Source organism: Wolffia australiana, chromosome 10, assembly GCF_029677425.1.
Source record: "Wolffia australiana isolate 7733 chromosome 10, ASM2967742v1".
NCBI lineage: Eukaryota > Viridiplantae > Streptophyta > Magnoliopsida > Alismatales > Araceae > Wolffia > Wolffia australiana.
Window position 1 is genome coordinate 6,397,605 of NC_135844.1, and position 71,305 is coordinate 6,468,909.

The window sequence follows — 71,305 nt, forward strand, 5'->3', positions numbered from 1 at the left end:
CCCATCTTTTGTCTTATCTACCTGAGGTCCAGGGGATCTCAATTTTCAACAAATCTTAATATTTAATGTTTGGAGAAATAAAAAAGAGCCGACCACGAATATATTAATCCTTGATTAACCAGAAAAAATAATAACACTTCTTGCGTTTCTTCTCGTTGATCTCTACAATGATCTAATCAAATAAATCTTAACATCAGATCATACTGCTTCTTTGATGGAAGAGGAGAGGGAAAGAGAGGTGATCAGATGATCAGTGGGGGTGGCGTGATGGAGGTGATGTCATTAGTGACTGATGAATGACTGAACGGGACTGATGATGAACATTGATGATGATGAATGTGACATTGTCTCTGTCGTCCAGCGGGTTGTTAGTGATTGAGGAATGAATGAATGGTACTGATGATAAAATGGTGCTGATGATGAAATCAGTAATGGCATATTGGTGCCTGGTTAGAGACAGAAATTGAGAGAGATTGAGAGATGGTGTCATCATCTATGTCACCTACCCAGTTGTTAGTGATTGATGAATGACTGAACGGGACTGATGATGAATGGTGATGATCATGAAATCAATTATGGCAAATGGGTGCCTGGTTAGAGGGATAGAGAGATCGGAAAAAAAGTGAGAGAGATTGAGAGATGGTGTCATCATCTATGTCACCACCCAGTTGTTAGTGATTGATGAATGACTGAACGGGACTGATGATGAATGGTGATGATCATGAAATCAATTATGGCAAATGGGTGCCTGGTTAGAGGGAGGAAGAGTTAAAGAGAGCGAGAGATGGTGTCATTGTCTCTGTTGTCTATCCAGCCATTAGTGATTGATGAATGACTGAACGGAACTGATGATGATGAAATCAGTAATGGCAGATTGGTGCCTGGTGAGAGACAGAGAGTGAGAGGAAAGAAAGATAGAGAAATTGAGAGATGGTGTCATCATCTCTTTCGCTTTCCCCTGTCGTTAGTGATAGACTTATGACTGAATGGGACTGGTGATTGAATGGCGAGCATGGCAAAATCTGGATGGCAGTTCAACATAAAAGTGAGACATGAGTCACAAGTCTTGAGAGAGGACCTGTCTGTAAAGGGAATCTTTCTACCATTCTCTCTCTCCCACCCTTCAATTTATCTCCCTATCACTCTATCACTTGTTGTTTCTCTCTCATCAGAGCAGTTATCTTTACTCCATAATTTAATGATTTCATGACCCCATCTCTCTCTACATGGGGAGAGTTTTCCCCATTGATGGGTTATCACTCTCTCTAATTTCTAGTTCCCCCCTGACATCGTGCATCTCTCTCTCTCTCTAACACCCCTTTATTTATCTCCCAACGTATCACTCTGACATCAATGCAAGTCTCTTGCTTTATGTTGATGAATTTATGACTCTCTTTCTCTCTCTTTCCATCTTTATTTTATGTCACTCACATTCTCAGTCTTTCTAATCTCTATATCAATCCCATCTCTTTCTCTACCCAGAGTATCTCTCTTCAGTTAATATTGATATCTCTCATGAGAGTGGATGCTTTATTAAATATTTAATTATTCCCTCTCTTTCTTCTCTCTCTCTCTCTATCTCATGACTCAGTTTAAGTCTACTTTCCCTCTCTTCATTTTTATCTCTCTTCCATGATGTCTCATTTCAGTCCCTTCTTCCGCTCTCTGACTCAAGTCTTTTATTTCTACTCTGCTTCATGAGTGAGTTTTACCTCTTTTTTCTCTCTCTTCAGTTAATGACTCTCTTGCTCTCTCAGGTTTCATCTCTCATCTCCATTTCTCTCCCGTTTCAGAGAGAGAGAGAAATAGAGAAAGAGCTAGAGAAAGATGAAGTGATAAAGAAATAAAGAGAGATAAACTGCGAGAGGAAATCTAGAGAGAGAACGAACGAGAGAAAAATAAATAGAGTGAAAAAATAGACAGAGTGCGATGTAAAGTGAGGCGAGGAAAAGATTAATAGAGAGATAGAGATGTAGAGAGAGAAAATTAGATAGAGAGAGATTAAGGGATAGAGATAGATTAAGAGAGATAAATAAATTGAGAGAGATTAATAGAGATAAATAAATAGAGAGAGATAGAGAGATAAAGGGAGAGAGAGACAATTAAATGCAGAGATCGAGAGAGATAAATGGAGAGAGCTAGAGAGAGAAGTAAACGGAGAGTAAGAGAAATAAATAGCGAGTCAGAGCAATTGAGAGAGAAATAAATAAAGAGTGAGAGATATAGAGTGAGAAATAAACAGCGAGTGAGAGAAATAATTATAGAAAGAAAAATAAAGGGATAGAGATAATATATCGAGAGTTAAAAGAGGGAGAAATAAAGAGAGAGGAACAAAGAGAGGGGGAGAAGAATAGAGAGAGAGAGAGAAAAAGGAGAGAGAAATTTGGAAAGAGACAAAGAGAGAGGGGTATAAATATAGAGAGAGAGAAACAAAGAGAGTGTGTGAGAAATAGAGAAAAAGAAAGAGAGAGAGAAACAAAGAGAGTGTGTGAGAGATAGAGAAAAAGAAAAAGATGAATAGAGACACAGAGAGAGAAACAAAGAGAGTGAGAGAAATAGAGAAAAAGAAAGAGAGAGAGAAACAAAGAGAGTGTGTGAGAGATAGAGAAAAAGAAAGAGATGAATAGAGACACAGAGAGAGAAACAAAGAGAGTGAGAGAAATAGAGAAATATAGAGAGAGAGAAACAAAGAGAGTGTGTGAGAAATAGAGAAAAAGAAAGAGATGAATAGAGACAGAGAGACATAGTGAGAGAGAGATTAATAGGGGGAGAAACAAAGAGAGTGAGAGAAATAGAGAAAAAGAAAGATGAATGGAGACAGAGAGACAGAGTGAGAGAGAGATTAATAGGGGGAGAAACAAAGAGAGTGAGAGAAATAGAGAAAAAGAAAGAGATGAACAGAGACAGAGACAGAGTGAGGGAGAGAAACACAGTGTAAGAGAAATAGAGAAGAAGAGAGATAAATAGATAGAGAATAAAGAAAAAGAGAGATAAATAGGGAGAAACGAAAACAGAAGAAGAGATACATAGCGAGAAAGAAAGACAGAAAGAGAGACAGAAAGAGACATAAATAGAGAGATAAACTAATACAGATTATAGAGAGAGATAAAAAAAGAGAAACAAAGACAGAAAGAAAGATAAATAGAGAGAGAAACAAAGACAGAAAGAGAGATAAATAGAGAGAGAAAGAAAGACAGAAGAGAGATGAATAGAGAGAGAAACAAAGTCAGAAAGAGAGATAAGTTGAGAGTGAAATAAAGACAGAAGAGAGATGAATAGAGAGAGAAACAAAGTCAGAAAGAGAGATAAATTGAGAGAAAAAGAAAGACCGAAGAGAGATAAGTAGAGAGAATCAGAGAAACAAAGACAGAGAGAGATAAATAGAGAGCAACAAAGACAGAAAGAGAGATAAATAGAGAGAGAAAGAAAGACATAGATAGATAAATAGAGAGAGAAAGAAAGACATAGAGAGATAAATAGAGAGAGAAAGAAAGACAGAGAGATAAATAGAGAGAATCAGAGAAACAAAGACAGAGAGAGATAAATAGAGAGCAACAAAGACAGAAAGAGAGATAAATAGAGAGAGAAAGAAAAACAGAAGAGAGATGAATAGAGAGAGAAACAAAGTTAGAAAGAGAGATAAATTGAGAGAGAAAGAAAGACAGAAGAGAGATGAATAGAGAGAGAAACAAAGTCAGAAAGAGAGATAAATTGAGAGAGAAAGAAAGTCAGAAGAGAGATGAATAGAGAGAGAAACAAAGTCAGAAAGAGAGATAAATTGAGAGAGAAAGAAAGACAAAAGAGAGATGAATAGAGAGAATCAGAGAAACAAAGACATAGAGAGATAAGTAGAGAGCAACAAAGACAGAAAGAGAGATAAATAGAGAGAGAAAGAAAGACATAGATAGATAAGTAGAGAGAGAAAGAAAGACAGATAGATAAATAGAGAGAATCAGAGAAACAAAGACAGAAAGAGAGATAAATAGAGAGCAACAAAGACAGAAAGAGAGATAAATAGAGAGCAACAAAGACAGAAAGAGAGATAAATAGAGAGAGAAAGAAAGACAGAAGAGAGATGAATAGAGAGAAACAAAGTCAGAAAGAGAGATAAATTGAGAGAGAAAGAAAGACAGAAGAGAGATGAATAGAGAGAGAAACAAAGTCAGAAAGAGATAAATAGGGAGAGAAACAAAGACAGAAAGAGAGATAAATAGAGAGTGATAAAAAAGGCAGAGAGAGACAAATAGAGAGAGAAACAAAGACAGATATAAATACGGATAGAGGATAAACAGAGAGATAAAGAGAGAATTATTCATCTGCTTCTTCCTCTATCGTCTCTCTCTCTCTCTCTCTCTCTCTCTCTCTCTCTCTCTCTTCTCTTTCATCTCTCTTCATTCCCATCTCTCTCTCCATTTCGACCACATCTCTATTTCCCCATCACTCAACATACCCTTCGACATCTTCTGCTCAGAACCAGCCACAAGATCTTCGCTACTTGGACCATCCAGGGCTGGAAAATCCATACCCACTGATCAAAATCGTCTCTTCTTCGGGCAAATCAATCATCAATCGTCACATCTCTGCGGATAATCTTAATTTTTACCCCTTCCTTGTCGGACTGTAAGCCGACACGGCCGCTCCATCTCGTTCCTGTCTGCTAAGGGATCTGGCGTTATTCTATTGAATGCGACGACGACGCGCAATTACTGCTCCAGGCGGATCTCTCTCAAGGTAAAATCGACTAAATTTCACCCTTTTTATCCTTCTTTCCGCGAGATTAACGGCAGAAGATTGATTTTAGCGCTTAATTTGAGATGGGTTTGTCGCCTTATAACTTTCCAATATTATTCAGTTCGCAGCTGGAAGAAGATCAGAGCATAGTAATGGGAGGTGGGGAGATGATCGAGCCAGCTGACCAGTCTGGCAGTCTCTATCTCTCTCTCTTTCTTTTTTCTTTCTTTCTTTCTTTCTCTACGTTGCAGGATCCCCGCTGTCAAGAAGAAGAAGAATCCAAGAGAAAGGAAGCTTATTTGGAACATCTAGCTTTTAGAGAGAGAAAGGCACAGACTCTCTGAAACATGTATTCATAGAGAGGGGTAGAGAGAGAGAGGGCAAAAGGGTTCTTCTTTCTGGAGCTCAAGAAGTGAAACAACATGGAGCAGAGAAGGCGAGATGGGTCGTATCATCTTCTTCATCGTGCAAATCTTGATGGGGTTTGCTCTTTCTTTCTTTATTTTTTTTCTTCCATTTATCTTTTCTGATGGGAGATGAAGAGAAATTCAATATCTTAATTCAATACAGGCAGAGGAGCTGAAGAGATCTCTGAGGGCACTGAACGAGAGGCTGGCATCTGCCGTTGATGAGTCCAACGCCAAGGATGAGCTCCTAGAGGAGCACTCTAGAGTTGCAGAAGAAGCTCTTGAAGGTTTGCTCTTCTTCTTCTATCTCTCTCTTACTTAAAGTTGTTGAGATTCAAGAGCTTACCGCTGTGTTAAAAGCTATAGGTCATATCAAGGGTGTTGTCTTCAAAATTCCCCCGCAAGCAAGCTGTAGCTCAGTGTGATGTGCTTAGGATTTGAACACTTTGATCTGGGCTCTGATACCAAGTTAAGATTCAAGCACCTACCACTGTGCTGAAAGCTATAGCTCCGAGCAAGTGGGCCGGTATTCTTAAAATTTCTCAGCATGGTGTTGTGTTGAACAGTATTTTTCAACACCTTCAGTGAAGGCTCAGTGTGTTGGGCTTTCGATTCAAGCCCTCAAATTGGGCTCTGTTACCATGTTAAGATTCATGTGCTTACCCCTTTGTTAAGGCTAGAACTCATAGTAAACGCCCACAGTGCTAAAAGCTATAGCTCCTTGCAAAGGCTCTTGTATTCTCTTAAACTTTTCTCAATAGGGTGGTCTTTAACATTTTGCAAAGGATCATTTAGTTGTGCCTCTGATTCGAACTTTCAACCTTGGCTCTGATACCATGTTAAGATTCAAGTATCTACCACCATGCTAAGAACTATTGCTGATAGCAGGGGGGGCCTTTTCAGTCTTAAACTTTTCTCAGCAGGCTGTTGTCTTCATCATTCCCCCCTCCATACTTGCCGCGAAGGCTCAATGTGTTGTGCCTAGGATTTGAACTTTCGACTCGGTCTGTGATACGATGTTAAGGTTCAAGCGTCTACCACTGTGTTAAAAGCTAAAACTCATAGCAAGGGAGCCACTTTTCCTCTTGAAGTTTTCCCAGCAAGGTCTTGTCTTCAACATTCACCCTCAACACCTTCAACCTTCAACATTCCCAGCTAAGGTTCAGTGTATTGTGCCTAAAATTTGAACCTTCAACCTAGTATCTGAAACTATGTCAAAATTTAAGTTTTGCCTACCCTGTGCTAAAAGCTATAGCTTCTATTGCTGGTGCCAATTTTCCTCTTGAACTTTTGTCAGCGGCTTGTTGTCTTCAACATTTCCTCTCATTGGTATCAGGATGGGAGAAAGCAGAGGCTGAAGCTGCCTTCTTGAGGCAGAGACTGGTGAAGATGGCTGCTGATGGTGTCTCCCTGGAGAAGGAGAACTCGTCACTTAGGTACGAGGTAGCTGTTCTTGAGGAGGAGTTGCAGGTACGAGGGGAGGAGAAGGAGAAGCAGAGCCTGGCCATGGCGAAGAGGGTCTCTGAGATGGAAGCTGAGCTCCAGCGAGTGAGGGGAATTCTCCGGCGGCGCCACCCTCTGAAGTCAACGATGACGATGACGATGACGATGACGAACCAGGCTTATGTCTCGGCCTTGGAGGAGGAGAAGCGGGTGTTGAGTGAAGCACTGGAGAAGAAGATGAGGGAGTTGGACATGGCGTGGAGTCTGTGTTCTCGCACTGCGTCAAAGCTGTCACGAGCAGAGACAGAGCTTGGGAATTGGCGAAGGGAGAAACCAGCCGGAGACCTAGGCCTGATGAATGACTTCCTGGAGATGGAGAAGTCGGTGTCCCTTGAGAGCTCCCTTTCTTTCTCAGCCCAGGCCCAGCCAGAGACCCGGCCAGAGATGGAGGCTGCTGTCAGGAAGCTTGTTGACTTAGTCAATGTTGCCAAAGAGAAGGGAAATGGTGATGGGGAGCTGTTGTTGTCACTAAGGTGTGAGCCTGGAGAGCTTGTTGACGCGTTGCAGGACTTGGGTCAGGCCTGCAATCGGTTTCTGGAGCAGGGGAGTGATCTAGAGAGTTTTATCCTGGCTCTGGCCTCCTCCATGGAATGGGTCAATGGCCATTGCTCTGTGACGAACACGAAGACGAAGGCGGTACCGGAAAGAACCCAGGCAAGTTTTCTCTCATCTCTCGCCAAAGGGTTGGGTACTTGTCAACTTCAACGTCATCGGTTATCATTGACGTTGATGATAGTGACAGTGTTTAGTACGGCTGAATGATGGGACTGATAATGTTGTTGGTGGTTGACTGTATTTCATAGATTGATGAATTGACCATGGCACCGCCATTGTCAACAAACACCAGTGTAATGGGAGGAGGTGTTCAAGATTTACTCAGCTGAAAGTTGACGTTGATGGACGGTGTTGATAATTGTATATCCTGTCAACGTCATCATTAAGCTTATTAAATCTGGTCAACTTCGTGACATCAACGGTTGTTGATGATGTTGACAGGTCCCAAGCTCTTTTAGTTGCTATCCTTCTGTCCTCCCTCTGCTAGGTTTGCAGACAAATGGTTTACGTCATCCGTCCTGCGTCCCCATTTCCCCTTTTGTCAACGGGATAGGTGATGCCTCTTTCATCCTTCCCCACAGTGGAAACATCATCTAGTCCCTGTCCACACTGTGTTGAGTCTAAGGCTTGGGGATGCATGAAAGTCTGTTATCTGTTCTCTTCCTAACCGTCATCCGTCATCTGTACTGACCTCAGAATGGCAAATGGAACAAAAGTCCTGGTGCCTCCCATCCTGTCCCATTCCTTCATCGGGTGCTGGTTATTACTACAATAGCTGATAACAAGGGCTCTATTTTTTATCTGTAAGCAGGATGTTGTTCTTCAACAGATAACGGCCATCAGTCATTTGTCCCATCATCTGTTCCTAGTCTTTCAGACTACTGACTGACCCAAATGCTGTTCTGTCATCCATCCCCGGGCATAAGCTGAGAGAGATGGATGACGCGACCCGTCCTGTCCTGTCCTGTAAGGCTGATCATGGGTGGGTTAATGGGCAGGAATGGGAGATATCGACGGCGTCAGAGAAGCTAGCAGAGTGCCAGGAGACAATTTTGAGTCTGGGGAAGCAGCTCAGGGCGCTGGCGCCGCCGCCGAAGGATGCACCCTTGCTGGACCACGTCATCACCTCCGGAGGACACGTGACACTGGTTGATTGGATTCTTGCAGACTGTGAGAAGAGATCCGATGGTGGGCCCACCGCCAATGTGGCGGTGGCAGAGGCGAAGGCCTTGGAAGATGGCGGGGAGAAGAAGCCTTCAGCTGGGCCCATTATTGTGGCCCAGAAGAGGCCCAAGAAAAATCTGGGCATGATGCTGCGCAGGTTGTTAATGAGGAGGAAGGAAAAGAGCGCCAGGAAGGTGGTTTCCCTGCACCCTATCTCTCTCTAGGTATGCCAAGTCTGGACTTATCTAGAGAGAGAGGTGCAGGAATGTGTATAAATAAATCAATCAATGTGTGAGATGGACCTTTTGTTGCATGATTTTACTCTTAGGGTTTTGGTAGTTTATAATTATAATATTTAAAAAATGATAACATACTGGATGGAGTGTGGGGCTTTAACTAGGCTTACAACTCATCAAATTGGCTGAGTGTCCATCCCTGATGAGTTTAGTCCATTATAGTGATCACTGGTAATGAACATAAGAATTGTATAGAAAATTAAATAATATGTTGAATTTATTTTACAGCTAATATGCAAACTATAATACCACAGTGCTCAGTCGTTGACCTGGGTCTTATGTTGAGTTCATTAACAAAGGTCAAACTAAGGTTTGATATACCCGGATTCATTGTCTACAAATAGAATGTTGTTTCACATCTTGATTGGGGAAAGCAGCATGTGGCACGAATCATATGTTAATAAGGTTGACACAAATGGTGTAGAGGCTTCTGGCTATGGTATATGTGTTACGAACCTGGTTGGTTCGTATCTGGAGAAGACGAGAAGGGGAGAGAGAGAGCGCCGGGATGGACGTCCGCGGGCCGGAATGGACTACGGCAAGTAGGGGCAGGCGGACTGGATGTCGCCTACGTGAGGGGTCCGGCGGAATGGACGTTGCCGGAGGGAGCCAGACTCATTCTTGATGACACTTCTTGGTTGCCCCCCTAAAGGGAGGGTTGCTCTATTTAAAGGGATTACAAAAGGTCCAAATGACCTAAATGCCCCTATTGGGCTAATTGATGAAAGAGACTTAGATACGTCGGGGTCGTATCAATATGTACTCATTATATATGCAATATAATATGCTACTAAAGTTCACATGCAAATAGAAGCTTTAATAAAACATGAAAGGCGATTATTCATCAAATAAAATTTATTTCTGTCAGATGATTAATACATTAGTGTATCATCTATTTGGGTAAATAGGGAAACACCCATTTCACGTAAAGGTCTAATTTTGATTCTCTCTGACTGTAGGAAAACCTGTTAAGATAAAGTTGATAACCTTGGTTTAATGATCACATGATTCTTAATTGATGATGACCACTCATTTGGATAAATTATCAAAATCTTGCCTGCAGTTACATTTTTTTACCTGAGTTGAATTCAATGTTGAATTCATGTGTTTTTTGTTGATCGATACATCTAAAACTGTATGCTTCATGCATTGGAACATTAGGGACCTTTTGTGAGATCTGTGGAGCACATTTTTTTGTGACCTCAACCGTAACTGAACACCTGAAATATTGAAATCAACAGAATCTAAGTCACTTTGATGGTTATGTTACGCTAAAATTTAAAGTCAATGCCACAGTACATGAGTGTAGAAGTATTTTTCCACACATTCCTTCATTGATCAATTTTTATCATCACATTGATCAATTTATTTAATTTCGAATTTTGAATTTTTGATATATTTTTAGATGCTTTAAAGTTTTATAAAATTCTAGATGAAAAATTCTTTAACATTCATCAATTACAGTGGTATATTTGTATATCAGTGTAAGAGGCATTTCAGATGGAAAATTTTAATGCGCAAGTCTAAATATCTGCTCGCTTTTGGTGAGTTTTGACCTATGAGACAAATTTGGATAACATGATAGATTCTGATCAGGATTCATTACTCTTTTATTTGTCTATTCTTCGAAAGATTCTTCGTTAATACACAAAATAACTAAATATAGTATCGAATTTCATATTAAATTACTGGTATTGTGAATTAGCCTATGTGATGATCTTAAAGCTTCATCAATGTGTTGGAAAGGGCTAAATAGTTGAAAATTCCTCAGGTGGGTCGAATTCCTCTTTCATCAACTCTCTCACATTCAATGTCAAGGTAAACAAAAAATGGAACTTTATAATTGCTTCCAAAAAATCCAATCTGAAAGTGAATTTGACTTCAATAGTGGCTGACCCATAAACTAATTGAAATAAAACTACAATTCTCAACATCACCCTTGTCACATTTTTAATATATTATAGGATGCATAAACTATGTTTTTCATCTTTTGGCAGTAGGTTTACCTTGACATTGAAAAAAATGTGACATTGAAACTATGCATAAATTATGCTTCGAAAAAAGTTACCCTTCAGCAAAGTAAAAAAACTTCATTGAAGTTTAGAATGTGTACTTTCCTTTACAAGATCATCACTCAGAGAGGGTGACGTGTACAATGATAACTTGGGAACCTGGATGTAACATGTCACTCTCCAGTCTCTAATTTTCATTGAAGTAAAATGGTTAAGTAGAACAAGAAGATATATTACAGACAAAAGCAATCATCCCAGACCAGAATTTAGTGGTCCCAAGTTCACAGAGCCAACACACAAATCGAAGATAGGAGGTCAATCTGTACATGCATAAACTTAGCAGGGCTGAATTAGCAGTTGGGTGGCCGCAGGTATGTTGGGGGAAGTGATGGGCAGTGCTCGTTCATGTTGGGGTAGGGTCTGATGGTATTATAATCAGGAAGCTCCATGCGATACTCCCCAAGTATCTGACAGAAGGCCTGCTTCTGCCCTTTGTCCCCGCACCAGCTCGGCAACCGGGTCCTGTCGTCCTCGTAAATCTTCAGTGTGTATGCATCTCGGATCTGCAACTCACAATGAGCCCATCATTTCATTCATCTCCAGGTTGTTTGATTGATCAACTCATTGATCCATCCGTCCATTAATTCATCTATCCTCTCTCCAGAATCTTATGACCATCAGAACTTTCTATGAAAAGTTCTTGAGAGAGGAAGAGAATGAAAGAATCATAAGATACATGTATCTTGGATCAGCCAGTCTCCTATCAAATTCAACATAGTGAATGGAAATATGTTAGCATCTGTCGTTTGGTTCATCTATCTCTCCCTTTCTCTAAAATCATTAAAGGAGGGAGAGCATAACATGGAGTCCAAAAAACAGTTTTGAACATAATTCCATTCACAATGTTGAGTTTGATAGGAGATTGGCTGTTTCATGATACATCAATCTCGAGATTCTTTCATTCCCTCTCATACTCTTTAAGAATCTTTCAGAGAGTTTTTATGAGCCTGATCTGTGATACATAAATCTCAATATTCATTCTTTCTCCCTCTTTCCATTATCTGGCAAAAGAACTCAACGATATCAAATCCATTAAATTCATGTGCCCCAGACCAACCATAACGATATCAAATCCAACACGGAGAATGAAAAAGTGCTAATACATAGGACATAAATTTTGTTGTGTCCATCTAATCATTCTACTAGAGACCTCAGCGATGATCATGAATGTATAGAGGGAGACGTAGAAAGATAGAAAAACAACGGTTACAGGCCAGGACCGGTGCCTGAACCCCTCCAGATGGTTCTCCCAGCCTATTTAAAAACAAGTTCTAGTCTGCCCTCCTGAGGGAAGAGATAAAAGTATCTAAAGGGAACTACACTAAAGCCAAATGACGGAAATACCCCTAACATGCGATAGTATCACATATCACAATCACATATATAGAGGAAAGTATATAGGGAATGGATGGAAGAAGGAGCTTACTGTGAACTCAGTGACTTGGATGGAGGAGGAGAAGGGCTCAAAGATGCCGGCAGCCTTATAGATGCCAAGGATGAAGGCAACGCAAGTTGTTGACTTGCCGTCGCTATAAACCCAATCATCTTGCTCTGGGATTGTCAGCAAGTGGTCAACGCTCATCCCTCTTCTCTCTGCCTCTGCGACTATTCCATGCAAGCTCAGCTCCTGCGAACCCAAACTGAGATTAGCCCTAATCAAGGAGAAAGATAGATAGAGTGAGATAGATACCAAATATATTGTCATCCTACCTCTGTTCCTAGCCTCTTGTTTAAGGCTTCATCCAGCATGTTGGCCGCATAGGATGGCTGCAGTCTCGTCCACATTGACAGAATAGAGATCACCTATTGTCACCCAGAGAGAGTGAGATATATAGATAGAGAGAGAAAAATAAAGGGATGCCAGGAGGGAGAGGGAGAGAGGGAGGGAGAGAGAGAGAGAGAAGAGACCCAGATAGATAGAGAGATAAATAGATGGAAGGTGGGAGGGAGAGGGAGAGAGAGAGAAGAAGCCCAGAGAGAAGGAGAGAGAGATATAGATAAATATATGTAGAGAGAGAGATTGATAAATATAAATATAAATTTAGATAAGAGGACCAGAGAGAGAGAAAGGGAGGGATAAAGAGATAGATAGATAAATATATAGAGAGAAAAGGGTCCCAGTAAGAGAGAAAGGGAGAGAGATAGAGAGACAGAGAGAGACCAAGTTGGGAAAAAAATATACTCAAAATTTGTAAGTTAGATGATAGCTTAATAAATTTTGCAAAAAGTATAAAATAATACCAAGTTGGAGTCGAGTGGTGGAGGATAATTCTCCCCGATGGTATCAATCCAGCTGAATATCATATTGTGGTAACCATATGGCATCCCAGACATGCTTCGAACATACTCCCATGCAGCAGTGGAGTTAAATTTTGCGCGCACATCTGGATGTAGAGGAAGCAATGCAATCTGTGGGTTTGAACTATCTTTAAGGGCTTCAGACCACCACTCCTCCCAAGGAACTACTGCAATAACCTCATCCCCCTGAATAAAGCTGGCATTAATGACGTGGACAATGCAAAGGTAAACCAAAAATATAGATGTTATGTTTGATTTTGGGAGATGGGAGGAGAGAGAAGTGGAGGAAGGATGTCAGAAGGAACTAGCAATCCACGGAGCTGAGAAAATATAACTTGAATGGCTCGTATTGACTTTTTGATGAACGGAGAAGAGAGAAGAGAAGGAAGGGGGATGGGAGGAGCCAAGACAAATAGAGAGAAACAATTTTACACAGGACACACATTTAAAGAAGGGAATGACAACTTTAACCATGCTGTCCGACAAGACATAGACTGACTTTTATAGCCAACATACTGGTAGGGACCAGGGTATAAGTTTCCATCGAGCAAGAAATCTTGTAGGGAAGGGAGGTTGACAGAAAGAAAGAACAGACATATAGGCCTGAATCGGCGCCGTCCGGAAGGATCTCCGATCCAATTCAACATATTCTTGTCTGCTCTCCTTAAGGAAAACTATCCTAAATCCATAAGTAAATAAATACCCCTCCCTGATAGGAGTTGGGGATCCTAATACATACCTTCTCGTTTTCATGGCCTGATTCACCAACCCATAGATTGCCTTTCTCATCCTTCAAACAAATAGCACTATGCCCAGCAAATGCGCCCGTTACCCATTTCTCTAAGGTCTCAAAGCCACCCCAGCGACCGCGAATCTTGGAGATAGCCAAGAAGTCTCCTGAATTGACGTCGGACGCGTTAATTCTCGCCTGCCACGGCTGAGGCCGCCTCTCAAACGTCGCTCCCATATGCTTAGTAAGGAATGCAATATTGGCATTCTGTCCCCATTGAGTGTTAGAAAATAAAGGCAGGACGTCTATGAGAGAGAGCAAGGTCCCCAGCATCCCAGATTGCATCAGAAATATTGCTACTCCATGTTGCTTCACCTGGTTAAAAATGAAAGAGTCAAACTTCTTTAAAACTGAAGGAAAGCCAAAACTATAATCAGAATTTAAATCAAGGAGTTTGTGTGGAGAGACATATTCAAGTTCTGCCGGTTCTTCCCACGATGTGATTGCCAGAGTGTGTTCTTTTGCTGAGAAGTAGTAATCCCACATGACCCTGTAAGGGGTTGCAAACACATACAGATCCATGCAACTCCAGCTATGTGCTGTGTCAGTCTGCAGTAGAGGGTGGAGAAAAGGAGGAGGGGTGAGATAATAGAGTAAAATATAAGAAATAAGCTTAAAAAAGTACACAAAAGAAAGATTCAAACCAATAATATTGAAATAACAATTCCTTGGACTCACATGCCAACAGATCAAAGGCAAAACAGAGAACCAATCATTCTGTTTATTTTACTCGCACAAAGGGGTTATGGAAAACAAATCATCCAATGGCCTCCTTTAGGTCAACCAAACTATAGAAATCAATCCTTGTAGAACGGACCCATGACTCCACTGAATTTTTCGTTTTCGAAATCCGTCAAGACAAATCAAACTAACATCCCAAAGATCATATCGCCGAAACTTCGCACAATCAAGGGACAAATCCAAAAGCAGACACAAAAACAGATAAGCACGAACAGTTGAAATCAACAGTTTTTTTCATCATCAACGATGAAAAGGGTCCTCAGGAATCCCCTTCTTCTGACGGAAAAAAACTCAAAAGGGTCGAAAATAAAACTTGAAATACCACGTGCCTTGAGGTGAAGAACACCGCCACCAAGGGAATTCTCACGATCACCGCTCGTGAACTCCAGCCGGGCCTCGTTCTCTAAAAAGCAAGCGCCTTTCCAACCCACAGTTCGATTCCCCGGAGTGACAGATCCGACGAGCATGGGAAGCAAATCAACGGCGCTGTGAAGAGTGTTCATGACGGGCCAAGAGACCTGCCGAGGGAGTACAGGGAGGATGTCCTTTACTCTCAAGGGGACCTTGAGAGAGAGCGAAAAATCCATCTGGGTCAGCGAAAATAGTGCCGTGAAGAAGACCCAGAAGGTCAATTTCGATCCTTTCATGGCGGAAGACGGATTGCTGGTGCAAGGCTTGGGCGCTCCGGCGGGGGTGGAAAGGGCCGCCCCCCGGAGCGATTTCTCTCGCTATTTCCGGGGGAGAGAGGAGCTTTCTGGGCGATGGGATCGGAGGGGGGGATGGAGAGTTTTTCGGGAGGATGAGTGAATGGAGGTGGTGGTGGTGGACCCTTCTCCTCTTGTCGTTGTCTTGTTTAATGCCTCTTAAAGGTTTAGTTCCCCGGAGGGTGAACACCCTTCTCTCTCTCTCTCTCTCTTTGTCCATCTCTCTCTGTTTGTGTCTCTTTCTCTGTATATCTATGTGTCTCTGTCTCTCTCTGTCTGCCTCTCTTTGTGTCCATGTCCTTCTATTGTCTATCTCTCTCTCTCTCTGGTTCTCCCTCTCTGTTTGCTTCTCTCTCTGCCCATCGCCTTCTTTGTGTCTATCTCTCTCTCTCTGGTTCTCCCTCTCTGTTTGCTTCTCTCTCTGCCCATCGTCTTCTTTGTGCCTATCTCTCTCTGTCTCTGTGGTTCTCCCTCTCTGTTTGCTTCTCTCTCTGCCCATCGCCTTCTTTGTGTCTATCTATCTCTCTCTCTGTTTGCTTCTCTCTCTGCCGATCTCCTTCTTTATGTCTATTTCTCTCTCTCTCTGGTTCTCCCTCTCTGTCTGCCTCTCTCTCAGCCCATCTCCTTCTTTGTGTCTATCTCTCTCTCTCTGTGGTTCTCCCTCTCTGTTTGCTTCTCTCTCTGCCCATCTCCTCCTTTGTGTCTATTTCTCTCTCTCTCTCTCTCTCTCTCTCTCTCTCTCTGGTTCTCCCTCTCTGTCTGCCTCTCTCTCTGTCCATCTCCTTCTTTGTGTATATTTCTCTCTCTCTCTCTCTTTGTCTCTCTCTTGTTCTCCTCTGTCTGCCTCTCTCTCTGCCCCGTCTCCTTCTTTGTGTCTGTTTCTCTCTCTGCTTCTCCCTCTCTTGCTCTGTCTACCTCTCTCTCTCTGTCTCCCTCTCTTACTCTGTCTATCTCTCTCTCTCTGCCCCTCTCCCTATGCCTATCTATCACTGTGTCAGTCTCTTTCCCTGTCTAAGTCTGTCTCTTTGGTTTTCTGTCTCTGTCTATGTGCCTCTCTCTCTATGCCTATCCCTCATTGTGTCAATCTCTTTCCCTGTCCAAGTGTCTCTTTGGTTTTCTCTCCGTCTATGTCTCTCTCTCTCTCTCTGTCTCTCTCTATGCCTATCTCTCAGTGTCACTCTTTCCCTGTCTAAGTCTGTCTCTTTGGTTTTCTCTCTGTTTATGTGTCTCTCTCTCTTTGTCTCTCTCTATGCCTATTTCTCACTGTGTCACTCTTTCCCTGTCTAAGTCTGTCTCTTTGGTTTTCTCACTCTGTCTGTGTCTCTCTCTCTATGCCTATATCTCACTGTGTCAATCTGTTTCCCTGTCTAAGTCTGTCTTTTTGGTTTTCTCTGTCTATGTGTCTCTCTCTCTCTATGCCTATATCTCACTGTGTCAATCTGTTTCCCTGTCTAAGTCTGTCTTTTTGGTTTTCTCTGTCTATGTGTGTCTCTCTCTCTATGCCTATATCTCACTGTGTCAATCTGTTTCCCTGTCTAAGTCTGTCTTTTTGGTTTTCTCTGTCTATGTGTCTCTCTCTCTATGCCTATCTCTCACTGTGTCAGTCTCTTCCCTGTCTAAGTCTGTCTGTTTGGTTTTCTCTCTCTGTCCATGTGTCTCTCTCTCTCTATCTTTGGCCCTCTCTCTGTGTCTATCTCTCTATTTTTGGTTCTCTCTCTCGCTCTATCTTTGGTCCTCTCTCTATGTCTTTCTCTCTTTTTGATTCTCTTTATCTATCTCTTTGGTCCTCTCTCTGTCTTTTTCTCTTTTTGGTTCTCTCTATCTCTTTGGTTCTCTCTCTCTGTCTATGTATCTCTCCGAGTCCATCTCTCTCTATCTTGTTGAGAATCTGTATGCAGGCCAAGCAAATCATAAAAATTAAAGATGAAGAAGACGGAGAAGAGAGAGAGAGAAAAATGCTTGTTAAGATCGTTGTATCAATTGTTAAATCTATGATCATATTTATAGAATAATGTTATTAATATATATTAGTGAGTTTCCTAAACTAATTGATAAGCCAAAAATAGGGGTAAATTTTATGCAATTTTAACCCTTGTCGTTGTCAATTTTAGCTTATACAATAAAATTTATAAAAACTCTACTTAAGATGTGTAGTGATAAGTAGGAGTGTCGTCCAAGGGAAGCTGGTAAGGAATTCAATTTGATGGTTTTCTTAGTAATTCAACCCTAATTAGAGTTAATTTGATCTTCAATGAAGATCAAATCACCCTAATTAGATGAGAAATTTAGAAAGGGGGGTAGAAGAGATGGGATGAATAGAAGAAATAGGGAGCTCTAAATTGGCTTCTTTGATCCGAAGAAAAGGGTCCAAGGGGTCAATTAGAGAGGTTGAGAGGGAAATTTTGATTTGAGTTGGTTGGTTTTGTAGGTCTTATAACTCAGAAATAACTACACAATTAGATAATACAAACGGAAATTTACTCTCCTAGAAATTGAAGTTTTTTTATAGTTTTTTAATGTGCACTTGGAATAGTTAGGAAAATCTCTCATTCTCTCCTCTCAATCTCAGTAAGGGCTTGTACCTTCCGCTCAAGCCTAGCGATTTAGAAGTTCAGACCAAGATCAAGAAGAATGAAGAAGAAATTTCACTAAAACATCATCCAAAATACACTAAAAGTTCAAATACAAACAAGAAAAAGATACCAGATAGGTTGATCCAAGCTAGAGCTCCTCTCTGTCTTGCAGTTGTGATAGAGCACCATCAAGAATCACCCCCTCTTCTCGAAATTCGGCTTTTATACCTAGGTAAAATGGAATAAATTACTATTTATCCCTAATTAGTAATTAATTTATATCTATAAATACAGTATTGATATCAATGATCCAACTGTACAGATAGAAATAGGGGATCAATACGAGCAAATCCATAAAAAAATCATCTCAATCGGACTTCTGGATCAAAAGTTATGAATAAATGAATTTAAACCAATATTAGCCATTGGATTAATTCATTTAATTTTTTTTTCTTCTCCTAACCGCACGCTGAGGTGTCGTCATTTCATTGGCGGCGTCGTTTCAACTTCTTCAGGCAGGTGCTTCCTTGTTGCGCCACGTACCCCCTGGCGAAAAAAAAAAAAAAGAAAGAGAAAGGTGAAACGAATAGGTGCGTAAATGGAGCACGCACGTGACACCTACGTTTCTCGCTGCGCAGTCGAGTCCGCAGGCGCCACGTCACCGCCCGTGCGTGCGCGTTGTACGCGCCGCGTGGGTGGTGAACTTACCTCCCGTCGCTGGCGTCTCCTCAAGCACCGTCAGATTCTTATCCGACGGCCACAATGATGCCACGTCGACGCGCGAAAAGCTCTTCGTAGCTTTTTTTGCGGAAGAACCCACTGAAAACTCGCAACCACGAATGGACGCCGCCCAAAAATATTCGTGTATATGCCCTTTGCGCCTTCTCTTTCCTCCTGTTTTTTTCTAAAATATTAAAACCAATATTAAATCATTTACAATAAAACCCTGGAACATTTTAAATCACATCTTTACGCCTGCAATCACGACCGAGAGCTGTTTTGAGGGTCTTTTTGCAACGAAACTTTGCAAAAAGGCCCTTCAAAGTTCAAAAATGATGTCAATACTTTTTTTCTCTTATAAATATATCTTTTTTTCTTAGAATAAATGCATTTCCTCTTCAAATAAATCTCAGAAAAATCCTAAAAATTCGTAAAAAATTCTAGAAAATTCTAGAAAATTCACTGATTCATCCCCATACTGATAAATCTCGAAATTAAATATTAAACTTGCCATTTTCATTCAAAAATAGTTATTTCGAGCTCCAGTAAATCCTTTAAAATTCATAGAATTAAAAGAAAATTAGGGAAAAATCAGAAATAACTTGAAAACAGTATTTTCATGTAAATGGATGATAACAACCCAATTTTAAGCTCTTTAAATGCGTGAAATTGTACTAATAGCATGAATTAAATACTGAATTTAGGTTGTTATCACTAATCATTACCATTATAATCCTATGTAGATATGATCCTGGCCGCACATCTTTTCCAATATACATTAAATCCTACCATTCTATGTTTTCCTAAATTTAATCCTGGCCACTACATATCTTCATATGAGTATAGGGCATGTGTCAAATTCTTACTACTCTAATCTTATACTAAGTCCTCTTGGTTGGCGTTGAGCTGACATTATAATTGTTATGATGGTCACTATTATGATCATTGTTATAATTGGTGTTAAGATTAGTTTAAGAAAATTACTATTATATATTAATATTACTCTATATGTAGGAACATACATGTACGGATTAATTTGTGGGAAAATCTAGATGATCTTAACAACCACTGTCTCTCTCTTCTCTGTCTTCTTCCTCTTTCTCCCTCTTAATCTTCTTGACATGTCAATGGGTTCTAAACATATATATATATATATATTTCTCTCTGTATTTATCTCTCTCTCTCTCTCTCTCTTTGGTTCTCTCTCTGTGTTTATCTCTCTCTCTCTCTCTCATTCTCTTTGGTTCTCTCTCTCTGTCTCTCTCTTTGGTTCTCTCTCTCTGTCTCTCTCTTTGGTTCTCTCTCTCTCTCTTTCTCTCTACCTTTCTCTACCTGTCTCTATCTCTCTCTATCTCCATCTCTCCCTCTCTCTCTCTCTCTATCTCGCCCTATCTCTCCCTCTCTCTCTTTGGTTTTTATCTGTACCTCTCTCTATCTCTCTCTATCTCTCTCTATCTCTATCTCTCCCTCTCTCTCTTTATTTATCTCGCCCTATCTCTCTCTCTCTCTCTTTGGTTTCTCTCTCTCTCTCTATCTCTATCTCTCCCTCTTTCTCTCTTTATCTCGCCCTCTATCTCTCTCTCTCTTTGTTTTTTTTTTCTCTCTCTCTCTCTCTCTCTCTCTATCTCTCCCTCTTTCTCTCTTTATCTCGCCCTATCTCTCTCTCTCTCTTTGATTTTTCTCTCTACCTCTCTCTCTCTCTTTGGTTTTTCTCTCTACCTCTCTTTCTCTTTCTATCTCTATCGAACCCTCTTTCTTTTCTCTCGCCCTATCTCTCTATTTTCGATTTTTCTCTCTACCTCTCTCTCTCTCTCCCTTTGGTTTTTCTCTCTACCTCTCTCTATCTTCTCTATCTCTATCTCTCCCTCTCTCTCCCTCTTTATCTCCCCCTATCTCTCTCTACCTTTATCTCTCCCTATTCTCTCTATCTTTATCTCTCCCTAGCTTTCTCTCTCTCTCTCTCTTTATCTCTCCCTATCTCTCTCTCTCTCTCTATATATTTATCTCTCTCCATCTCTCCATATATATATATATCTCTTTATCTCCCCTAACCATCTCTCTCTATCTCCTCTATCCCTCTCTCTCTATCTCTCCCTATCTCACTCTCTATATCTCCCCTATCCCTCTCTCTCTATCTCTCCCTATCTCACTCTCTATATCTCCCCTATCCCTCTCTCTCTATCTCTCCCTATCTCACTCTCTATATCTCCCTCTCTCTTTATCTCTCTCTATCTCTATGCGTCTATATATATATATATTACTTTCTGTCTGTCTGTCTCTCTCTGTCTATCTTTCTCTCTATCTATGTCTCTCTGTGTCTATCTTTAGCTTTCTCTCTCTCTGTCTCACTCTCTTCGATTTCTCTCCATCTCTCTCTCTCTCTCTCTCTCCCCTCTTCCTCTTTGTGGGGATGAGTGTCTATCACTCGTAGGCTCTCTTCATTACCTCTGTTTGTATGTCCTCTCCCTTTATCTTCCCTCCTCTCTTATCCCCTCTTCCTCTTCTACGTTTCTCTTTGTCGTTTTATCTCTGCTGACTCTCTTTATCATCGTCTTTTTCTTATCCTCTCTCTCTTTCAGACTCTCTCTCTCTCTGTTTGTCTCTGCCTCACTCACCCTCTTTGTCTTTGTTTCTCTCTCCCTCCTTCCACTTATTCGTCTGCCTGTTTCCTGTTGCTTCCTCTCTTTTTTCTCTATCTGCCTCATTCTTTTTTTTTCTTCTTCTCTCTCTCCCTCTCTTTCTCTGTGTCTTTGTCTCTCTCTGAATCCTCTATTTCTCAGTCTCTTTCTTGTACTTGCTCCCTCTCTCTCTCTCTCTGTCTCTCTCCAAATCTCTCTTCGTCTCATTCTTTTTATTGAAATTTAATAAAGTTAAAGGACAACGTTGTTTTTGTCTCTCTATATCTCTCATTTTCTCTTACATGTAACAAGACTTAGAGAGTGACTTGATTCCATCATTACCCTCATTTACACTTGTAGATAGAATGGTTTACACTTGTAGAACAATGATACCAGGTCAAGGACCAAACATCTTCACCTCCACAATCTTCTCCTTCACTGCCTTACTCTTCCAGACTTCTTGAGGAAGCTACTCCATAACCACCACCTATGATTCAAACCCAGAGAGTAAACCATTGGGATGATAATGAGAGGTTAAAAGGTCATTCCAGACAAGAAGTCATTGACTAATGTCAATTCGTCCCTAGATTAGAACTTCAACTTCATAATTGATTCACACTAGCTTCTTGAATATTTAACATAAATTGCATTCAAAGGAGTAAGTATAAGTATATATTGAGGAGTTCAATTCTATTTACCAGATAAACCTGTGGGAACATGCCACTAAATTCACTAAAAATGAGTGTTCTCTTTCTCCCTATTGGATAGAGCAAGAGAATGATTTGTGAAAGTAGATCAAGGGTTTAATACTTGGGGAGAAATGCCATTCGATATGACATAAAATTCCTTTGGGAGAAGTGATTAATGATTTTAACCAAAAGAATGAGACTTTTAGTGAGGCTTTAGCAAGGACGTGGTACTACAATAGATGGTGTCCATGCCATAGGGTAACTGATCATGATTTTGTCTAAATATTTTGCCAACGATTAGGATATGCAAATTGGTACTTACTAGATGCATAAAATGGAGGAAAATTCATTATTAAGTATGAGGATGAAGCTTTAGAGTTGATCAAAACAATGCCTTAATCATTATCGAATGAGCCTATCCCATGGGGAGATTTCCTTGTGGCTGTGTCAAGTATTGTTTTTAGATTATATCAAAATTTTATCCCACTCCTATAGCTACAACCTAGTGCTTCATTCTGTATGAGCAGGGAGTGACGCTCCTACTCTCACTCTTGATTTTAATCACATTTTTTTCAAAAACCAAAGTCTATATTTAAATACTAGTCTGGTCTCAGTCTGGTCAAGGCCCAGTTTATTCCAGTTCAGTCAGGTCAGGCTAACTAGTCTCCACATGTGGAATAACCAAGATCGTAGTAAAATTCAAAATCATAGCCTCTACTTGTGGTCTCCCTCTTGGCTCTGGTTGCTTCTTAGCTCGTGTTGGCTCCACCTAATCTTTTCACTGCATCTGAATAAGCATCACTTGGGTGTAGCCTAAATGGGATATGGTGTTAAAAAAAATTAACCTGAAAGAGACACATATTTTTCATGATCAAAATCATAAAACTGAAGAATGGCTATCGATGAAGGATATATATAGAATCAAAGAATTAGAGAGAGGTAGTGGGTGAAATGGAGGGAGATAAAATTGGATCATGGGAGAGATGAAATGAGAGAGGGGGGAGAGAGTGAGAGGGATGGATATTAAACTAGAGAGGGATAAGATGAAATGATTTGCCCTATGAGTCAACCACACATTCTACTTCTTTAAATATTCATTAAGATGAATCTTGTTCATTATTATGTTCATGCAATTCTTATAATGAAGTGTAATGATAGGCGAAATGATAACTGAATTATGAGAAGATCATACTATGATGATTACTCATCCTTGGACGCCTATTCTAAAATTACTATTCATCTGATATTTGAGAAGAACATAAAAAATATTTTTATATAACAAAAATATGTAATCAATTCTCAAATTTTGAGTTTGATTGTCCTTGTAAACATTCATGTGGAGACATTAAAGATAAATACTGAAATATATTTAATAAAATAATTTGTTGAATTGATCTAATATGAATCCCTTGATGTTCTTATATCAAACTGTTCACCAGGTTAATTCTTGTCATGTGGGAATGAGAGAGAAATAGTAAAAGAGAGGGAGAACGGGGAAGGGAGGGGTGATGAAGAGAATGGAATGTACAGAAAGGGAATGGGAAACAGTGGGAAAGTACTTGTGGCAGGAACACAAGCAGCAGTAAAGGGTGAGTGTAAATGGCAGGGGGAAAGAGTAGGAGGTAAGGGAGTCAAGGCATGTTCTGGAATACCCTAGTCACAGAACTTGTATGAGATATTTTTGGTCTGGTCTGACCCCTTTAACTAAATTGGATCAAATGTTTGGTCAGCCTTAAAGAATGCAGATTGGTGATCAAGTGGATGATCATGACACAACTTTTGGTCAAACCATGACATTCCCTATATATGAGAAATGGCTTTGGAAAACTAGCTCTAGTGAATGATTATGATATGACTTTGCGACCTTGGTGCTCTACTTTTGATCTTATTATGTAAAATTCTTTAGTTATGGAAGTTCAAACTCTATCATGAATTTTTGGTGTTGAAATTGTCAAAGATTTTCATCTCCTTGGTGCTCATGAAAAACTCTCAGAGCTGATTTAATCAGCTGCTGATGTGTGTACTTGGATTCCCCTAAGCATCCTCCTTTTCTACCTTTTTCATGTGTCCTACATAATGGATTGCATTCATTATAATTTAAATTCCTAATTGTTATCTATTCACCATGTGTCCTGCAGATCAGATTGAATTCTTTGCAATTTAAAACATATTTTAGTCCTTTCCAATACCAATCATTCGATCTTTTTATAATTTTGGGTACTTATAAAAGTCATGATGCCCTAATGGCACCTTTTCATAATGATTGCATAGACTAATCATTAGCCTTAGGCAATGATTGGTCACAATCTAAATGGTTCTCATTAAGACAAATGACAGAGCATAACAAATCATCATAAACTGCATTTAAACCTATAAAACTAGTTTAATAATGTAAAAAATATATTTTCTTATAAAATTAATTTGTTTACAAATTTGATGTCATTAAATTCTATAGAAGTACCCAAAATAGGGGAAACCAGAATATCATTCTAATTATTTAATTCATTATTTTAAGCCTTGATAGGATGCTGATAATAAAAAGTAAAACTAAATCACATTACTATAGCAATTAGCATCATATTTGTGATTACAAAAATCACAAGAGCCATAATATATCAAATTCATTTGTTAACATGTCTAAGGCTCAACCTGAGGAGTGAATTTGGTTCTTTTAAAAGTATTAATTACATTACAGGTAATCAACTGTCCAAGGTTTTAATATAAGGTATATACATAATGATGTATGGTACAAAAGTCAACCAAATGTTTGTGTAAGGTTCCCAATAAAAATTACTCGGCATTAGATGCTTTGATACAGATATCAAGAAAATAAAATCTCCACGAGGCTCATATCTCCTTGATCTCCAAAGTATTTCATGGATTATCATAGCACCACCTCCTCCAAGTTATTCCCTAATAGTGAAGGTCGTGCAGTCCGGTTCGAATATTTTGGCCGGTGTGCGATTTTTTAGATTGCACAAATGCAGAGACTGATGTGCGGTTCGATTTTGTGCGACAAAATCGGACCACGCATCGCACAAAATTGGAGAAATGAAGGTAAAGGGATGGCACAGATTTTTATTTATAGATATGCCCCACCGCTTCTCTCCCCTCCATAGTTCCCCAAGTAAAATCATAGGGAAACCAAAATTAATTGGATAAGAGCCTTTAAATATTTTGTTAAAATTCATTTTTTTTGAATAAATTCGTAAAAACAGAATAACATTCAAGAAAAATAACAAAGATTCAGTAATTTATTCTCACATTATATAAAAATAATTTTTGTTTTCAAAACTCCCATTTGACTTAAAAAGAGCTATTCCAACAATTAATAAATAAATTATAAAATTCATAAAAGCACATAAAAGTGATATTCAAATATGAATTTACTTGGAATAATGAAACCGAAATTATTTTGTTAAAATCAAATGACTCAGTAAGACCATAGGAAAACTGAAATTAATTGGATAAGAGCCTTTAAATATTTTGTTAAAATTGATTTTTTTTCAAATAAATTCAGAAAAGTCAAAAAAACTCAGTAATTTATTCTCACATTTTTGAAAAATAATTTCTGTTTTCAAAACTGTCATTTGATTGAAAAAGAGTTATTCCAACAATTAATAAATTATATAAAATTCATAAAAGAACATAAAAGTTATATTCAAATCTGAATTTACTTGGAATGATGATTAACATGCAACTAAAATCTATAAAATTGTTAAACATGAGCTGACTGCTTGAATTAAACATTGAATTTGGGGAGTTATCAGTTTTACACTCACTGAATTGATACGACCGTTTATGATAATTCATTAACTCCATTCGAAACTAGAGAACAATTATTGTGGGTGTAAAGCTATGGACATTATGTAAAGAAATTTAGGAACACTGATCATTGGGTGTTGGGTGGGCTTATTATTAAAAGTAATATGATTTCGAGATTAAATTGTTCATTAGTCAATTGGATCTTAAAGTAGATAATAATTATAATGATTTTAATTCTTAGTCCATCATGTTAATATTTTAATTTTATCTCAAACTAGACAAGAATTATCGTCCGTGTAAATCTAATAAATTATGTCACTAGGTGTAAAGTGGGCTTATTATTAGCAAAAGGAATATGATTTCGAGATTACATTTCTACCATGAGGAAAAATAATGCTTGTAAAGATTAAGGCATTATGTTGAAAATTATGATTTTTTTACGAAAATGAAGTCAAAATACCACTACAGTTCACCAAAAAGTATACAATACATTGTTTCAATATATCATCATGCTAATCAACCTTTGGATCCTCCTCACTATCTTCGTCATCTCCGTTGCTACCATCATTGACATCCTCCTCCGCTCGCCACCAACACTTCAGTGTCATGAGTAGCTTGATGCTTTCTGTTGTCAAACTTGTCCGCTTGTAGTTGATGACGACACGACCGGCGGAGAAAAATCTCTCCGAGGGTGCACTTGTCACCGAGACTGATAAGAACTCCTTCGCAATGACTGCTAAACCATGATACGAGTGCTCACCTATGACCTTCCACCAGTGTAATGGTTCCGTCCCCCTAATAGGAGGTGAATTAATGTAGACATCTAGCTCGTGCAGTGTATCAGAAGTTGCAGTGTGATCATTATCTGGCAACAACTCATCAAGTGCTTTGCTGAAAAAAGTGGTCGTTGTCCAAACGGGACGAAAACATCCAGAGGGAGCTAAATCAGTCCTAGTTTGATTATTTTTTATGTCGGGTGTAGCCTAATAAATTCCTTACATAACTGATGACTTCGTCTCGATAGTCACGATCGATTAACCGTCCCTTCATTGATGGATCAAAGAGCGCAGCAATGGTGAAGGCCTGGTTACGACTAAGGATGGTTGAATATTTATTCAGCTTGGTATTCATTGCTTGACAAGCATTTTTGACGGAAGTCTGTTGCCGTGATGATATAACACTATTCACTTGAAACAAGGTTGATTCTCGGATTCCTTGCATGACACTACCAAGATGTTTTGTCATCTCTCTGAGGATAACAATTGCTTCATTTGCACTTGGTGACTTGGATTGACAAGCGAGGGACGTGGCCATCACAAGGGGCTACAATATCCCTCCAAAATCTTTGATCATCTGCCACTCTTCATTAATCAGAACAGGCTTCTTCAATTCACTTATTGTCATTACATCAAGAATATCCCTTCTTTTGATGCTTGCGACAAGCATCTCATATGTTGAATTCCACCTTGTAGTGCAATCTAAGGGGATCTTCTTATGGTTCGATAATCCAAACTGCTTGCATAGTGGCACAAAGCGCTCTGCGCGTTGTGTTGACCCACGTATTGCTGTCACAATTTCCCTCAATCGGAGCACTACGTCACCCTGAGTGGATGAACTGAAGTCATCATTGACTTGGCCCCTGCCATTAGTGCCAAGAATATAATTATCATCAAGAATGATTTGCTCAGATGGTGCCTCCATAACCCTTAGCGAGCTGAGCCCGGCCTGGACTACAAGGTTGATTACGTATGCCACACATAATACGTGCCTACTTGCGGTGAAATGGTGGTTCCCTTGCTTCAATTTATCTGTTAGATAGCCATCATCTTCTAGTTATTTGATGCATTGTATGTGGTCACTGCGCACACCTACGTAAAAATACATCAGGAATGTAAGAATGCTGTTGAATCAACTATTATTGATTACATTTATATGCATACCTTTGGCTTTAAGTCAAACTCCGCCAATATTTGGAGGACAGTCGCGCTAAGGTTTCTCCAATGTGTGATCCTTTCAATTGGTGTATCCCAAGCACACCCTCACACAATTTCCACTCCTTGTCCACCCAATGCACAGTCACCCCTAAGAATGCAATGTTGTTTTCAGAAGTTCATGCATCTAGTGTTAGTGATACACGAGCAACGTCAGCCAGTTTATGCCGTATGTTTTTATATCTTTGTAAAGAGCTTGTGCTTTGGCTTTGATACCCCGTACAGATGGGATTGATATCTCTTATTGTGCAATGTAACGGAGACGTCTGATGAAGTACTTATTCCTCACAATTGCCCACGGTAAATCAGATAGACATATGAAACACACTAGTTCTTCCTTCGTACTCTCTATCGTACAACCAATGTAATATTGCTTCTTACTACCTCTTGCATCAAAATATTCAGCCACTGACCTCTCCCTTCCAACATTGTTCCCCTTGTCCTTCAAGGATGCAAAAACCTTCTGACGAAATTTTTCCAGATGTCTCCATAGAGGAGTGCTGCTCAGATATTTGCTGCGGTCCACAATTACATTACGTATGTTGCATCTGAATTGTTTTCGTCCCTGAGACGCGAAGTGCCTCAACGCATAACATCAATTAAGGCGGGGCTTCTATTCTCTATTTGCACCACTTTCTGATGACTCATCCTCCCCAGACATAACTGTGTATTGTAGGGCGGGTGATGATTCACTTTCTTCCATCCTAATATTTAAAAGGAAGGTGACATGGACAAAAAATCTGTCATGCGGTCAGTTCAGGTTCTTTTTCCCCAAAACTTTGTTATCCACAAAGGAGGGGGAAAATCCTCCTCAGTGATGCTTATTTTATGAGGGGTAACTCTTCCCCCACTAGATATCTAGTGAGTGAAGAGATGAGAGTGAGACAATAACAAATAACCACATACCCAATGCGCCAATCCAAAGAATAATCTTGAGAGATAAACAGCGTATTTGGGAGAAAGAGAGTGAGAGAGGGGGAGTAATTGCGAGAAAGAGAGTAAGAGAGAGAAGGGATTAATTGAGAGAAAGAGAGTGAGAGAGAGGGTGTAATTGACCAACTACAAAAACTTAACTACACTATTTCACAGGAAAGTGAACAAATGTAAACTTTACTGATATCATTTCTATGATTCTAAGATCGCTCTCATTGCAGCATATGATACGATATCACTGAACCCCACCACAAGAATTTTGGATTCCTATTTTGATAATGATACAAGTATGTTCTATACATGTAGAATAAAAAAATCATATCCACTTTAGAGTTTGATCCATCTAGATCATTTCACACAATTACTAAGCCTAAGTAGTGCTTCTGCAATTAAACTTAGATTTGAATCTGATAAACCTCATCAAAAATTCACAGGGCTCGAAGAGACATGATAAAATGGTGTGAAGAGACTTACCGTCGGAATTTTTGTTTTTCCAGGGAAAAAATCCAAGATTTTCGAAAATTTCAAGCAAACGAACAAAATTCAAGAACAACGAACCTGGTGAGCATCCAGCAAGGGAATGATGTACGCGTCGATCCTGACGTGTTCAGCCCGACTTCAGCTCGACTGCCCAAGTGCCTGACGGCCGCCGCAGCCTGCAGACCCTTAATCCCTTATTCAAAACCTTAGAAAAAAAACCGGCCCAAAACTGCGCATTCGCAACGCACACGACCTTGGCCGATGTGCGGTGTGATTTAATATAACGCTGTACAATGTGCCGTCCAAAAATTCGAACCCAACCGCACATCGGCCTAAAATCACACCGGTTGTACCATAGGACCAACCCATTCCCCTAAAGCCTCCTCAAGACCTTATCCTCACACAAAAGAAATAAATTATGATAGTTTAATTAATGAAGTAGAGAAATAAATTTTTAAAAATATTAGAGCCATTTCGGAAGATATTTCTAAAATATTTTCACAAACCGAAATCAAGATGATGTCTCAGAAATGCTACTTATAATTATATCAACCAAATTCATAATACATATTGAGATATTATTTCAATGTTATAATTTCAATCTATTTTTATTTATTTTCGGAATATCATTTATTCAAATAAAACTCAAAATTTTCTTTAAAAATATTCACAAGGTAATCTAATGAAATACAACATACATTGTGAAATTTCTGAAGGTTACTATCGTTTCTCTTGTAAATTCTGAAAACCTGAATCATATTTATGTAAGTAAATTTTATCATAATCAATGAAAACTGTTAGTAAAAATCCCTAGATGATGATCTTAACATTTAGGTTGCTGACGATGTGATTTCAAAGAAACAATCTTGCTTTTCCTGTAACCTCAAAAAATCTTCACCAAATAATGTGATTTGAGATATCATGGGGTTTTCAATCTCTATCAGGAAAAATATTTTTACTGGAATAAAATTCAAAATCATATAGATTTTTCAAGAGGGAAAAGTATCTGATGTAACACGACAGTCGGAATTGACACTTCGTGTTACATTCGGACAGTATATTCTAAATGCAATGATATGACATGAATTACATATATAATTTTGAGAAAATATTAACGAGAAATACGAGGATTGTCAATGACCTGAAGACGTAAACCAGCTATACGACATGTGACGGGTTTTATCACGACCACGCCCCCAATGATCCGTGTGAGCAGATCAAAATTTTGACAAGTGGGGAACGATCTCGTCCAAGAGCGTCCTCACCGCCAACGTAATCGATAAGATCCAACACTGTCAATAAGATCCCTAACACAAGTATGGTGGCTATTCCTAAAATTCACATTTAAATTCACTCTAAGGCCATAAGAAATCTGAGATCGGTACTGAAAGAGATAAAATAACACTGTAGATGAAAGGGGAGAGGAGATGGACCTGGATGGCTCAAATGGGTTATGAAGCTTCTCGCAAGCGTTCCTGATAGGGAGTAGAACTGCAGTTTGAAGTCGCGATGTTGTATTTGTCGTTGGGTGAGACTGCTCTCATTTTTTTAGCCACGAGGGAGCGTCGGTGGCCAGTATAAACGGTCGATGATGGAGACGATTACCAGGGTACGATGGTGGAACCCACAATGCTGGGCATCGTCGGACAGATAATCAGTGGCGCAAAGGGAAGTTCTTCCGCTACATCGGCATCAACGGACAAACACCGGGCAAGAGGAGGCGGAAGATAGTGGAGTTGCGATCAACCCGCCGTAGCGATAATAACTTGTGCACGGGGAAGATTCAGCGGCTTGATAGGCGTATTCCCCTGGTCGATGGGGTCCCGATTGGTTAAATTAACGGGCAATCCAATATGAGCAACCATCAGGCTTGAGAGGTCACGAACAGGGGAACCTTCCTCTTTCCATGAAAGGGTCGACGGAATTTCCCAGGAGTCAACAAAACATCGAGATTCTTCTGGTTTTCTAGCAGATATAAACAAACAAACAAATCGGCTTCCACCAGAGGAAGAACGGTCGGCAGCAGAGAAAACCCAAGAACAAGAGGCGATATCTTCTCTTCTTCTTTTGGGATGAGGCTCGTTCTTCCGCTACAAAATCTTCTTTAGAAAAGAGATTAGGACACAAGATAACCGATAACTCAACAATTGCAATGTCAATATCAGTAGACTTTGGGTCGGACGATCGTCATCAGCTTTCCCCACACGAAAATCCGAAAGGAAATCCTCCTCTTTTCTCTCAGAAACAAAGCAAGACGATCGGGACTTCAAAAGGTAATTGAACCAATACTCAGAAGAAAATGCGCAGTAGTCCACCAGCCATGCCCAATCTTCTTCTTCTTTGATGTACTCTTCTTCCTCTCATAGAGCAATCAAGATAAAGAAAATAACTGCTACAACACAAATGAGATCTGAGTTCTGAACAACAATATGACCTCTCCTCTAACTTCCACTTCTCCCTCTTCTTAAAGGTGAGGGAAGTGGCAGTTACGGAAGCCCAATTGGGCCCCCTTTAAGGGGAAGGTCTATTGGGCCTCCCCTTAAAAGGGATTCTTTAGGGGGACAAGAAGCCTGATAACACCTTAAATTCGATCTTTATTTCATGCTATTAGCACAATTGTATGCAGTTAAAGAGCTTAAAATGGGGTTGTTATCATTAATTTACATGAAAATACTGTTTTCAAGTGATTTCTGATTTTTCCCTAATTTTCTGTTAATTCTATGAATTTTAAGGGATTTATTTGAGATTGAAATGATTATTTTTGAATCAAAATGACAAGTTTAATATTTAATTTTTATATTTATCAGTACGGGGATGAATCAGGAATTTTCTAGAATTTTCTAGGATTTTTTAGGATTTTCTAGGATTTTCTAGGATTTTTTTGAGATTTATTTGAAGAAGAAATGCACTTTTTTAAAGAAAAAAGATATATTTAGAAGGAAAAAATGAGTATTAACATTATTTTCGAACTTTGAAGGGCCTTTTTGTAAAGTTTCGTTGCATGATACCCTCAAAACAGCTCTCAGTCGTGGTTGCAGGTGTAAAGATCTGATTTAAAATGTTCTAGGGTTTTATTGCAATTATTTTATATTTTGTTTTAATGTTTTAGAAAAAAACCAGAGGAGAGAGAATGCGCAAGGGGTATTTACACAATTATTTTTGGGCGGCGTCTGGCGGCAAGTTTATCTTTTAAGAAGGATTTATTTCTAAAGCGACCAGGCGATCCTCAATTGCGACTACATGGCAATCTTATCGCCGTCGGATGAGAATCCGACGACGAGTAGTGCTAGCGCCCAGTGGGCGGTAAGGTTATCGCCCGCGCGGCGCATACACAGAGCACGCACGGGCGGTGACGTGGCGAGTTCTGGGTCGTTAAAACGCAGATAAAACACATATTTATGTGCGTATCTAAAAGTATACAAATCGCGAACTTATGACTTTTTCTTTGTTTTTATTTTTGCCAGGGGGGTACATGGCGCAACAGGAATGAAGCTGCCCTTAGAAGTTGAAAATTTTCTGGCCAATGAACGCTCGACACATCATTGTGTGTCTCAAAAGAAAATAATTAAATAAATGATTTAAATCCAATGGCTAAAATTGGTTTAAATTAAATTATTAATAACTTTTGATCCTGAAGTTTGATTGAGATGATTTTTTATGGATTTGCTCGTCTTGATCCCCTCTTTCTATGTATGCTTGGATCATTCAGATCAAGCCTACATTGATAGATAAAAATTAATTACTTAATGGGGGTAAAATGGGGATTTTTGCCATGTAACCTAGGTATAAAAGCTAAATTTTGAGAGGGGGAGCTCATTCTTGATGGTTCTCTATCACAGCTGCAAGACAGAGAGGAGCCCCAGCCTGGATCAACCTGTTTGGTACCTTTCCCTTCATTGTATTTAAACTTTTGGTGCATTTTGAATGAAATTAGTTCAATTTCTTGATTATTCTTCTTGATTCTGGTCTAAACCTCTAAATCACTTGGCTTGAGCAGCATGTACAAGCCCTGATTAGGATTGAGAGGAGAAATTGAGAGATTTAACTGGGTATTTAATTTCTAGAGTATTAATTTTATTTTTTTTATTTATTATCTTAAAGTGTAATTAGTTCTGAATTATCAAACCTACAAAAAAACCAACCAACAAATCAAAATTTTCTTCTTAATCCCTCTAATTTAATTCCTTGATCCTTTCATTTGGATCAATTAATTCAACTTAGAGATCCCTTATTTCTTCTACTCTTCTCATCTCTTCTACCTCCCTCTCTAAATTCTTTGTCCAATTAGGTTGATTTGATCTTCATTGAAGATCAAAATTAATCCTAATTATCGAAAAATCATCGAATTGAACTCCTTACTAGCCTCCCTTGGACGATACCTCTACTCACATTGTGCATCTTAAGTGAGGTTTTATAAATTTTATTGTATAAGCTGAAATTGACGACAAGGGTTTAAAATTGCATAAATTTACCCCTATTTTTGGCTTATCAAAGCCCATTATGGATTTCCTCCCCCTAAAGATGACAATTACACACGATTAAAATAAACACGAACGACGGGGGAGGCCGGTACTCACGCAGGAGGGGCCTCCGACAATCCAAAAATAATGAAAATAAAAAAAGAACACCATGACGTCTCGACACTCTCCAGGACGACACAACTGTTGCTTCAAGCTTGATATTGGAAGTGTTGGTTCTTCACGTCGGCTCTGGCTCCGCGTAAGGGCTGGCGACCAGTTTGGACGTGATTAGCTGGTTGGTCTTCCATCAGTATCTGTGTTGGTCATTACAGTGTTTGATTTTCACAAAGAGAGAGATAAAATGGGACTTAAAAATTAAGGCTAAGCAGTATATATATACATATGGAGTTTCAAACTGAAGAGTCCAAAATTATAAAGATAGGGAGTACAAATCCTCTTAAATCAGAGAGTTGGTAAACTCTTTAATTTCAAACTTTATAAATAGAAATTTCCAATTCATTTCAAATTACTTATGATAGAGTTGATAATTGAAGTTTCTTGATGAGTTTGAATTTGAAACATTATGGCAATATTTTTTCATCTTTGCGAATATGGAATGTCATGGTTTGACCGAAAATCCGTCAGACCAGAACAAATCAAGATCATCAGTTTACTTTTTTAAGTTGGACAGAACTTTCAGGCTGATTTTGGTGCAAGGATCTGACGAAAAAAAAATCATATCTAAATTATATACATTTTATTATGTAAAACATGAATACAATATTTACTCCTGCTTCAAGTCGCATTACTCTTACAGCGGTGCCCAAGAGCCCTCTCAGCCACCACCATTTCCCTAAGTAACCTTTGCCCTACAGGATCTGAAGTTCTGAGGCTCCATGTACCTTTTATTATCATATCATGGACGAGCCATTTTTCAATCATACCATGGCGGAGTCATGAAGTTAAATTTGTGGTAGGTTTCCAATGAAGTAGATTTTCTTTGATGAAAGTCCTCTCCAATTCCTCATTTTTGTCATCTCATGAAATTAAAGACCCTCCCTCTCTGTCTATAGCTTTCTCTATCACTCTCTCCCTCTCTCTAACTCTATCACTCTCACACACCCTCTCTGTAATTATGTCCTCCCCCCTCTCTCCATCTAATTCCATCTCTCTCACTCTCTCCCTCTATTTTAGGCTTATATTTTATTATCAATTATTTTTTAATTAATTTCCTTTACTATCATTTACAATGGTTTTGACTTTTTCACTTGACTTTGAAGTTGACCAGTCAACCTGGCTGGACTGATATTTAGGCATAGGTTTGCATTTTTTGTAAAAAAAATCAGAGATCATCATTCCATATTTGTACCATCATATCATTTAATATATAAGACAAACTACATTCTTTTATAATAATTTAAGATCTATACGATAAAATTTTAATTTGGATAAAAATATGCAAGGGGCAAGCGCATATTGACTTTCACATTTATTGATCAAATAATGTTTGACTGACCTAAGTATTCGACAAATTATATAGTACATGTTTCTGTTTATAATCTATAAATATAAAACATAATATAGATGATGATGGCCATTATAAATTGTTTCATGCGTATGTGCATTAGATAATTCAATCCATATGAAGTTATTTACATTTGATGATATGAAATACATGTGATCTGTCGTCAGACCCATTCTGGGTTGTCTTGGCATAATCCACTTTGAACATTCATAAAAAAACACTGAGTAATGTATCTTCTCTTAATGCGCTAAGCATTTGGCTTCAAGATTCAATTAGTGTAGATTATTATTTAAGAGATGAAGTTTCATGTCCAATAATAATGATATTTAATGAATTACGATCTGTGGCTGAAAAGAATTGGATTGTTATCTAGTATTATAAATATCATAGCATGTGTGTCCATTTTGGTGCAGTTTGAATGTTATACATTCCTTAAACAGTATTTTCAACTAGACTGATGTATAAACAGAAGCAAGACATGTCTAAAAGTCATCGCATGACTTTAATAAGGAAAACAAAATAAAATATAAGAATGAAAAAATAATAATCAAATGCAAAAATATTGCAGTTAATCATTTATAGATTTACATAAAAGAATTACAACAGGGTGTTGTATATCACCAGATTGATTTTGATAAATTTAGATAATGTAATATTTATGCCGTAAGGAAAAGAAAAAACCCATTCAATCATCCGCAGTCATCCCTTCGCCTCAACCAATTTACAAGTTTTGTCGATTTTGGACCTGAAATTTGAATCATAATGTTACAGATGACACATGATCTAATGAGTTATGTATAACTAATAAGAGGCATGAAATAATGTAAATTTATCATTTATCATATTTAGTACAAGAAACACATATTTAAACACAAGTGAATGTCTCTAATTTGATCATACAAACCACACAAACTTGGAATCACAAACACCAGATTATGATATGAAATAAAAATATAAGAAAAATAAATAAAAATAAGATGAAAACTTACAACATCTGACATAAATAAAAATAAAAGATATTAATATAAGCAAAATGGAAAGGAAAAGTCTACCTGACGTGTTGGTTAGTGTACTGCAACTAGTCCATTTTTTTCTGCAAAAATTGTGTTTTTATGAATACAGACGCCTGAGATCTTCAAAATATACCTTCTGCAAACAATCTTGAATTTTCAGATAGTCACTCAAGTAAAAATAAAAAAATTGACATAAAAAAACATCAGAAAAAAACTTACAACATCTGGTGTCTCATTTTGAGTAAATCGTCATTCTTCCACTGCCACTTTCTTATTTTTCGCCGCCCGTCGCCTGAGATCACTCTTAGAGTTAGATCGTAAATGGGGCCATGAAATATAGTTTATAAGTCCATTTTCTCTCTCAAGAACTAACCTTCTTTGGGCCTTTCCCCTCTGAGATACCTACATCCACAAAGTTGACACAACATGAAAAATGAAAAAAAATCCCTAAATTTCCTGTTTTAGAAAATCTACCATCACAGAGTTTGTGTCTGGGGACTTTGGAACACGGACAGAGCCAGAAAGCTTCCTACAACAGCTTGATCGGCCTCGGACTATCTCTTGAAAACGGCTTGAGATGCTGAAATCACAAAATTAAAATTATTGGATTTCAAACTAAGTATGATTTTCCTTTGGGATGACTGTAAGTGTAAGTTAGGCATTTAGAATAAAAAATTAATGTATGGTTGCCGAGGGAAAGAGGGACAGAGAGAGAGATAAAAAGTGACAGTGAGAGATAAATAGTGACAGAGAGACAAAGATTAGAGAGATAAATAGTAACAGAGAGATAGAGAGAGATAAATCGTGACAGAGAGACAAAGATAGAGAGAGATAAATCATGACAGGGAGACATACAGAGAGACGAAGAGAGATAAATAGTGACAGAGAGACATAGACAGCGAGACAAATAGTAGCAGAGACAAAGAGAGAGAGAGAGACATACAAAGAGAGAGAGAGAAAATAGATTGGTAGATAGATAGAGAGATAGAGAAAGAGAGACACAGAGGGATAAAGAGAGAGACATACAAAGAGACAGAGATAGATAGATTGGTAGATAGATAAGAGCGATAGAGAAACAGAGACAGAGAGAGATAAAGAGAGTTGCATACAGAGAGACAGAGAGAGATAAAAAGAGATACATACAGAGAGACAGAGAGATAGAGGATCAGAGAGAGAGAAAGATAAAAAGAGAGACATACAGAGAGATACAGAGAAATAAAGAGATATATACAGAGAGAGATGGACTGTAGATAAATATGCAGAGAGAAACAAAGACAGAAAGATAATGAGAGAGACATACAGGGAAACAGAGAGATATAAAGAAAGAGACATGTATAGAGACAGAGAGAGATAGAGAGAGAGAGACCGAGAGAGAGAGAGAGAGAGAGGACCAAGAGATATAACGAGAGACAGTCAGAGACATGCATAGAAGAGAGAGGACCGAGAGAGATAAAGAGAGACAGTCAGAGACATGCATAGAGAGAGAGGACCAAGAGAGATAAAGAGAGACAGTCAGAGACATGCATAGAGAGAGAGGACCAAGAGAGATAAAGAGAGACAGTCAGAGACATGCATAGAGAGAGAGAACCAAGAGGATAAAGAGAGACAGTCAGAGACATGCATAGAGAGAGGACCAAGAGAGATAAAGAGAGGCAGTCAGAGAAATAAAGAGAGAGATACAGACAGACAGACAGAGAGAGACATACATAGAGACAAAAATATAGGTCGATGAAGATAGAAACAGAGACAGAGAGAGAGTGAGACAAATAGTGACAGAGAGACTTAGACAGAGAGAGATAAAGAGAGAGAGTAAAAGATAAATAGAGAAAGAGAGACAGACAGAGAGAGATATAAAAGGGAGAGACGTACATAGAGACAAAAAGAGATAGATGAGACTATATAGAGAGAATCACAGACAGAGAGATAAAAAGACAGTGAGACATAGAAAGAAAGAGTTTAAGAGAGAGATAAAAAGACAAAGAGACGTAGAAAGAAAGAGTTTAAAAGAGAGAGAGAGACAAAAGGAGGGACAGAGAGACACAGAGACAGAGATACATAGAAAGTGAGATTAAAAGAGAGGGAGACACAGAGACAGAGAAACACAAAGAAAGAGACGTAGAGAGAGAGAGAGAGCTAAAGAAAGACAGAAACAGAAATGTGGAGAGATAAAGAGAGATATAGGGTGTAGAGGCAGAAACACAGAGATGAAGCGAAAGCAACAGAGACATAAAGATTAAAGAGAAGGAGACAAAGAAAGAGGAGAGAGAGATACACAAGAAAAATCAAGTGTGATTTTTCTTGGAACTTCACTAAATTTTAACCCGATTTATAGAAAAAAATCAAAAAAAGAATATATTATATGAGACACCTCAAGCGATGCCTGTTGCAGGTGGCAAAAAAAGCAATGAGACCATAGAGGATTCCTTTTAAAGCATGAAAGACCTGCGGCGAAGAACAAGCACAAGGTCATGGCCCAGAAGATGAAAGAAAGGCGAGAGACGAGAATCAATCATAGACAGACCTTGAGGCATAGAGATCGCCAGAGCGGGACTTCAAAATCCCTCACGGAAGAAACAGGAGATCTGGGTACTATCTGAAATAGAGGGGAAACCACAGATAAAATCGCGCCGAGTGTGCCCCAGATTGAATAACAAAGAGCCAGAAGGATGTTCATGCAGCCAAAGATGAGGCGGGCAGGAAGTATGAGAGCCTCCCATAGGACCCAAATTATTGGGTAGATGACCGAAGTCGCTGAAAATATAATGCCAGGATTAGGAAAACCCCAAAGTCTTATAGACGAGGTTTTTAAGAAAACTGCAACGCTACAGGTGGGGGGAAGTGAGGGAGAGAAATATAGTTGGATAGATTAGAGAGAAAGCGGGATGAAGAGAGAGAAATGTTTAGAAAGAGGGACAGAGAGATGTAGAGAGGGATGAAGAGAGAGGGAAAGAGAGAGATGTCGAGAGATATTTAGAGAGAGGGAAAGAGAGATGTAGAGAGAGGGAAAGAGAGAGATGTCGAGAGATACTTAGAGAGAGGGAAAGAGAGATGTTTAGAGAGAGAGAGAGGGAGGGAAAGAGAGAGAGAAGAGAGAAAAGAAAGGGATAGATAGATAAACAAAGCGAAAGAAGGAGATGGTGGAATATAGGGAGAGACAGACAGATATATAAATATACACATATATATATCGATAGAGAGAGTGATATACAGAGAGAGAGAGAGATAGATAGAGAGAGAGACAGAGATATATATTGAGAGAGACAGAGATGGTCAGAAAGTGATATACACAGAGAGAGACAGAGATATATATTGAGAGAGACAGAGATGGTCAGAAAGTGATATACACAGAGAGAGACAGAGAGACCGACATATATATGGTGAGAGACAGACAGAGAGAAAGAGACAGGGAGAGAAACAGAGAGAGACAGAAATAAAAGACGGGAGAGAGACATACAGAACGAAGTGAGACTCACCGTGCAGTTGAGGAGACAGGGAAAGAGGACAGAGAAGAAGAAAATGTAGAGAGATATAAATCCCACGGAATGGTGTGCAGAGGAAAATTGACCCAAAAAAATACCAAGCGGGAGAGAAAAGAGAGTGGGGCATGAATCACATACCAAGGCTCCATGAGAGAGAAAGGATAAGCCAGAAGGGCCTGAGGAGGAGATTCACTGAGCTCATAACAATGCTGCAAGTTGAACCAAAAGCATCCCAAGTGACAGAACCCAAATACCCTGCTAAGTCGAAACAAAGCACCCGCCACGGCTCAAGGAATTCCACAAGCCCGATCATCGGACCCCATAAAGGCGCAGTCACCACAGAAATCAGAGACTTGGTGGCCCGGCTGGCCACCAGGAACCATTCAACAGTGATTTCAAAGTTATGTAGGAAAATCATAGTTCCAAGGCACTTAATCCTGGATATCATCTCCCAATTCTCTATCCAATTAAACAAGGGGCCACATAATCGAGATGCTGTCGCCTTCAAAACAGGGACATTCTTGTACAAGTCATAGAATCCGATGAGCACAGTAGCAACAGAAACCGCAATGTAAAGTAGCCTTGCCAAGGGACACATCCATGGGCGATAAATATTGCAACAAACAGGATATGATTGAAGAAAAATAACCCATGATGGAAGTCCATACTCCAATAAGGTTAGCAGCCTCCTGTCGAGCATTATTATCTCCTGGAGCGTAAATGGTAGTTCATGATCATTGAATCTGAATAAAATCAATACATCCTTGTAAAGAGATTCCTCGGGGGTAGTTAACGTGCTTTCACCGTCATTGCTGAAGTCTGAAGATGAATTTCTTGAATAAACGGGTGACATAACGCTTTCCTCACCATCAGATTTACATGAATTTGATTTTGTGATTTTTCTTCTCTTGCATACGCCTTCATGAAGAGACTTGTTCTCTCCCAAGTCATCATCACGAACACTACATGTGGGCTCATTCGAATCAAAAAATAAGTCTCCTGTAAGGCAAAGTGTATCTATCAGTTGACATGTCCAAAGTTTGAGCCAACATGATTAAGAAACGAAAAATAAAAAAATAACGACCTGTCTTTGATCCATCATTGAGGAAGTTCCGCAGAAGTGATTTTTCGTAGTTAGTTCCATTAAACCAGGAAGAGAGAGAGGATGAAGCCTTGTGAACACTGTCAAACTCCCATCGCTTCATTATTTTTGCCTCCACCGCCATTGATGTGTCTGTCTGCAGACAATAGACTGAAAGTTTCAAAACTTCAATGAATTAATCGTAAAATAAAAAAAAATAACACAACTTTTCGAAAGAAGAGAGAATACCAGGAGTTCATTCAAATAGTTGATACCCCGAACATCTGCCCAAGACACTTCAAAGATTATAAATCCGTAAAAGGTGTCATGCAAGTCACTACTACGCATAAATATGTCCTTCAGCTTTTTAAAGGGGGGAAAAGCTCTTTGTTGCTTAACCGCTGTGCCAACCAATGAAAATAATCCACGTGGCAAATTTCTGTTGTCAAGATTAGATTTAATCCCGTTTCTGGAGTCAGCCTTTTTCAGAAAAACCTTCTTTTTCCTTTGAACCCTGCGGTTAGCAAAAGGAGAGAGCCTGGACTGCAATCACCAAAAATATTTTCTCAAAAAATTAGAAAAATGATAGGAAAAACAAGGAAAAAGGCGTCTATGAACTACCTTCGTCACCATGAGTTGCCAGAAATGCTCTGGTCGCATGCCCTTATCAGTCAACCATGGTCGACAGTCGACAAAGATCAAGAACTTCTTGCTTATGGGCGGCAAAAATATAGTAAGAAGAGAAAGATATGACTGCATATCCCTGTATATAAAAAGAGAATGTAAGATATTTTTTCAAAATTCAAGCCTAATTCCGTCGGTGGCCTGCTGGTGCTTTTGAACTTGACATTAAAAAATTTTAAAAACGAAAAATGATGGAAAAACAAACACTGAGATGGAAACAAAATAATAGAAAGAAAAAAGATATTTCTTCCAAATTCAACAAAATTGCAGTGATTCTTTAAAGCAAGAACTTATGAAGGATTGAAAGGCAAAACCTAGGAACTATGAAACTACAGACGGATGACTAAGGTCAAGAACAATATTCTATACCAAGAACGAACGGTCAATCCAACAGATTTACACGGTGAGCAGTTTTTAAAACTATTTAAAGAGGATCGAAACTTGATGTCAACACTAACCCAATCTGCAAGCTCGTCAAGGGGAAGAAGAAACGTTTTTCCGCGGTCTCCATTAATGGGTCCCCTCTTATGACAGCCGATGGATTCATACTATGTCAACATGCCTGGAAAATCAGTCACTAAGTAAAAAAGAGGTCCAATTTAATCTTCAAACGTCGATAAAACGAAAGAACACAGACACAGAACGCCAGTCGAAGAAAAAATCACCCACGATGGAAGAACACAGCACTTGATGGCGATCCTGTTTCATCAATTCATATATATTTACATATTTGCGGATGCCTTTCCACAATCAGATAATCATTTAAAGCTGCAGAATCGCATTAAATGTTACGTCAATTTCCGTAGATGGCTGTGGCATGTGGCTCAAACCCTAGTCTCAGAAGCTACAGCTAGGGCATGACAACGAAACATCAATTCACGTCGCCATCTCTTCCTTTCTCTTTCTCCAACTTATTTTATTTTGCCCTTAGCGCCGGAATCGGAGTTCTTTGTTGATTCAATCTAACATAAAATTAAGCCTAACAGATTTCCCCCAGCCGGAATTACTACCAGTATCATTCGCGTAACATCAAAGGATCTAGGGCACGGATTTTCAATGAACTCAAAAAAATGCAACAAAGATGGTTTCTTTATGAAATCTCTACAGAGATATGAGCTGTTCCGATACGGAATTGCGTGGAATTCAGCTGAAAAGGATTCGCCGGAATCAGAATTACCGCTAGTATCATTTGCAGAACATCAAAAAAAGATCAGGCGCACGGATTTCAAGGATTCAAAAAGTGCAACCTAGATTGTAACTTTTTGAAATCTCAAAAGAGATTCGAGCTATTCCGATACGATATTAAGAGGAATTCAGCCTAAAAAGGATTCACCGGAGTCGGATTACTGCCAGAAGCATCGCAGAACGTTAAAGAAGGATTCGGCGCGCGAATTTTCAACGAATTCATAAAATCGGAGTTCTTTGTTGATTCAATCTAACATAAAATTAAGCCTAACAGATTTCCCCCAGCCGGAATTACTACCAGTATCATTCGCGTAACATCAAAGGATCTAGGGCACGGATTTTCAATGAACTCAAAAAAATGCAACAAAGATGGTTTCTTTATGAAATCTCTACAGAGATATGAGCTGTTCCGATACGGAATTGCGTGGAATTCAGCTGAAAAGGATTCGCCGGAATCAGAATTACCGCTAGTATCATTTGCAGAACATCAAAAAAAGATCAGGCGCACGGATTTCAAGGATTCAAAAAGTGCAACCTAGATTGTAACTTTTTGAAATCTCAAAAGAGATTCGAGCTATTCCGATACGATATTAAGAGGAATTCAGCCTAAAAAGGATTCACCGGAGTCGGATTACTGCCAGAAGCATCGCAGAACGTTAAAGAAGGATTCGGCGCGCGAATTTTCAACGAATTCATAAAATCGGAGTTCTTTGTTGATTCAATCTAACATAAAATTAAGCCTAACAGATTTCCCCCAGCCGGAATTACTACCAGTATCATTCGCGTAACATCAAAGGATCTAGGGCACGGATTTTCAATGAACTCAAAAAAATGCAACAAAGATGGTTTCTTTATGAAATCTCTACAGAGATATGAGCTGTTCCGATACGGAATTGCGTGGAATTCAGCTGAAAAGGATTCGCCGGAATCAGAATTACCGCTAGTATCATTTGCAGAACATCAAAAAAAGATCAGGCGCACGGATTTCAAGGATTCAAAAAGTGCAACCTAGATTGTAACTTTTTGAAATCTCAAAAGAGATTCGAGCTATTCCGATACGATATTAAGAGGAATTCAGCCTAAAAAGGATTCACCGGAGTCGGATTACTGCCAGAAGCATCGCAGAACGTTAAAGAAGGATTCGGCGCGCGAATTTTCAACGAATTCATAAAAATGCAACCGAGAGTGTCGCTTTCTGAAATACCTCCAGAAATTTGAGCTGTTCCGACACGGAATTACGAGGAATTCAGCCTAAAAAGTAGTCAACGGAGTCGGAATTACCGCCAGTAGCGTCGCAGAACATGAAAAAAGGATCCAGCGCACGGATTTTCAAGGAATTCGGCAAACAAAAACAACATAAAAAGCTTCTATTGACGCGTCTGCCGATTTCAATCAACGATCAATCATCGACTCATCATCACCTATCCGTCATCATCGATCAACGATCAAGATTTCGAGATGAAGAAATCGGCTCAAGAGCAGCTTCGATTGCCGCGGAGAACGCGGGGAAGGAGACCGTCTGTTCTTCCGTGTTCTAAGAATTATAACTGCCTGGCGTTTTCTGTTTTCCACCTCCACTTTATAAATAATAACAAATTCCCTCCATTTTAATTATTTATTTATTATTCCCACTGTAAAAGTCGGTTGCCACGTACGGGCACGGTGGCGCGCGATATTGATGGATGGCGAGAGAAGATTGGATTTTTACGCTAAATTGTATTTTCCTATGAAGTGTATTAAAATATGTGAGACTAAAAAAATATTTGTCCTATTAGATGAGTTATAATCTAATAGGATAAAACACAAGTAATTGGTCACTAGGATTTTTTTCATCGTAATAACACAAAAACATTATACTTTAGTTAATGCTGATCTAAATTCATCTTGATTCCTAAAAAATGCAAGTTAAGAAATCAAAATAAAGAACCCCATCTATTCTGTTTTGGCAGGGGTGTCATGCTTGCTTTGAGATAATCAATTTGTGATTTGGAGTGCTTAATGATTTTAGTTTAGGTTTTTATGTCATGAAATTATATGTTGTATATTATTTTTCACAAAAATAGTTAGAATCGTATGGAATGGTCGTATAATACTTTTTTAGAGTTATGGTCCTTGTAAATGTATTATCTAAAGTTCTTGTTGCTTTAACACATGTTTTGATAGATAAAAAGTTCTCTGCAGAAAATTTCTATCTCTTTTAGTTAACCTAGTAAAGTGAAGCACATTCATCTTTCGAAACACTTAGATTCATTTCTTGTAACTCCATTTGATGGTTATCTATGGCTAATTGATTCAATGTATGAGGGCTGAATTAAAAAATCATTTACTTATAAAATTTATAATCTCTCTATTAAATTGTGCATTCTTATGAAACACCACACACTTTGATCTAACAAATTAAAATTAGTACTTTAAATTGTCAAATCCTACTCAATTTTTAAAGCTTAATTGCCTTTCATCTAGGCAACACATGCTTAAATTGGTAGTGGTGTGAATTAAACTTGATATTATCCACTGAATAAACTTCAGCACCAAATGACCTATATTCCTTAAGTTGAATTGACGCAAAGCAGACCTAACATATTTTTTTCACTTGAAGCTTGTATGAAGTGTGAATGGCTTTCTATAGACTTTAGGAAGTAGTTATTCACTTTCTTGATTTTTTTTCTCCCTTAATTTTCATTACAAGGGGGGATCATGCAGAGTTGAATGAATCAAATTGACCACAAAATGGTAATGAATAGGTGGTTGTGAGATGGAGAAGAAGATATAGATCTAACCAAAGGGAAGTGAAGGAGAGAAAATGTAAGGCAAGAGACTAACCTTAGATCCCTATGTTTCGCTACGATCAATGCATTTTCCTGATGAAGATCAACCTCTCCACTTCTCTGTTGATCTTTCCCAAGCACTCAAGACACCAATAACACTCTTGATGGACCTTCTAAACTTCACTTTCTTTCAATCTGCCACCCTAAAGAAAGAACACTTAACGATAGTTTATTAAAAAATCTGACGCATTATTTATAGATTCAACCATATGGACCAATTTGAAAGAGGTGGGAAAAAGGAAGCTTCAACTTTTAGCCTGGAACTCATTTTGGATTCTTATATATCACGATTTGAATTCAGATAATTCTTAGCCTCTGATTTTATCTCTCCTCTGATTTCAGAAAAGTCAAAGAGCCATTAAATAAGTCCAAAAGCTATTAATTCATTAAAATGTTAGAAATATATATTGTTAATTGAAAATATGATATCTCTTGGAATATAATGCCAAAAAATTCATAAAAAATTATACTCCAACTCAAAAATTATGTTCTTTCAGAATTGTATGTCATAGAAACCATTAAAAATATTTCAAAACTTAAAATTGAATTAAAAATATGAAAATGTTTAAATATGATAATATGAACAATACTTATAGTGATAACAGAAGTTCATCGTCCCATATACACCTCTTTGTGTTATTTGAATGAAACTATCACTTCATTATTATCAAAAACTCGATGGTTTCTGTATTCATATTGAATTTGTTGTATATGACAATAGCATGACCATGAGAAAATAGTCTCTCGACTGGAGCACTTGTTGGCAAAACATATAAATCTTGTTTGTTATCTTATCCAATTAAGGGAACTGTTGTTACCTACCTCCTCCCATCCATTATAGGATAAAATGAGCCTATCATGTAGTCATCTGATTCATTTGCAAAGAATGGTGACCCATGATCTTAATCATCCATAATGTAGTGCTTCAAAACTTGGGAAGAATATGGATAGAGACATTTCTCCATGGTAATGATTCTGTTCTACCAAATTGACATGTAGTATCAACATCTTGATCATCATCATAGTAAGAATATGACACACATAACATAAAAATGCCATCATGGATATGTAGAAGCTAGTTTTAGAGAAAGCAAGCTCGAGAGGAGGGAGGGAGGTAGAGAGAGAGATGGGATAGAGAGGAGGAGGGTGAAAGTTGGAGAGAGAGAGAGAGAGAGGAGAGAGAGAGACAAGAGAGAATGACGAGAGAGACATGATAGAGAGAGATGATAGAGAGATGATTGAGAGTGCTAGGATCGCCCATTACCCTGTACCATCTGTCATGCTTGGATTACATTATCAATTCCAATCACTCAGGTCATAGAGAATTTAAGGCACCTATACTCAAACTATGACTGCCTCACGGATCATACAATTGTAGACGCTGCCGCCCAGACTTACAAAACTCAACATGGAAGGACTTTCGTAAAATAAGCTAAAAATGATGGGGGCATACTATGTGTTCATATAGGGAAGATCATATTTGCTTTCTCATTCCTAGGTAGAATGCCATCATCCAACTTGATAAAAGAAGGCATTTCCAAGAGTTAAATGGACTTCCTTACCGAAGTGTAGTGACACTTTGGTTCCACTACTGAACTCATCGCCCTTGTCAATGGTTTTTAGAGTTCCTTGTGAATGGGAAATCCTCGCTATTCTTCATTAACATGAGGTACACGATAGGATGACCTTATATGAAAAACCCTATGCATCTTAGTGGAAGATGTCCTTAATAAAATCACTCACACTCAATGGGAGTTATGCTTGATATTCCTCGTGGGACAATTTTTCAGATAATTCCTTAAGGAGGCTTGGGATATTTACAAAGGCTTCGGATACACATTTTATTTTTTCATGTTGAAATTTATGCATCATAGACTCCCTACCAAGTATTGAGTGGCATGCATTGGTCATCACACCTGTTCATGATGTCATTGTTTTCCTGACTCTCTACATGTTGAAATTTTGGAACACATCTTTGCCATAGAGAAATTACTCTGGAATGCTAGCACTAATTTATTATAAATTAGATTCTAGTACTCACAACTCATGTTTCCTAACATTGTTAAAATGTTTTGACTAACTCATTGTCTTCTTCACACACTCTATTTTTAACCCTTACTTGTGTATCACCATAGCCTACCTACAATGGGAGACTTAGAAAGGGTAAAATTCTTCTTGTTTTGTAGGTTTTCCCATGAGAACATTAAAGATCATGCAATGAATCAAGTAATGGCTATGACAAACCCACAGCCAAGTACCACCTCTTTCACATTGATCACGCTCTACCTAGGAGGAGCACTGCATATGCGGGGAACCCTAGCCTGTTTGATCCACACCACCCCCTAGTTTCATGGTATTCCGAAAGGAATACCATAGAAATTTTTATTCCGAAAGGAATTTTTCAAGTTTTGGATAGACATCACCTGATGCAAGAGAACTTTACAAGCATTCACCACAGGATACACAAAGGAAACTAGATGGTAAGTGCACTCACTAATTATGTGGTATGTCCTCTCGATTCCTTTATCTTCTCAACGTGACAGGACCTAACTTGGGAATCACATGGCAGTCATCACCTTGAGATCCTTGGCATGATGGCTTTCATCACCTAAAGAGTGGTGCATCATGTGGAACATTAGAGGTGGGCACACACGATAACCCATGTAGACCCTGTCTATATTGCAGAGCTCTTATGACAACACTCAACAAGGGTGACGCGGGCGGCCCCTTATTCCTACAAACACTAATGCTCTCAATGGACAAGAACAGACTCTTGGCAACCGAGGTTTACCTAGAGACACAGATAAGGATGAATTTTGTAAATGTAAAGTGGGATATTTATGCTCACTTCATACAAGCAGACCCTTGCAACACTAAACCTTAACTTACACATAACCTTCCTGGGTGTTGAATAGGTGCACGATTGGACCAGTATATGAGGACAACCCTTATGTCAGTTGTACCTAATACGTGCCTTTTGGAAATACATAAAAATCTTGAAGTCAACTTTGTATTTGAATCTGACCATAAGATAATGAATATTTTATCATCTAAAAATTTACTATTAATCCAATTAAACTGAATTTTATTTTATGTTAATCATTATTCTATAGCACTCAATACATAGCAAACTCATATTATATCTTCCATTACTCATAAATAAAAGTATAAATTTATTTTAAATGTATTAAACAAAACCAAATATGGGCTTTTAGGTAGTTTTTTCTTCGTTCAAGCAATCTTGAAAGTCTTGGTGATCCTGGTGATTTTGGGGCATTGGCAAGCTGAAATCTTAGCTGTGGTACAATCTTGGGGATCACGAAATCTGCTCTTACAATCAGGCTTGTGATTTTAGTTTTTGAAATCTCGTCATTCAGTATCAAATTTCATTACCACGGTTTCCCCGCTTTTAAATCCTGTCATCCACAATCTGAGATTGAAATCATTGCATTAATAATCTGATTTTAAAATCATGGCATTTAGAATCTGAGTTTGAAATCGTGGCATTCATAATCTGAGTCTAAAAGCTTAACATTCACAATCGATTTTAGAGTCTGTAATCTTTGCTGCATCTCTCTTGTTCTTGCATTTGCAATTGCATATATCTTTCTCACTGACATTGCTAATCGAGAGAGAGAGAGAGAGAGAGAGAGATCTGGATTTCGTTTTTCTTTCTGTTGCAGGGTTTGAAATCTGAAGAAATCGTGAGTACCTGCTGACATTGCTAATCGAGAGAGAGAGAGAGATCTGGATTTCATTTTTCTTTCTGTTGCATGGTTTCAAATCTGAAGAAATAGTGTTCACTGCTGACATTTCTGATTGAGAAGTTGATGGCACACGCCATCAAGGATCATTGACGACGCCGTCCGGGCCGTCTGCCAGCGTCATCGAAGACCGGGTGAAAGTGCTCGAGTATCATATCTCCATTTTCATCGTTTCTTGTCGTGTTTTGTGTTTTCGTTCGCATTCCTCATCCTGTTTTCGTCGCACTGCGACATGCCTGTGCCCGCGTTTTCATCGTCGTGGGAAGGGACCTTCCCCTTCCCCTTTTCTTTCCTTTATTTTAGTTTCCTCCTTATTTGTGTAATGGGGGCCCATTCTATAAGGGCCCCCCTTAATGGACCCTTTCTTCCCCCCTTGTTGATTGTGTTTTGTGAAGGAATTGTTTCCACTCAGGAAGACGGGAGGGTGAAGAAGGAAGAGGAGGACGGAGGAAAAAGAATTGAGAGGAAGGAGACCAGCGGGAAGATCGTCTCACCACGCCGGTGGGATTCTCTGAAGGCCTCATCCCCCTCCTCCAATCTTCTCCCGATGGAAAGCTACGCGAATGATATTTTACCGCTCACCTGAGAAAGAGTCGCCTTATCTGATCAGTGTCGCCGAATCCATCGGTGAAGCTCGCCGAAATCGCCGCGGTCTTCTGCAGATTGGGGCTGACGAGTGTACAATTCACTGATCGACCGACCTGCGCCCAATTTGGGGGTGTAATTGGCAGAGGACGATTTCCCGCCACCGGATGTAATTTGGCCTTCCTCGAGCGATCTACGGGTCCCTCGCCCTGCGAGACGCTTCCCGGCCACGGATGCTGAATTTGCTCGTCCGGAGTTGAGGATTTTCTCTTGCGGAGCAATCTTTATCTCCCAGAATGGCCGCGATTCTCGCGAGATGACCGATGACGGGTTGGGTTCTCGCCAACCCAGCTGCCCGACGACGAGGTACGCCCTCTCTCCGCCGATTGTTATATTACTCTTTGCAGTGTACTTTTCATCTTGACTCCACCGCGCTCGGGCTAGGTAGGCGAGAGAGGACAGAATTGAGAGAAAACTACGACATTTTGAGTACGTCTGTTACGTGCGAGCCCAACGGACGGAGTCCGTTTGGTCGTAGACGTCCTCGTTGCTCTGACAAGATTCGAGAGGCCACCGTCGCCGTCACCTGGCGACCTGTCCAAGCTTGGAGCTCGGCGACTCCCTTGAGTTGGAGCCTGCATGTATGACACGTAGGACGCCCATACATCAATCGTAGTTACATAACACGTTAGGATTGCATCCGTAGGACGACGACACCGTCGATATTTGATACCACTATCCTTTATGGGCACTGAGCCATCATACTCGGTGTCGACCGGACGACGTCTGAGATGACGTCCGACATCAAAATTTTTAATGACTCAAAATTTTGGAGACTAAAGACAAGTTTTTGACTTTAATATTCTAAATTCGAGTGTTCTTCATTAAAATTTTAATACTAAGCCCTCCAAATTTTAAATTTATAATTTTTTATATTTACATCTTCCTTTTTCTCTTAACTGACGGATTTCAAATTCACAAAGTATATATGATAGGCATAGTGAAAAGAATTAAATACGAGTACAATTATATTTTCCCCCTCTTTCAAAATCTCTTGTTTTTCATCTTATTTTTTGTTTTAATTTTGATATCATGTCTTACTTTACTTTGAATGTTTCCATTATTATTTCATTTGTTGACATATTGAAGGTGTGAGTCTCATCCCTGAAAATAGACAGCTTAAAGAAAAAAATACAGAATTGAAATATTACACCTTTCTTAAAAAATTGAACTATTACACCTGTCACATTTCATTTTTAATTTATTATCTCTACTTTTTTTATGTCGTATTTCTTTATTCCTCTTTCTCATGCTTTTCCTTGAAGCTATTTACAAAACCTCTTCCTTCAGTGCCTTTCTGTCCACTAAGTGATACAGATAGGCAAGTAAAATACTTGTTTCTCTGGACCAGTTCACCATATCATAAGTTTTATACCCATATATATTTGTAGCATATACCAATCATTCTCAAGATGGCCTGTGCCTTGGGCTTGCCGGAGAGTATATCAGAAAAGTTTCTCCAATGAGAGAGGGAGAGTGATATACCAGATTTTAGGGAGAGATGTTGAAAATTATTAAAAAAAATTGGATAAGACTGAAGTTTTAGGGAGAGAGAAAGAGTAAGATATTTCTGGTGCCTTTGAGTATTTTTTTACTTTCATTTCAATATCATTATTATGAGTACCCTATTTGTATAATTTTTTACATGAATTAAAGAACCCATTTCCATTTAAAATTCAAATTAAAAAATAGAAAATTCTTGCTTTAAAAATAAATGAATTTCTTCATTTTCTAATCAGAATCTAAGATTCCTTTAATTATTTTGTAATATAAATGTTATTTAAATAACTTGGTAAATGGAGAACAAATAATAATTATCATATTTGAAAATATAATTTGAATCACGAAGTCATCTCTCATTAATCCTTATATAGATAGAATAAAAGCTCATGCTAGATTTGTATCCTGAAAATTTTAGTTTACAATTAAACACTGAGTCATTGAACAAATGGAAAACTGTGAGCTTTCTTAATAAGAAATATCACAAAAGCTTGGGATTCAAACTAAAATGTTTGACCCATTTAATTTATGGTAATATTTTACATGAGATGCTATATATAATTAAATGACCTTTATCCATGATGAAAAAATGATGTTTCATAATACCACAAAAATTATTAAAACTATTAAAAAGGGAATGTTTCAGAAGTAGACCATGCATTTTATTTATCTGGAATATTTATTCGGAATACTATATCGATTAATTTATTTTAATATTTTATAATTTTCAATTATTGGATGCAGAAATTTTCATTTATTAAAGGAATCTGCGAAGTGTCTCAAGCTAGATCGTGACCGATTTATTTTGAAACTATGTGTGATCACTAGAACCTTGTGACTTTTTATTGACAACATATTATAGGGACAATGTGTCCCTGATGTCTAGAAACTTTATATACTTTTACACCGTATAGTAGATCGAGTTATTTAGTGATACAATTACAAGATAGGCAATAACGTTAAAGAGAGGAATAAAAAATATTATAAAATTTAACTTGGTGATGAAGAGAGATGACACTATAATGCTACGTTTCAATTGCATGATGCTAATATGAACCATTTTTACCAACTCTAAGAGAAAAATAAAGACATTATGAATGCATCCTAGATGAAATTAATTTAAAGAATGATATCTGTCTTAAAATATTCAATTCATTTATAAAATGTGTACAATAATATTTGATAGGTTAATAAATCCTAAAACATTTTAATGTCAAATTTTGGAAGAGATAGACCAAATATGGAAATCAATACAAAATTACCCACAATATTTCCTCGAATAGTAGTCCTGGAGGACAATATCTCCTTGAATCATGTCTAATAAGCAGAATACCTAAATCAAAGGCGAGCATCAAAGTTATGTGAATGAGAGAAAATGCCCCGTTTTATAAATGGAAGTGGAAAAAAAATCCCATGTGGGACAAAACAAGTCCGCCAATGATGAAAGGGGAAAAACAGACTGATATTTGAGTGACTACATGATGTTTTTAAATTTTATTTTGGGGAATCAGGACCAATACATATTTATGCAAATAGGAATTTTTGTTTTCACAAAACTAAAGGTCCTGTAATAGAATTATATTAAGTACAAGTAAGCCCTGATATTTCTTATTGCCATCATATCATCGTAAAATTTTCCTGATCTTATCTTTATTGTGTTTGGATTATGAATCATGTTTCAACACTTTTCAGCAATCCATTGTCCGGGGCCACGACACAGATTCCTAATTGCAAATTCAAAACATGGATTTCTGTGAAAGTTTTTAAAACTTTGAAAAATATGAAAACACACAAGTAAAAAAATTAAACCTAAAAAACATTTTAGCTTCAAGGTAGGGAAACAGTCTTAGCGGATGGAAATTTTAGTGCTTCAGTTCAATTAAATACAAATTAGTTAAACGTCCTCTGATTTACAAGTAATGTCATACTGATATGAGGATCCCTCACAACCCATTGAAATAACTATCTACCCATTTGCACCATCCCTGCAGAATAAATGAATTCATTTTATTAAAATCCTAATAAAAGCAACTTCTTAATGTTATGCTAGACAAATACAGTACAAGTCATCAGCAGCACTTGCTACCACGAGAGGAATACAATCATTCTTATTTGTATATTTTTATTTTAAGAATATACATTAATCAAGATGCCTACTGGAGATTTGACTGATGATGATATTTTTAAAAGTACAGTTGTTGGATAGGAAGTTACAAATTATACCTTGTATTAATGAATTTTTCCTCCTTTTGACTTAATATCCTGGAGTGGGTTGAAGTAATCATTAAGGTAAGTATCAGTTCGGCAAACATTACCAATATTTGTATAATTCTCTCTCCCACCAACAGGGCAGGATATGACTCGTTCCCTATTGTTTACCTCTCAACAAAGCTTCTGGAAGAGGGCACTTAAACAATTATTGTCATAAGATTTGACACTGTTGCCTTTGTTGACCGCAACAATGGGCGATTATTTATGCAATGAGCCAGGGACATGGTCTTGTACTCTGCTTAGCCGCCCCATTTGACCCTTCTTTGCAATTTAGTCCCATCTCTCTCTCTATCTCCTTTGAATCCCTCGGTTAACGTTTAAAAGTCCATGTCTGTCTCTCTTTCTCTCTCTCTATCTCTCTCTATCTCTCTCTATCTCTCTATCTCTATCTCGCCCCCTCATTCACTTCGTGTATCTATACATCTCTCACTTTCTCTCTTTATATCTCTCTCTCTCTCGACTTGTTTATTAATCCATCTCTCTTTCTCTCTTTATCTCTCTGTCTACTTGTGTTTCAATCAATCTCTCTTTCATTATCTGTCCTCTGACTACTTGTGTATCATTCCATCTCTCCATATTTTTCTCTCTAGAACTCTCTCTCTCTCTTTGTCTATTTCCCTATTTCTCTGTGTCGATCAATCTCTATAATTCCATATATCTCTCCTCCAAATCCCTCTTTTTCTATGTATGAATCCATCTTCATAGCTCCGTACAAATTCATATCTTCTCCTCTCCCTCCCTCCCTCTCTCTCTCTCCCTATCTATCTCTATAGTTTTCTTTCTACAACTCTCTATCTCTCTCTGCGGTTGTTTATTTCCTCTCTGGTATCGATCCATCTCCTAGCCCCTTATCGTTCCATATATCTCTCCTCCATATCCCTCTTTATCTGTAGCTCCGTACAAATTCACATATTTTCCTCTCCTTCCTCGCTCTCTCTCTATCTTTCTACCTCTATATTTTTCCATCTCTACAATTCCCTCTCTCTCTCTCTGTCTGTCTCTGTCTCTCTCTCGTTGCCTATTTCCCTCTCTATCTCCGAATCGATCCATCTTTAAATCTCTTTATCGTTCCGTTTATCTCTCCGCCAACCCTCTTCTCTTTCTCCGTCTTTGTGTAGAAATCCGTCTTCATAGCTCCACATAGATTCATATCTCTCTCTCCTTCTCTCTCTCTCTCTCTCTCTCTCTCTCTCTCTCTCTCTCTTGGTGGGTGATGAGATCATGGGAAATTCTTTTGGTATCCACGGCGGTGGCGGTCGGCGGCGCGCTCATCGTTCTTCTTACCGTCATCTGCGTTGTACGCCGGCGTCGAAAAACCTGCAACTCCCTTCATAGAGCAAAGTCAACAGCAATCTTCTCCCCTGAACATGAAACTTCTTCTTTCGCACCCCACCAAGACGCCAATTTTAGCTGGGCAAGCCATCCCAACCTCGCCGCTGCCGCCATCGCCGGTGGCTGGTCTCACTTCTTCTTCCTCTCTGCCTTTCCTTCCTCCTCTTCCTCCTCCTTCCTTCGCTCCTGCGTCTCAAGCTCGTCGGAGAAGAAGACCCAGAATCTCTTTCTCGCCCAAACAGAGAAAATGACCCATAATTCGATTCTCAGCTCGCCGGAGAAGAACACCCAGAATTTCGTTCTTGGCGACACAGAATCGGAGAAGAGGACCCAGAATTTTATTCTCAGCTCGCTGGAGAAGAAGACCCAGAATTTTGTTCTTGGCAACCCGGACTCGGAGAAGCAGACCCAGAATTTCATTCTTAGCTCGCAAGAAAAAAAGGCCCAGAATTTTGTTCTTGGCAACTCAGACTCGGAGAAGCAAACCCAGAATTTCATTTTTGGCTCGCAGGAGAAGAAGGCCCAGAATTTCATTCTTAGCTCGCAAGAAAAAAAGGCCCAGAATTTTGTTCTTGGCTACTCAGACTCGGAGAAGCAGACCCAGAATCTCATTCTTAGCTCGCCGGAGAAGAAGACCCAGAATTTTCTTCTTGAAAAGTCACACTCAGAGAAGAAGACTGAGAATCTCATTCTTAGCTCGGAGGAGAAGAAGACCCAGAATTTTGTTCTTGAAAAGTCATACTCAGAGAAGAAGACTCAGAATCTCATTCCTAGGTGGGGGGAGAAGAAGACCCAGAATTCTGTTCTTAGCAACACAGACTCAGAGAAGAAGAAGACCCAGAATTTCATTCTTATCTCGGAGGAGAAGACGACCCAGAATTTTATTCACGGCCAATCGGAGAGGAAGACCCAGAATTTCATTCTTGGCTACTCAAACTCTGTGAAGAAGACCCAGAATCACATTCTTAGCTCGGAGGAGAAGAAGACCCAGAATCTCATTCTTAGCAGCGCAGACTCAGAGAAGAAGAAGACGCAGAATTTCATTCTCGACCACTCGGACTCAGAGAAGATGACCAAGAAACTCATTCTTAGCTCGCCGGAGAAGAAGACCCGCAATTTCACTCACGGCCAAACGGAGAAGACGACCCAGAATTTCATCCATGGCAGGACTACAGAGAAGAACACGCAGAATCTCGTTCTCGGCTCGTCGGAGTTTCCCCAGACCGTCAAAATCTCTGCCCACGGCGGCGAGATCGGCGCTGCTATTCTCACCCTCCCTCTGCCCGGCCCGCAGGCCAGCGACGGCGGTGAAAGGATCTTTCCGGCAGAAGCTTACTTCGAAATCACCGTCGTAGGCTTGCAATTGGAGAAGCGGCGCCGTCGCCAATGGCGTAGAAAGTCTCAATCTTTGGAGGAGAATATCGAGGATAAGAGCCGGCTTGTGCAAGAACAGGAAGAAGAGAGGGGAGAAGAAGAGGAGGAAGGGGGGGTTTGCATGGGGCTGACGAAGGGGGGAGATGGTCTGAACTTTCCTCCCGGGAGATTTCCTGGTTCTATCGGATTCTGCTCCAATGGCCGCCTCGACCTCGACGGTAAGAACATTTGAATTCGTACTGAGGATTTGGTTGAGCGTTTTGAGGGAGATGAAGCAATTGAGAGCAGCGAGGGGAGAAGAGTGAGGGGGAAGAGAGAAAGGAAGACAAAGAAGGGGGGGGGGGGGAGAAGAGAGGAAGGAGAATGAGAGAGAGGAGAATATAGAGAGAGGGGAGAGAGGAAGGAGAAGATAGAGAGAGGAGAGAGAGAGAGAGGAAGAAGGAGAAGACAGAGAGAGGAGAAAGAGAGAGAGAGGAAGAAGGAGAACGAGATAGAGGAGAAGATTGAGGAAGAAGGAGAATGAGAGAGAGGGGGAGAGAAGAGAAGAGAGAGAAAGAAGGAGAGTGACATAGAGGAGAAGATAGAGAGATCGGGAGAGAAGAGAAGAGAGAGGAAGAAGGAGAATGACATAGAGGAGAAGATAGAGAGAAGTTGAGAGAAGAGAAGAGAGGAACGGAGAGAGAAGATGGAGAATAAGATAGAGAGAGGAGAGAGAGGAGAGGAGAGAGAAGAAGATGGAAAATGAGATAGAGGAGAAGATAGAGAGAGGGGGAGAGAGAAGAGAAGAGAGAGATGAAGAAGAATTATGAGATAGGGGGAGGGAGAAGAGAAGAGAGAGAGGAGAGAGAAGAAGATGGAGAATAAGATAGAGGAGAAGATAGAGAGTGGGAGAGAGAGGAGAGGAGAGAGAAGAAGATGGAAAATGAGACAGAGGAGAAGAAAGAGAGAGGGGGAGAGAGAAGAGAAGAGAGATGAAGAACTATGAGAGAGGGGGAGGGAGAAAAGAAGAGAGAGGGGAGAGAGAAGAAGATGGAGAATAAGAGAGAGGAGAGGATAGAGAGAGGGAGAGAGAGGAGAGGAGGGAGAAGAGGAAGGGAGATGAGACAGAGGAGAAGAAAGAGAGAGGGGGAGAGAGAAGAGAAGAGAGATGAAGAACTATGAGAGAGGGGGAGGGAGAAAAGAAGAGAGAGGGAGGAGAGAGAAGAAGATGGAGAATGAGATAGAGGAGAAGATAGAAAGAGGCAGAGAGAGGAAGAAGAAGAATTGAGATAGAGAAGAAGATAGAGAGAGGGATAGGGGGACAGAGGAAGAAGAATAAGAGAGAGGGCGATAGAGAGAGACAGAGAGGGTGTAAGAGAGTGAGAAGGGAAACGAGAGAGAGAGAGTGAGACAGAGAGAGAGAGAGAGCGGCAGAGACAGAGTGAGACAAAGAGAGAGAGGCAGAGACAGAGAGAGAGAAATACAGACAGAGTGAGAGAGAGACAGAGGGGGAGAAGATACACACAAAGAAAGAGAGAGAGAGAGAGGCTTACAAAGAGTCGTCTCACCGATCCCTCTCCTTCGGCCTTTCCCAAACAACCGCAGGCACAAACCTGGCGCTACAGTCGGAGAAAACGCAGTGGGGAGCAGCGAACAAGGTAGTGGGCTGCGGCTTCGACCCCAGCAAGAAGGCCGTCTTCTTCACCGTTGACGACGCTCTCGTCCACCTCGTCCGCTGCAACTCCGACGCCTTCTCCCGCCCTCTCTTTCCCATCATCTCCGCCACCGGCGACGCTACCGTCATCGTCAACCTCGGCCAACGCCCCTTCAAATACGCCCCTGCAAACCTTCTTCTCAACTCTCCTCCGCCTTCTGATCCTTCTCGTCTCATTGGGTATGATCACAGCGAAGAACTCTTCTCCATGGCCAGAATAGAAGAGTCGCTGCGCTTTCCTCGCTCCAGGAAGAGCGTTTGGGAGCAAAGTAGCTTCGACGAGTCGGATCTCTTTGAGATTTCTATCGGTAAATGAGATGGACTTGGTCTAGAAACTGTACAGTGCTCTTCGTGCGTTGATATTTCTCGATTATGAGTCAGTTGATTGACAGGTGATAGTGGAGGGGTAGGTTGCCTTCTGGGTCAAATGATTGGAATTTGGTTGATCTCTCTCTCTCTCTCTCTCTAAATGCATGTCTTTGAAGTACAGTACTAACTGTTGGCGAATGAACACAAACTAAACCTAACAAGAGCACGAATACGAACGAGAGAGAGAGAGACAGACAGAGAACCCCCAGAGAGAGAGAGAGAAAGAAAGGATTACAAAAAGTCGTCTACAAAGTTTAATCCACTGGCCTTTCCCTGTCTGTAATGATGAGTCAGTTGATTGACAGAAGATAGTGGAGGGGTAGGTAGCCTTCTGAGTCAAATAGAAGGAATTTGGTTGATCTCTCTGTCTCTCTCTAAATACATGTCTTCCAAAGTGTAGTCCATTCATGAACACGAACTAACTGAACATGAGCACGAACACAAACGAACTGAACACAAGAGAGAGAGAGAGACAGACAGACAGACAGAGAGGCTACAAGTCTAACCCATCCCCCTCCACCGGGCTTTCCCTTTCTGTAATGATGAGTCAGTTGATTGACGGAAGATAGTGGGGTAGGTAACCTTCTGAGTCTAATGGTTGGAATTTGGTTGATCTCTCTCTGTCTGTCTGTGTCTATTTCTCTCTCTGTCACAATACAGGTCTTTTAAAATGTAGTCCCTTTGCGAATCAACCGTCGGCAAATGAACACGAACAAACTGAACATGAACACGAGCATAGATTTTCACATGTCGATTCGTCAACGAACAAACAATAAACTTCCCATCCCTAAGTTCAACATTACATGTTACTCAAGGACTGGCCCTTCTTTATAGGCTATTGGAAAAGCTTAATCCTGTTTAGTCTTCCCTGATTTATCCCTTTGTTTTTAGTAGGAAAGAGTTACCTTCTTGATAAGCCCTAGGCTTAATGTAATGTCTTTATCCCAAAATTAATGCAGTTGAATCTCTCCAGTAGGATTATATGATAGCCTAAAATCTAGAATAACATATGGACTTGTTCATTTGGAAATGGTAGGTTGGAAGAGTCACTGGAGTCGTTAATCCATGCAGGAGAGAGGAGGGTACTATAAACTACGCTTATTTTCTACTTTCACTAACAAACTTATGCTATTAATTGAACCCATTTGAACACTTTCGTAGATTAAAGCTCTCTTATTATTTGAAGATGATTGAAATTATGGGTTGTCCAAATGATGAAGCGGCAATCTAGAAACTTCATATGCCTCACACTCTGGGACGTTGCTGACCATGTTTACTTTTGTAACATTAACAAAGACCGAGTGCTAATTTAAATCAACATTTTTTAAGTAAGTTGAAATTTTATGATGATATTAACTCATGATGAACATAAATGGCCATTTTCAATGCTTCAATCCTTACACACCATTTCTGTTGGATGGGGCTTATTGATTCTATGAGTTAAAAGAATATGGAAATAGTTTTTTCTCTCAAAAAATTTACACTTTAATCCTGTCATTTGTTCTTGCTGCCAAATAATTTGATTATCCTATGAATTTCTAAGAAAATTTGTGTAACTTTTTTTTCTATACCCTATTTGGAGCCTGGATGAATCTTTATTAGTGCCTCACGGCTGTGTTAAACACAAAGTTGCATCTCATAGTCTCTGTTTGAACTTAAGAAAATATTTAATGTGCTGAATTTGGTTGACACCAATAGTTTATTTTAAGATTTAGTAGCCCTTCTATTCCTTCCTAATGTGACCAGATCAAATACTAGGGAGGGTACTTGAGGATAGATCTGTCGGCCACTTGTGGCCGTGAATGTTCATTACAAATACTATCTCTTAATTTATGACATTGAAAGTACAGTAAAAAATGGATCAAAATGAAGAGCAAGATGATCCGTCCGTAATGATTTGAATGGAAGAAGAGTGTACATAAAATTATCTTTTTCTTATTAGACATATCCTTGATCTAGAAAAAAGCGTTTATCCATCACATTGTGGTCAATCATCATATTCTCATCCTACCAGGAAAAAACTTCCATGATCAGACAATCATTATTAATAACAATGATTCACCCTTTAATTTAGTCATCATATTTTCAAATGATACCAAACAGGACGTGACAAAAAAAACATGCACATGATTTTCACTTGAAGCAAAAAAGGTATGTCTAGCCATTATCTCATCATTATGATAAAATGACTGTGAAAATTATATCATAGTGTCCCAACACAGAATTGAGAAGCTAAATTTCCCTCTGTGACAGAGCCTTTTTAGCTCAAACATCTAGGCAAAAAAATATTTGATCAACATTAAAAAAAATCAACTCTTAATAATAAAATATTTGATACCTTTTTAAAGATAATAATTAAATGTATCTAAATTATCTTTCAGTAATCTACACATATAATCTTGGCGTACAAACTAGTTAAATTTTGTTTGAATATGGACCAGGTGAAAACTGAAAACTCTCAATCTAAAAGATATGTAAAGTAAGATAGGAATATATAGAGTAAGATAAATAAATTATGATGCTTATTTATGCTGATCAAGATGAACAAATTCCTTCTCAATAAGTAAATTTCCATACTTCTACAAATAAGTACACAAAGAAAATGCAAATTGTGTAAGATCATATATAACACGTGCATTACCCAATTCTATAATAAGAACCTCATCCAAGTATACTGTTTTATCAATGACCATGAATATCCACACATAGAGCTCTCGTATATTTACTATAGGATGGTGATACTCTCTTCTCAATTATTACCTCTGACATTCCAATAAGTGCAAGGAAAGTTAATTTCCAACTCATAAAGACTTTGTGCTTCCTTGACACCCATGGTATATAAAAAATGTTACTACTTATATTTTTTGATTTATTTCAGTATTTAAAGCAATTCATTAGAGTTGATATGTTAGTTCAAGAGGTTTTAATACATTATCAAAAAAATTCATCAAATATGAAAGTATATTTATTTAAAAATAATAAAAATCATACAAAAATATAAAAAATATATTCAAGGGTGAGTACATCAAAGGTTTTTCAAGATTAATTTCACATAGGGTTTGGCCAAGTTATAATGTTTATAAGAATTTTAAAGGGGAAAACTCACGGATGAGTTGAGATTTGCATAAAGATGAGAAAGTAAACAAGAAAACTAAAATATTTCAATCGACTAAAAGTTAAAATGTCGAAAAAAGTAAAAAAAGGGCAGTAAACATGGATTGTAATTGGTCTTAGACCTGTGTAATAATTCAAAAATTGATGATAATATATAAACTAAAAAGTAACCTGTATGATGACGAAAAACCCACTAATACCATAGAAGATATCAATTTGTTATTGATTCATCTTTGTACCAGATCCCTTAATTGAAGCTTACTTTTCTTTCTATTTTGAACGTTATTCCACATTTTCATGTACTGAATGCATTTTTAGATGATTTTAAGTATATTTTTCACATTCAAATCAATAAAAAATATTTGTTAATACTAATTTTTCATATTGATTATGAGTACATGTAGGGTTGGACTGTTCTGGCAGTCCCAATTTATTGCAAAGGCCTAAACTTAAAAAATTGTCCAGTCCAGCCCTTTTCTTTTCCAATCCAACTTTGGTCATTATGACTAGTTAATGTTAAAATCTAAGTAGAAAAGTTAAAGTTGGCAAGGAAATATCCTGAGAAATTGGAAGCAGGGAGCTGGTTCAGCTTAGTTAGAGATGAGGTATTCAAATCTCACTTCCCTCTAGAGAACATAAAGGAATATAGAACAATTGGAGGGGTCTTCATAAAAATACAGAGTGTATTAAAGTTTTTCATCCAAAACATGAAGCAAAAAACAACCAAGCCAATAAAAGATAAAAGAATCTCCCTACCTGTTGGCCAAACAAAATATATGAAATATGATGTTTTCCCCGGTTTAAACAAGAACCAATCAGTGTTAGAGTTTTATATTAAACCTTGTCCATATGGTTTTGATAAATTCAAGAATCATATGATGTGAACATAAAGATAGAATTAAATATGATCCAATCACATTTGTGCCTCTCACACTGTTAATTAATTTTTTAATAATATTGGCTAGCATCACATCTCATTAAGATAGAGAGACTAAAATATTGATAATGATGTGGCCATATATATCTGAATTAACATCAATTAAGCTCCATCTATTTTGAAGATGAGACTTTGATTCACAACCTTTTCAGGCATCAGACAACAGAACACTGGCAATATGTTCATGATACAATATCTACTTTTACTTAGTGGATATTATAACATTGTAATAAGTTGATGATGCTTCTATTGGGTCAGAACTAAATAGTGTTAGTTTGGGTGCATTGATAATCTCAAGTTTAGGGTTAAAATTTGTCGTTGGTAATTGAGATTATTCAATAAAAATATATTTGACTATACTTGAAAATACTTAGTTAGTGATGAGTACGGATCATCTCCACAAGGAATGATGATTAAGGAATTACTTTCTTAAACTAGTGATGATCAATGACTGGATCGACAAAAACACGATTCAAGGGTATGAGCTAGTGATATCGATTAAGAAGTACTTAATTTATATGTTAATTGAACTTAAATAAAATAGTAAGTGATTGTGACGGACACGATGATGAATTACATTATGAACGAGGATAGTGGTTGGATGTATAGTGGTACGATGGCAAGGATAGCTCAGACGAGAGAATGGGGACGTAAGTGTAGTGATAAATGAAACGTTGATAAAAAAACTATAACTATGATAACGATGATGTTGGGAGAGAAACAACGTAAGGCGAAGACATTTACCTTAGATCCTTACGTTTTGCTAGGATCACGGCGATTTGTGAGTGCCGGTAAGCTCCCCCTCTTCTCTTATGTCTCTTCCCACACGCCCAAGACACCAAGAACACACTTGATGGATCTCAAAACTCACTATCTTTCAATCAGCCCACAAAAGTAGGAAGCAAGTTCAAGATGATTTTTACAATGGTCCATGCCTCTATTTATAGATCAGAGGGTATGGATAGAAAGAGGAGGGGAAGATAAAAAGTTATGGCCGTTGGAAGTTGAAGCAATCCTAGCCTTTAATTTCTTCTCTCTCCTCATCAATGTCATCGGTTTCGTTCCTGTTAAGAAGTCAAAGCACTTGGTATTCTGTGGTTTTTCGTATTCCCTGGCTTTGCGCATTCCGTGCCAGGTGTACATGACAAAATGACAAAAAACAAAGAAAAAATCTCTTTCTCGACACTGATGTGGCGGTGCATCTACACGGCACATCACCCTATGTCATAAAAAAGCCAAAATACCTACAATTTCATATTAAATAAAATAAAATGCCAAAAAATACTTATAGATATATATTTTGACTCAAAAAATTATATATTTCCAAATTTAATGCCAAACTATTCCAGAAAAATCATATTTTGTCTCAAATATTATAGTCTTATAGAATCTAATTGTTACAAAAATCCCAAAAATGTAGAAAATTCAGAAAATCATTCCAAAAATAGATTTAATCATTTTAAGCTTGATAACATGCAAATATGAGTGATAATGCAAGTAAACATGTAAATGTGATAATATAAGGTACTAAAAATCCATGTTATCATGCCTCAAGAAGTTCATAAACATGATTGAGAGGTCAAGATAGGATCATCTAATTTTGGTGTAAGAGATGACATCTCAAGATAGACGATGTGATGAAGTCATTGGCTAAGGTAGTAAAATATCAAAGAAGAGTTCTCCGATGGTTTCCAAGCGCATCAGTGCTAACTCATATGACTGATTAGGGTTTGACAATTGACCGTACCCTAAGCCATCCTAGGAGCATCAAGTAGATGTGGGACTATACATACATGGTAACCGATGATGAACAGGTTCCATGAGTGAGTTGATATATACTCCTTTGTATCTTCTAGAGCATGAGGTGTAGCTTGGCACCCCACGTGTTGGAGACTCAACCTATAGATTGGGTTAAATAGATCTGACATTAATTAATTAATATGATGGTATAATTAATTAATTTGTATTGAGTCGTTGGAGCCGTGAACTAGACTGACACGTAGACTTAGAGGGTCACACACAAATGGTCTTTGGATATCAGAATATATACTTAAGTTTAAGGGGTTTTATGAAAATATCCACTTAGTATAAATAGGGGAAGGATCTCAATAAACTCACCAAGGCCAGAATTGTTCAGAGGCCTTCCCCCTTTTCTCCCTTCTCCCCATGAGTCCTCTCCATTCCCAATGTGATCGAGATAACATAATGATGATGATAGAGGTTGAAGAGAGCTCGTCACTATGGAGGAGATTCCACGTGCTGAGGATTGCATGGATACATCTAGATGATGCACACTTGAACAAATCCACATGACTCACTTGAGGATTAAAGGAATCACATATGCAATCCATGTAGAGGTTATTCATTTCGTTGATTTAATGATGTCGTTACAATTCCATCAGTCTTTGTTGAAAATTGTATTGAGTTCTTTATCCAGATACAGGCCTTTGAAACCCAACATGATACATAAGACCAAGGCTTTCAATTGACTGAGAACATCCCTAAGACAAGGCTATGATTGTGAATGACTATAGCGGTATACATCTTTGTGGCCTTGTGAATGTCATCTAAATCATCTATATTAGTAGTGCATGCACTATGATCTCCATCACAAACTACAATGACATCCACAGCCTGAGGGGAAGGTAGAATCACTATGATACGCAAGGGCCATTAATTAGCTTGGACAACAATGTTCAACATCATAGTCACAAATGAGACATGTTGATCCACTATGACATGGTCATTTACCTCCTTGAAATCCTTTTCAAGTAGTGTTATCATCTACCCATTGCTTGAGGCATTGTTTGTGGTGATAGCTGTTGGATTCTATTGCTTTCATTGAAGACTGGAATACTATTATCCATACAATAAAAGCTAAAATTGACCCTAAATTAATCTATAAATTATGACACATATCATAGTTTATACTTTTTCCGCCAAGACTTGCTCCATTGGAGATTGTTCCGAAACCATTTATTTGTCTGACTAATAGAAGTATCCACTATACCAAGGTGCTCTTGTGTTTCCTCTTCTTCTCCTACTCTTCTTGAAGCTTTTCTAGATCTTCTCACTATGTAGGCACTCTTCTTGATTGGATAGAGAAATGAGAAGGAAGATATGGGGAAAGGAGTTCCCAGCTATAACTGAGCTGGATGTCTAAATGGATGCTCCTCCCATAATTATAATTTATTTTAATTTTTCATAAAATAACTGTGAGTAAAATATATCCATCAATACCCTTATAATCTTATACCCCAAACTGTGTATCCTTCTAGTTAATAATTTTTCAAGTTTCATTGGAATATGAATATTTAGAACACATGCTTGAAGACAAGTGATCTCCATATTATTATCTCATCATAATTCATTTCTGGACCATGTATTGATGGATGTTATTGTAATCACCTCACATGTAATATACTGAATATATCGTACTAATGAACAATGAATGAGATGTGGAATGTGTGATTGGCTTGCCTCCCACATATATTTCCATCATACGAGTCTCTAATGGAATGAGTGAAGAATGAAACAAAGAAGAAAGGGGAGATGCCTACATTTGGCTAGTATGGGCCACTAAAATGTGCACCACCTTTTCTCGGCCCATGTATCAATCTAGTTAATAACTTTAATGGCCTAATACCATTTATTGACTCACCTTATTAATTAAACATATCAACAAATATGTTAACTAATTATGGATCAATTTAACCTAATCAATATGTAAAGTTTGAGCCCGTTGGGTGCTAAGCTACACCTCGTGCTCTAAAATGTACATGGTAATGTTTGAACTCTCTAATGGAACCTTTATGGTGAATGTATATTCTGTCATCTACGTGAGACTCTTAAATAACTTAAGAGTATACTTTGATACCGAACCTTAATGTCTTTAAGTTATTATTGATGTATAACAGTAATCATCGGATAACTTTTTCTATAATATCCTCAACACCCTTTCTAGGGAACACTTCCTTGAATTTATCTCCTCCTATATTGGGGTGGATGATCACTTTTTGATCATTCAATCACCTTTGTCTAGAATAATATCTCCAAGCTAAGATTTATTTAAATCCCAGTTTAGAGACTCATAATCCTTAGTCAAAACATGTCCTTCGTATAAAAGATCCTTTGATCTTAACCATTAAGTAGGATATAAATTAATAGTAGTGTATAAAAGATCTTTTGATCTTAACCATTAAGTAGGATATAAATCACTGGTAGTATATAAATAATCCCATGATCTTAACCAAAGTAGAATATAAATTAATAGAAGTATAAAAAAGATCCTTTGATCTTAACCATTAAGTAGGATATAAATCACTGGTAGTATATGAAAATTCATCTTAACCAAAGTAGGATATAAATTACTTGTAGTATATAAAAAACCCTACGATCTCAAACAAAGTAGGATATAAATTACTGGTAGCATATAAAAAATCCCATGACCTTAACCAAATTAGATTATAAATTACTGGTAGTATATAAAAAATCCCATGATCTCAACCAAAGTAGGATATACATTACTGGTAGTATATAAAAAATCCGATGATCTTAACCAAAGTAGATTATAAATTACTGGTACTATATAAAAAATCTTATGATCTAAACCAAAGTAGGATATAAATTACTGGTAGTATATAAAAAATCCCATGATCTTAATGATAAGCCAAAAATAGGGGTCAATTTTACTAAATTTTAATCCATTGTCGTTGTCAATTTCAGCTTATACAATAAATTTTATAAAACCTTACTTAAGATGTATAATGATAAGTAGAGGTATCGTCCAAAGGAAGCTAGTAAGGAATCCAATTTGATGATCTGCTTGAGTAATTTGACCCTAATTAGAGTTAATTTGATCTTCAATGAAGATCCAATCAACCTAATTAGACAAGAAATGTAGAAAGGGGGGTAGAAGAGATGAGATGAGTAGAAGAAATAAGGGGCTCTAATTTGAATTAATTGATCCAATTGAAAGGATCAAAGAGTTCAATTAGAGAGATTGAGAAGAAGATTTTGATTTTTTTTGGTTGATTCTGTAGATTTGATAATTCAGGAAAAAAAACTACTCTACTGAATATTGGAATGGGAAATTCAATCTCCTATAAAGTTGAATAACCCTTCAATGTTGTTTTTAATAGTTTTCTTGAAATGCACTTGAATAACCAGTTAAATCTTTCAATTACTCCTCGCAATCCTAGTCAGGGCTTGTACATGCCACTCAAGCCAAACAATTTAGAAGTTCAGACAGAAATTAAGAAGAACGATTAAGAGATTCAACTAATAACATCCAAAATACACCAAAAAATTCAAATACAATGAAGGAAAAAGTACCAAACAAGTTGATCCAAGCTGGAGCTCCTCTCTGTCTTGTAGCTGTGATAGAGAACCATCAAGAATGAGCTCCCCCTCTTGAAATTTAGCTTTTATACTTAGGTTACATGATAAAAATTACCATTTTACCCCTGTTTAGTAATTAATTTTTATCTATCAATATAGGCTTGATCTGAATGATCCAACCGTAAGATAGAAATAGGGGATCAAGACGAGGAAATCCATAAAAAAATCATCTCAATCGGACTTCAAGATCAAAAGTTATTAATAAATGAATTTAAATCCAATGGCTTGAATTGGTTTAAAATTCATTTATTTATTCATTTCTTTTTTTTAACATGCCAAGATGTGTCGCCCTCTCATTGGCGGGTGCATTTTGAATTCTCTTTTTTGCAGAAAAGTCCTTTAGAAAGCCTGGACTTGTTGCTGAACGCCGCCCAAAAGTAATTGTGAATATGCCCCTTGCGCATTCTCTCTCCTCTGATTTTTTCCTAAAAACCATTAAAAAAATAAGTAATTGCAATAAAACCCTGTAACTGTTTAAATAATAGCTTTACGCCTGCATACACAACCGAGAGCTGTTTTTGAGGGCATAATTGTAACTGAAATTTACGACAAGCCCCTCAAAGTTTGAAAATAGCTTTAATACTCATTTTCACCTTATAAATATATCCTTCTCTTAATAAAAAATGCATTTCTTCCTCAAATAAATCTCATAAAAATCCATTAACATCCTAAAAAAATCCTAGAAAATTCAGTAATTCATCTCCATACTATTAAATCTTGAAATTAAATATTAAACCTGCCATTTTCATTTAAACATAATTATTTCAAGCTCAAATAAATCCCTTAAAATTCATAAAATTAACAGAAAATTAGGATAAAATTAGAAATCACTTGAAAACAGTATTTTCATGTAAATATATGATAACAAACCCTTTTAATCTAGTTAAATGCATTAAATTGTGCAAAATCACTTGAAATAAAAACCGAAATTAGGGTGTTATCACTTAACCAAAGTAGGATATAAATTATTTGTAGTATACAAAAAATCTTATGAACTTAACCAAAGTAGGATATAAATTACGGGTAGTATATAAAAAATCCCACGACCTTAACCAAAGTAGATTATAAATTACTGGTAGTATACAAAAAATCTTATGAACTTAACCAAAGTAGGATATAAATACGGGTAGTATATAAAAAATCCCATGACCTTAACCAAAGTAGATTATAAATTACTGGTAGTATATAAAAAATCCTATGATCTCAACCAAAGTAGGATATACATTACTGGCAGTATATAAAAAATCCCATGATCTTAACCAAAGTAGATTATAAATTACTGGTACTATATAAAAAATCCTATGATCTAAACCAAAGTAGGATATAAATTATTAGTAGTATATAGAAAATCCTGTGATCTTAACCAAAGTAGGATATAAATTACTGGTAGTATATAAAAATTCCCATGATCTTAACCAAAGTAGGATATAAATTACTGGTAGTATATAAAAAATCCTATGACCTTAACAAAAGTAGGATATAAATTACTGGTATTATATAAAAAATCCCACGATATCAACCAAAGTAGGATATAAATTACTGGTAGTATATAAAAAATATCATGCTCTTGACCAAAGTAGAATATAAACTAATAGTAGTCTATAAAAGATCCTTTGATCTTAACCAAAGTAGGATATAAATTACGGGTAGTATATAAAAAATCCCATGACCTTAACCAAAGTAGGATATAAATTACGGGTAGTATATAAAAAATCCCATGACCCTAACAAAAGTAGGATATAAATTACTGGTATTATAATAAAAAATCCCATGATATTAACCAAAGTAGGATATAAATTTCTGGGAGTAGGTTTCTATATGTTCTTGTGGGGTAGAGTATATTAGAGGGGAGATGGAGTGATCAGGAAGAAATGGAGGCATCGATCGTTCCATCGGAGGAGCAGCAGCGAGATCTGATCGACTCCTTCTGCTCGATCGCGTCTTCCTCCCCCGCCGAAGCGAAGTTCTTCCTCGAGAGTCATCTCTGGCGGCTCGAAGACGCCGTTCAATCCTTTTTTGAGGATTCCGAGCCCGTTCTCGAGGACCCATCGGTCGATTTCGCCGCGCCGAGGCGCCCCCGTCGGATCGAAGAAGAAGAGGAAGACAAGGACGACGAGGAAGACGAGGATTACCTGCCCCCTGAGGAGAATCGTGCAAATTTGGGTTCTTCCGGCCCGGCTAGGGTTTCTCGGATGGCGTCGTCTTCTGGGAGTGGAAGGCCGTCGAAGGGTTCGGGAGGGAAGCCCGCCGGGCGTATTCGGACTTTGGCTGATTTGAATCGGCGGCCTGCTTCTGGGTCGGATTCGGAAGATTCCGACGGGCCGATGGAGTATTTCACTGGCGGTGAGAAAAGGTATGATTGTGGGTCTGATTTTTTCATCTTTTTGTGTGATTGAGGTTTAGAAATTTTTTGGAGGTTAATGGAAATCTGCTGTTGATTTGGTAACTCTTGAGATTTCTTCAAGCTCTTAGAGAAGAATTTCATTGATTTGGTAGCTTTTGGAGAGCTTTCAGGGCTTATCGCCCTGCCTCTTGAGATTTCTTAGAAATCTTTGAGAAGAATTTCATTGATTCAGTTACTTTTGGAGAGCTTTCAGGGCTTATTGCCTTGCCTCTTGAGATTTCTTAGAACTCGTTGAGAAGAATTTCATTGATATGGTAACCTTTGGAGAGCTTTCAGGCCTTATTGCCTTGCCTCTTGAGATTTCTTAGAACTCGTTGAGAAGAATTTCATTGATATGGTAACTTTTGGAGAGCTTTCAGGGCTTATTGCCCTGCCTCTTGAGATTTCTTAGAATTCTTTGAGAAGAATTTCATTGATTCAGTTTCTTTTGGAGAGCTTTCATTGCCCTTGCCTCTAGAGATTTCTTAGAACTCTTTGAGAAGAATTTCATTGATTCAGTTTCTTTTGGAGAGCTTTCAGGGCTTATTGCCCTGCCTCTTGAGATTTCTTAGAAATCTTTGAGAAGAATTTCATTGATTCAGTTACTTTTGGAAAGCTTTCATTGATTTATTGATTATGTTACTATTGAACTTCATTGCCTCTTGAGATTTGTTTAAACTCTAGAAGAGTTTCATTGATTTGGTAACTTTTGGAGAGCTTTCAGGGCTTATTCCCCCGCCTCTTGAGATTTCTTAGAACTCTTTGAGAAGAATTTCATTGATTCAGTTACTTTTGGAAAGCTTTCATTGATTTATTGATTATGTTACTATTGAACATCATTGCCTCTTGAGATTTGTTTAAACTCTAGAAGAGTTTCATTGATTTGGTAACTTTTGGAGAGCTTTCAGGGCTTATTGCCTTGCCTCTTGAGATTTATTAGAACTCTTTGAGAAGAATTATTGATTCAGTTACTTTTGGAAAGCTTTCATTGATTTATTGATTCAGTTACTTTTGAACTTCTTTGCCTCTTGAGATTTGTTTAGACTCTAGAAGTGTTTCATTGATTTGGTAACTTTTGGAGAGCTTTCAGGGAGCATTGCCCTGCCTCTTGAGACATCTTAGAGTAGAATTTCATTTGAGACGAGTGCTGTTCTTCTACCGTCCTGCTTTTTAACATGATCTTCGAGGTGGGCTTTGAAGTTGAGTTAGATTTTGGTGATAGTTTAGTGGGTGAAGAG

General features: G+C 38.3%; 5 protein-coding genes and 1 long non-coding RNA gene across 17 annotated transcripts in view; 3 read left to right on the forward strand and 3 right to left on the reverse strand.

The window, feature by feature from the left end:
• The first annotated feature begins 4,359 nt into the window (after positions 1–4,359).
• On the forward strand, positions 4,360–8,673 carry LOC144708421 (uncharacterized). The gene is made up of 5 exons (XM_078581733.1): positions 4,360–4,731; positions 4,853–5,213; positions 5,302–5,425; positions 6,475–7,295; positions 8,195–8,673. The coding sequence occupies exons 2-5, from the start codon at positions 5,154–5,156 to the stop codon at positions 8,582–8,584; spliced, it is 1,395 nt and encodes a 464-aa protein (XP_078437859.1). The 5' UTR covers positions 4,360–4,731; positions 4,853–5,153; the 3' UTR covers positions 8,585–8,673.
• A 2,206-nt stretch (positions 8,674–10,879) lies between these two features.
• On the reverse strand, positions 10,880–15,375 carry LOC144708419 (uncharacterized). Its single transcript, XM_078581730.1, has 7 exons — positions 14,887–15,375; positions 14,225–14,365; positions 13,766–14,131; positions 12,970–13,212; positions 12,439–12,531; positions 12,155–12,355; positions 10,880–11,231 (listed from the first exon to the last, which is right to left on the reverse strand). Exons 1-7 carry the CDS (start codon positions 15,202–15,204, stop codon positions 11,019–11,021), a joined length of 1,575 nt encoding a protein of 524 aa, XP_078437856.1. The 5' UTR covers positions 15,205–15,375; the 3' UTR covers positions 10,880–11,018.
• Positions 15,376–26,040: 10,665 nt separating this feature from the next.
• Positions 26,041–31,454, reverse strand: LOC144708704 (uncharacterized). Of its 2 annotated transcripts, XR_013582841.1 has the most exons (4): positions 30,464–31,454; positions 29,109–29,206; positions 27,567–28,321; positions 26,041–27,494 (listed from the first exon to the last, which is right to left on the reverse strand). It is a non-coding gene; the product is annotated as an uncharacterized LOC144708704 (long non-coding RNA). The 2 variants fall into 2 exon arrangements; XR_013582840.1 differs by having other exon boundaries at positions 27,567–29,206.
• Positions 31,455–35,542: 4,088 nt separating this feature from the next.
• On the reverse strand, positions 35,543–44,015 carry LOC144708391 (G1/S-specific cyclin-E protein). Of its 11 annotated transcripts, none has more exons than XM_078581679.1 (14): positions 43,739–43,985; positions 41,942–42,040; positions 41,731–41,834; positions 41,210–41,351; positions 40,838–41,131; positions 40,592–40,745; positions 39,646–40,506; positions 38,550–38,779; positions 38,397–38,470; positions 36,503–36,608; positions 36,402–36,430; positions 36,248–36,320; positions 36,068–36,164; positions 35,543–35,760 (listed from the first exon to the last, which is right to left on the reverse strand). In XM_078581679.1, the coding sequence occupies exons 3-12, from the start codon at positions 41,817–41,819 to the stop codon at positions 36,278–36,280; spliced, it is 2,022 nt and encodes a 673-aa protein (XP_078437805.1). In that variant the 5' UTR covers positions 41,820–41,834; positions 41,942–42,040; positions 43,739–43,985; the 3' UTR covers positions 35,543–35,760; positions 36,068–36,164; positions 36,248–36,277. The 11 variants fall into 11 exon arrangements, with proteins under 11 accessions (XP_078437805.1, XP_078437806.1, XP_078437802.1 ...); XM_078581680.1 differs by having other exon boundaries at positions 41,938–42,040; XM_078581676.1 differs by having other exon boundaries at positions 43,662–43,985.
• A 10,363-nt stretch (positions 44,016–54,378) lies between these two features.
• LOC144708337 (uncharacterized) lies at positions 54,379–58,310 on the forward strand. Its single transcript, XM_078581589.1, has 2 exons — positions 54,379–56,389; positions 57,756–58,310. The coding sequence occupies exons 1-2, from the start codon at positions 54,679–54,681 to the stop codon at positions 58,178–58,180; spliced, it is 2,136 nt and encodes a 711-aa protein (XP_078437715.1). The 5' UTR covers positions 54,379–54,678; the 3' UTR covers positions 58,181–58,310.
• Positions 58,311–69,505: 11,195 nt separating this feature from the next.
• LOC144708395 (plant UBX domain-containing protein 4-like) overlaps positions 69,506–71,305 on the forward strand; it is a 5,441-nt gene continuing 3,641 nt past the window's right edge. The window contains exon 1 of the mRNA XM_078581692.1: positions 69,506–70,037. Within this exon, the coding sequence (XP_078437818.1) occupies positions 69,556–70,037 (482 nt within the window). The 5' untranslated portion in view covers positions 69,506–69,555. The remainder of the gene's footprint in view (positions 70,038–71,305) is intronic.

Bases quoted from the DNA above. Each gene is read 5' to 3' on its own strand.
- LOC144708421 (XM_078581733.1), top strand. From the start codon at position 5,154: ATGGAGCAGAGAAGGCGAGATGGGTCGTATCATCTTCTTCATCGTGCA. The intron at 5,214-5,301 runs GTTTGCTCTTTC...AATTCAATACAG, and splicing joins ATCGTGCAAATCTTGATGGG to GCAGAGGAGCTGAAGAGATC. The intron at 5,426-6,474 runs GTTTGCTCTTCT...CATTGGTATCAG, and splicing joins TGCAGAAGAAGCTCTTGAAG to GATGGGAGAAAGCAGAGGCT.
- LOC144708391 (XM_078581684.1), bottom strand. From the start codon at position 41,819: ATGAATCCATCGGCTGTCATAAGAGGGGACCCATTAATGGAGACCGCG. The intron at 40,746-40,837 runs GTATTCTCTCTT...TATTGTCTGCAG, and splicing joins ACTATTTGAATGAACTCCTG to ACAGACACATCAATGGCGGT. The intron at 38,780-39,645 runs GTATGTGATTCA...TTATATTTTCAG, and splicing joins TTCTCTCTCATGGAGCCTTG to CGACTTCGGTCATCTACCCA.
- LOC144708419 (XM_078581730.1), bottom strand. From the start codon at position 15,204: ATGAAAGGATCGAAATTGACCTTCTGGGTCTTCTTCACGGCACTATTT. The intron at 14,132-14,224 runs GTCTCTCCACAC...ATTTTTAACCAG, and splicing joins AACCGGCAGAACTTGAATAT to GTGAAGCAACATGGAGTAGC. The intron at 13,213-13,765 runs GTATGTATTAGG...AGCTTTATTCAG, and splicing joins CAGGCCATGAAAACGAGAAG to GGGGATGAGGTTATTGCAGT.
- LOC144708337 (XM_078581589.1), top strand. From the start codon at position 54,679: ATGAGATCATGGGAAATTCTTTTGGTATCCACGGCGGTGGCGGTCGGC. The intron at 56,390-57,755 runs GTAAGAACATTT...AAACAACCGCAG, and splicing joins TGGCCGCCTCGACCTCGACG to GCACAAACCTGGCGCTACAG.